The 72,089-nt window shown below is 49.1% G+C and overlaps 1 protein-coding gene and 2 non-coding genes across 3 annotated transcripts; 1 reads left to right on the top strand and 2 right to left on the bottom strand.

The window, feature by feature from the left end:
• Nucleotides 1–20,217: 20,217 nt before the first annotated feature.
• Trnav-aac (transfer RNA valine (anticodon AAC)) lies at nt 20,218–20,289 on the bottom strand. Its single transcript has one exon. It is a non-coding gene; the product is annotated as a tRNA-Val (tRNA).
• Nucleotides 20,290–27,420: 7,131 nt separating this feature from the next.
• On the top strand, nt 27,421–27,493 carry Trnav-aac (transfer RNA valine (anticodon AAC)). The gene has a single exon. It is a non-coding gene; the product is annotated as a tRNA-Val (tRNA).
• A 12,832-nt stretch (nt 27,494–40,325) lies between these two features.
• LOC119375956 (serine-rich adhesin for platelets-like) lies at nt 40,326–67,314 on the bottom strand (the record flags this gene model as incomplete). The annotated part of the gene is given in 12 exon segments (XM_049411331.1): nt 40,326–40,659; nt 42,943–43,175; nt 44,732–44,958; nt 44,960–45,314; nt 45,428–46,288; nt 46,291–46,387; nt 46,432–46,892; nt 62,524–62,813; nt 64,391–64,610; nt 64,817–65,317; nt 65,820–66,890; nt 66,925–67,314. Coding segments are annotated over 12 exon segments (4,754 nt in total), but the record flags the coding sequence as incomplete, so codon positions are not given.
• Nucleotides 67,315–72,089: the final 4,775 nt, after the last annotated feature.

The raw sequence follows: 72,089 nt of genomic DNA, 5'->3' as shown, positions 1-72,089 counted from the left end.
GGAGAGGAGGCAGAAAGCTTCACCGCCGAAGCATTAAGCACAGGCCGTCTTGACGTTGACGCCGAGGCCACGAGTAGCGCACGGGCTAACCAAACTGCCGAACTGAATGCCAAACTGAATGTTGCCGAATTGATGGTCTGGAGGCCGCGAAAGCTTTCTTTTTTTTTTTTCTGTACGAACTGCGTACAATGGTGTTGGGTCCTCTGTCAGGTTATATACCTTCAGCCTCAACATCCTTTTGTTTCTTGTTTCTTGTACAAGGAAACAATAAAACAAATTTTGAAATTGAAATTGAACAGCGGACAACGTCGCGCAAATGGCAACATTCAGGCTATATAGATGAGGACTCGACGGGTCAATGAACGGTGCTGGCACACAGACAGTTTTGATGCCGGGGCCCGAATGCGGCTTGCGTACATAAGCCCTTGCGTTTCTTTGTATGCCGGGGACCCCTTTGGGGCCCCGGCACTAAAACTCTCCGATACAGTTTAGTGCCCGGCACAAAGTGGCGTGCGAACGTAAGCTCTTGCGTTCCTTTGTATTCTCCACAGGTGCGGTGTACAACGGAACGCAAGAGGCTTGGAGTCTCCGACACTATACTCTCTTAGCGCCCGTCCTCGCGTGTTTCCTCGCTTCGTCCCGTATCTGCGCTGTTTATTCCTTCTTTAAAAAACACTACCAACTAGCCTGTCCTTCACCGCTGGTTCAGTTCGTCTCTTAACAGTTCGTGCTTACACAGAGCATGGTTTGCCTAGAGGCTCGGAGACGCAACGTACGCGTTTTCCCCTATCGTCCGGGTCATGGCCAAGCTAAACCGAATATACAAAGCGAGAGCCTAAATGTCTCGTGGCGCGGTGACCCTCAGTGAAAGGCGGCAGGCGAATGAAGTGGTATAAAAACCCGCGTGGCCTTCCCCAAGCGAGGCCGCCTGGCTATCCATGAGCCCTGGCGATGGTAACGGCTTGTTGTGACGTCAGTGCATGACGACACAGGTAGCGGAAACCTTTGGTGTCATCAGAAGTGCGGAAAGTTGGGTAGGCTGGTAAAGAGGCACGGATTGGGTTAAATGTGGGCCGATCCCAGAGGTAATGCAATACCACATCAGGTGCGGGAGGTTTGGGGGTGGGAGCAACATGCAATCGACTGAGGCTGTCAAGGTAATTTAATGCGTGTCTCCCACAGCGCGGCTTGTTATTCATTGCAAAAATACTGCTCCAAGTGTGGAGCAGGCTTTCGCCTTCAAGTGTTACGGTGAGTATAACGTGCTGCCGAACTTTTTTTTGTTTGTTTGCTTGTTTGCGCCGATGTTTCTTTCATGATATACTCGTATACTGATGAGCTAGTTGGTGAACCACGACGAGCATGCAATGTGAAAACCGTGGTAAATAAATGGTTCACACGGACGCACACACAGTCAAACACGCATACACAAGAGAGTTGTTCGCATGGTCTCATTTAGGCCTGTCGACTTTAGATAGCCCAGCAGTACTTTCGTGGCACCGCTATGCGATAGGCTGCGTGGAGAAAAATGATGAGGGTCGAATTTTTATTCTTTTGTTGGTGTTTGGAATTGAGAGCCTTCTCATTGGCTGGTTCAGCCTATATATGTTTTCCTCCCAAGAAATATCAGTCGTAGTCAGCGTTGCGTCTTGTTTCTTCTTGCCTCTATCCCAGTCTGTGTGCGCTGTAACCTTTCCAAGATCCCAACTGTGCTTACGCAACCCTCGACGAAACACCGCGTCCCTTCTACATTTGGTCTCACCTGCAAACACGCTCCCACAAAATTTAGCTCGAAACATTAGGCAGCGCTGAATACAAACCGCGCGATTCTACGCCGACCGTCGCGCAGAGAGCGCACAACAGATCAGAACAACGCACCACGGAGAGGCGTACATACTGCGGAGTAGGGAGGGTGCCGACACCGGAGGCAGACCACGCGCATTAGTCACGAAGAGTTCGGAGTTCCCTCGGCGTATCCCAAATCGGGTCCGCTATCAATACACACCCGCTAGCGCGCTTTAACGAGATTGTCGTCCGGATGCGGAAGCCGTCAACAAGCGTGCACCCGGAAACGGAGGACGTGATTGCGCAGTATACCAACTGCTTCGTTCCGCAACCGGCCTCGGGCGCCTATATCTGCCTCCGCGCGTCCGTGTACGAGTGTCTCGAAATCGGCACGACGAACTCCGGAAAATGTTCACGCGGGGCTTCAGTCGTCGCATGCATCTGTTATAGAAGCCAACGCGAAAAAAAAAAAAAGAAGAAAGAAATGTATGTCTTTGTTGCAGTCACTGCGTACAGGAAAGATGTAGTTACCTATTAAAAAATCCTCCGGGTTGGTCTAGTGGTTATGGTACTCGAATGCTGACCCAAAGGCCGCGGGACCGAATCCCAGCCGCGGAGGGCGCATTTCGATGGAGGCAAATGCCCGTGGCTTAGATTTAGGAGCACGTTAAAAAAAAAAAAAACCCAGGTACACGAAATTTCTGGAGCCCACCACTATACGGCGTCTTCTAAACTATCCTGGTTTAGGACGTAAACCTCGACAAGCTACTATAATTACCCATTAAAAGTCACCAGATTGATATATTAGGTCATTTTAGATAGGTAAATTATAAATTTCACTACCTATTCTCTTTAATTTCACCATCTTATGTTTATTATACATGGCGAAATGGCAAGTCCAGTTTCAGGTCTGAATTTCGGGCTTTACTTAACTAGTCGAATCATATTGAAAATACTGGAAAATACCTTGCCTCAGGCTTCCGGCAAATAATGAACTGTTCAATGAGTAAACTATAACCAACTACAGTTCTTTCGGGATTGGGTGTAAACAAACACGTGACGAAAGCAACCATACAACGACAAAAACACATTATGCGGGACTTGTGATTACAGCGACCGCACCCACGCGAATATGCATAAATACATACGTAAGCGAACACAGTAAATAGGAAAGCTTGTTAGGTGTCGGTATTAAATACAATGCCTTTCCATTATAAATGATTCTCGACTTTTTGTGCAGTTCGTTTTTATGGCACGTTATATTACTTAAAAGTGCGAAGCGATTTTCCTGCATTCCAAGCACGAGCATAAGGCGGTTCGACGAAAAGTGTTTAGCGTAGGCTTATAGTGCAACAAACGCTGCAAGCCGGCCGTTGCAATCTTTCCACATTCCGAGGTGTGCGCCCCGCGATAGACGCGGCAAAAACAAGTTTAACGAACAGGAACTGGAAATCCTCGGATGGGAAAGATAACAAAGAGGAACTAACTCGCTGATGATTTCTTTGTCCGCTTCGACTTCGTTCATGTTCAGAATGCACACCCGTTTAAATATATAAAAAAATGCTGCTTCGGATTGAACCACGATGTCAAATAACGCACTCGGAACTTAACGTCGGCTGAGTGGGCTCCCAAGCAGAGCTGTTGGCGGCGCTGCAAATAATGCTGGAATGATCAAATTCGCCCAGGCAACTTGGCACCTTTATCCTAAAAACACTAATACCTGGATTTTACGCGCCATAACCCACGATGTCATTATGAGGCAACGCCGTAGTGGAGGGCTTCGGGTGACTTCGAGCGCCTGGTGTTCTTTAACGTGCACTGACATCGCACAGTACACGGGATCTAGCATTTCGCCCTCCATCGTAGTGCGACCGCCGGGGCCCGGATCGAACAGGCGACATTCGTGTCAACAGCCGAGCATCGTAACCACCGCGGCGGACGGGCATTTTAATCCGAACCGTCCTGAACACGCCCACAAAACAAACAGACAAATAAAAGGTCTCATTTACTTCGTGTACAGCTCAGGGCGCGGCCCCCAGGAAGCACTCATCACGGAATGCCCAATATGTCAGGTAATTGTTATTAATAACGCCTCAAATGGCTCATGAGTCCAAAAATCCGGCGCCGGTGGCGTGAACAAGAATCGTACGAAACGTCGGGTGGGCCAATCACGTAGGTTGTGCGACATCAGTTGATGTGCGGAAAGCTTCAAGGAGAGGAGGACTACTTAATATAATAAGCATTTGCTAACGATTAGAAGTGATAATTAGTGCACAAAGTGAATCAAATTTAAATTAGGTGAGTGAAAGGGAACAAAAATATGAATTAAGGTGAATTCAAGTAGAAGGTATGCAAGTTAATGAATATTAATTGACATTCAATAAAGTTATGAAATGGGAAATTAACATCTTGGCGACCCATTCTCAACATGTGGAACCAGTGGTTACGTCCAGGTGACCGAAAGGGATCCAGTAATAGTAAGCAACAACGCATTCGACTGAGAAGGTCAAAGTAATTCAGCGTTTCCTGAGAGCGCAAACTCTTGCCTGTGATCTCCTTGGTGTTGGCAAGCGGGACTGTGGATTTTTCAGCTGAACACACAAAAACGCCACAAAACGAGAAAATAGAAGCGCGCTATACCCGCGGACAACTTTTCTTGGAAATGAAGGAAAGGCTACGCGGGGGCGGAGCTACTGCACATGCACTGCTCCGCGAAGTAGTCGAGTTCCGCACGCGTTTCGAACTTAGTTTTGGTTTGTGAACATTCCGTATCTCCTGATTGTTCGAGTGGGCTGTCCCAAGGTTATAAAGCCCTTTGTTAGTGAAATTCGTCACGAGCTCCTCCGGCTAGGCGTCGGAAAGCTATAGGGTGAGGGGAGCTCACCTGAAGACGAAGACGCCATTTTGACTGTGGGGTGCACGTAGAAGGTGCGACGTTTTCACACGTGCAAAAACGCGAAATGAAACTGCATAAAGTAAAACAAATATAAATATCTCCTTGGCGCGTGCTGACCCTCTTTCAAACAGCGTCCTGTAGAAAATAAGGTAATGTTCTTTTTTTTTTATTCTCGCGCAGAAAACACGGACACAATTGTGCGACTATATTCTTCAGCGGTAGAACACGTGTAGCTCGGCTCTGTAGCCTTCCCTTCATTGTCAAGAAACGTTGTCCGCGAGTATAGCAGTTGACGGTTTGCAAAACAGTGCTTTGCAAACATCTACACTTTGCAAGCATCTGTAACCGTACACTTTGCAAACATCTGTAAGTTCGCTTTCCTGCATGAATATTGTACGCACAAAAACTCTCATTCCGGACTGCCTTTCCCGCTCTAAGCGCGTTCATCCTTCCACATTACAGCTAAGGTGCGCGAACACCACAAAGGCTTTTCAAAAAACTCACAGGGTCGCTCGTGCACTCACCTAAGACGACTGGAAGGCGAAAGCCATCTTACTTTCTTCACCAATCGATGTACTGTTCCTGCCCCGCCACCCTCGGAAAGCTTTCTGCACCTAGCGTGGTTTTCCGCTGCCTCCGTGATCGACCCACCTTTGATCAAGTTACGGTGCCATGTGATGGCATCATCATGTCACGTCACGATGACGTCATAATGACGTCACGAGATTTGATTTTTTTTCCATCACTCGTGTTGACGCCACCGACGCTGGACGTCGGTCAATTTTCGCGTTTGATGAGGCATATTAGGCTTTCGCCTTAAAATTGTTGCCCGAATACCACGCCTCATTGTAAGCTCCCTAGTGTGCAGAGAGAAGGGAGAAGCGAAAGAAAGGAGGGGCAGGGGAGTGTTGAAGGGGAAAAAATTGTTTGTTCTGTTAGTCTATGATCGAGACTGTTCGTTTGGAAAATACGCTTGCTCGCGCATCCGCAGTAGCTATTTTGCAGGGCCAGTTGAGCCCTAAGAGAAGGACAACGCCCACGCCTTTGAAGAGGAAAGAAGTAGAAGAAGAAATGCTGAAACAAAATATGGAGAGTGAGGCACATCGTAACACATCGCATGGACACACAGGTGGACAGTATCGCATGATCCCAGTATGTCCCATAGTCTAATCGTAACCGTTGACAATGTCATCTGTTAAGCTTGTGCCATCGCGCTTAGATCCACCACGTGTATCCGTGCACGCAGAACGCGATAGTATTGCATATTCGAAAAGAATATGCGTGGAATTAATTACTCCAACAGCACGACGGACACTGCGGCGGAGGTTCGACGGTGAACGTGCGGATAATGCAAAATCGCGTGGGTGCAAGAAAATGTATATGTTTGGGCTTTGCGAAAGAGAACGCCATGATGACGAGAGAGAAATAGATGGGGAAGAGGGAAGACCCGACGGGCGAGACGATAAGGTTCAAGAGGAAGCGTTTCCTTGCGTGGGATGCATGGAGAGCTGGAGCGGACGCGTGCCTTTGAAAACGCCAGACAGTGCATCCGATGTACTTTTATATTTGGTGGTAGTTAACGGCAGAACGAGGCTAAACATGTCTGCTTACTATGAGTGCCCGCTTTGTGAGAGTTTTTCTTTTCAGGCCACTCCAGTACATTAAGGGTATCGATTATTATTTCCAGCCTGAACGTCAAAAATATGTGATGCATTTTTTTTTACTCCTTTCTGAGGGTTTCAGAAGCTGAAGTATTCCATCACTATCTAGAGAAGAACCGAAGTATAACGCGAACGTGCTCTGCCGCTTCCTTAATTTTGCATGCTTCTCATTTGCAAGGCCGTCAGACAACACGACCTCGCGATTCCCAGATGGATATGCGGATCCTATGAATCCGGCCGTATTTATACGGAGAAGTCTGCTCTCAGCGTCATTTATGCATACTAGAAACTGTAGTGTGACACGCTTCATTACTGCTTTACTGGCTGTCGAAACAAGCCATTCAATTTTCTACTGATTGGGAATAACTGCCATAAATAACACAGTTGAACGTTCGGAATGAACTAGCCGTCGAAGCACCTAATGCATATCGGGTTTTCGCGAATACCTCTAAGACTCGTCAATTCAGAATACGTATGCGCACAACTCGTATACGGTGAAGTAAAAATAAATGCCATTGCATTCTTTATTTGGCGTTGGTTCGATATACTGCTACAATAGCACCGCTTTGGGAAATACAAAAAAAAGATAAAAGGCGAGTCAGCGAAAAAAAAAAAAAGCGAGAGACAGAAATTCAGCTCTTACGAAATACTAATTTTTGGCGAAGTTCAGCCGTTTCTTGAATGCCCCCGAAGCCGTCCACACGTATACGGATGCATTCATGTATGTCAATATGCCTCGGGACGTCTTTGATTGCTGCTTTTGACGCTGGGAAAGCAAATCGCCCGTAAAAACGGCGACAAGGCTAGGATGGATGTGCCTGAGTCTCAAAGACGCTCGTTAAAAAGGAGTGCTGAAGAGAGGCCACTCCGACAAACAAACAAAAAGAAAGGTTCACAGGAAGGACGCTGAGGCAAAAAGTTGTCACCTGGCCGCCTCAATTGCACGGCGCACGCAAATGAGACGGGGATAATGAGTGCCAAAGCTTGTTTAAGTTCATTTTTTTTTATTTTCATCACCGCCGTAGCGTTTCCTACGCAACTGAGCGCATCCGAGGACCGTCTTTCACTTCATTTACTGCGGGACTCTTTTTCTGTTTTGTTGAAATGCAACTCTATTCGGACATTTCTAAGAGAAAAGTCGTTCGTGTACCCGTGGCCTTCGTGAGGCGTCGAAAGCTGCTTTTCTTCGGCTTATCTCATTCAATGAGTTAGCTGGCCACCTGTAGCGGCATCTCTTAGTTCTAGTCTAAGCCGTCGTGCTCTCCTGACCTTTCGTGCACCAGTTGTTGAGATTGGACTACGCAAACCAATGTATACGATGACGCACTTAGCAGCAACACTAAACGATTTCGGACTGGTCTTCAGTCAAGGCTCTATTCTCGCTTACTTGCAGACAAATCGTTGGCTATAGTGCGCAATGAAAAAATACAGTGTCAGTTTACAGCTAAATGCTAGAAATGGGTTAGCAATACGAGTTCGAGCAAGCTTATAGAATACAAGAAATCAACGACGCCGCCATTGGTGGTGCAAGCCTCGCACTTTGATGGTGTATGCACCTGACCAGACTGACGTCAGCGTTGTAAATACGCGGGCGCGTGCACGTCGGAAACGGTCAGTGCAGTGGAAAACGCGCCAGGCCTCACAACGCGCTGGCTTGCACGCGGAACATTCTTAAAGGGGCCCTGTAACACTTTTTCAGCATGGTCAGTAGTGAATAGAGGGAATTTGTGGAAGGAATTTATGTTTGTGAACTTTTGTTGGAATTTTGAAATGTTTGTGAGAATGAAGACGACGGCGACATGAAGGCGAGCCAGGGGCAGGTGGCACGCGCGGCAGCGGCACGAGAGAAAAAAAAACAAGAAAAGAAGAAAAAGAAGAGAGGCGCGTGTGGAACGCGCAGAGGGCTGAGCGAAGCAAGCCGAAGGACACGCCGGACCAGGGCGCTGTCCGAGAAGTTGTCGTGGCCGTGCTCAGCGAGGACTGGTGCTTGCCTGGTGTTTCGGGCGTTGGCGGTGGCTCCAGCGAGGACGTGCCGGACCAGGGCGCTGTCCGGGGAGCTCCTCCTGCCTGTTCTCGGTGAGACCTGGGGAGCCGAGCTACCTGCCTGAGGCTACCGGTACAGGGCGCGGCTCCTGCTGTGTCGGCGGGCAGGCGTCATGAGTCCCTGAACACCGTCGCCACCTGGGACGGCGCAAGGCCGTGATCAAACGGGAGGCCTTCCGGAGGCCTTGTCTTCCTGCTGTAAGGCACATGGGACGTGTCACCTGCGTGCCTGGGCTCGCCTTCAACGACACTCGTCGCCGCATGTGGACTGACCCTCGTCAAGGCAACGTCGTCTACGAGTCGTGAGACTTCGTTTTCTTGCTACCTTGAACGGACATTCCGCGGTTAAAACTTTCAGATCAATTTATGTGTGTTTATCTCCGTGCTTGTTTTTCGTCATCGTCCCTAGCATACCTTGTCCCTATAAATGTTGATCGAAACTCATTCGTGCGTATTCTCTTGTCGCCCGTCCCGTTGAGCCACGCACTCGCAAACGTGACGAACCACCACTCGGTCCTTACAATTTTCTGGCGTCCGCGACAGGACCAAGCTCTTCCGTACGCCTTAGAGCCTCACGTTGCTTGTGTGGTGGGCGGCAATGGACGAAAAGAGAGCTCTCGTTGAGTTAGGGAAGGAGATGGGACTCACTGGAGAGGCCTTGCAGGCATGGGTTAGCGCAGAGCAGAAGGACATGAGGGATCAGCGAGCTAAGGAGCGGGAAGAAGCGAGGGTAGCGGCGCAGGAGGAACACGCGCGAGAGTTAGCGCGTATGGAGGCTGAACGGGCGCTCCTTGAAGAGCGAAGGCGTGTCTTGGAGGCAGAGCGTTCGAGTCCGAGAGTCGTAGGCAATGAGACAGGTGGTGGTCAGGGTTTTCGCAGCCCCCATAAGATGATTCCTCCCTATAACGAGGGTAGGGATGAACTAGATGCCTACATACAAAGGTTTGAAAGAGTGGCGTCTAGTCAAGGTTGGCCACAAGACAAGTGGGCTTTATCGTTGAGTCTTTGTCTGACGGGCGAAGCACTAACGGCAGTAGGTCGGATGTCCGCGGAAGACGCTACCGATTACGCCAAGCTCAAACAGACCTTGCTGCAGCGGTTACGCTACACGGAAGAAGGGTACCGTGTAAAGTTCCGGGATGCGAAGCCTGAAAACGCTGAGACAGCACGACAGTTTGCCGGTCGTCTTCTAGGCTATTTTGACCATTGGCAAGTGTTAGCCAAGACACCGAAGACGTATGAAGCGCTGCGAGACAAGATCGTGTCGGAGCAGTTTCTAGGCAGCTGCGAGGAAAAGTTGGCGATTTTTCTGAAGGAAAGAGCGTGTCATAACCTAGACACACTAGCCACGACAGCCGACCAGTACTTGGAAGCTCAAGGAATCATAAATCTTCCTAGAGGCAAGAAAGGTAAAGAAGAGAAGGGGAAGTCGCCAGGCCATTATGAAGCAGCTGTGACGACAGAGAGCAAAGGAAAACCTGTCTGCTTTCTTTGCAAGAAGCCGGGGAACAATGCTTCCGTCTGCTGGACCAGATCTAAGGCACCGAAGCCGTCACCATGCTGGAACTGCAAGAAGCCTGGTCATAGCGCCGACACGTGCTCTATTGGCTCTGGAAGACATGGTGAAGCTTCATGCTCTGTTCTAAGACAGGAAGAACTGCAGGATGAGCAGGAAAACAATGAAAGCCTGCCCAAACCAGTGCATGCAAAAGTCATGGTATGCTGGACGTTGCCCAGAGCTGTACAACCTGTTGTGGAGGGTGGAAAGAGATGTCGACGGTCACGGGTCGTCTTGAAAGCAGCTTGGTGACGGTCCTCCGAGATACCGGCTGCCACACGGTTGTAGTAAAACGCTCACTGGTTCCCGACACCAAGCTAACTGGCAGCACCCGCATTATACGCTTACTAGACCGGTCGGAAAAGAGTCTGCCAGAGGCCGACGTGTTTATTGATTCACCGTTTTTCAGGGAGTTGCTCGTGCTGTTTGCATGGAGAACCCTCTGTACGATGTTATTCTTGGCAACATCGAAGGTGCTGTCCCAATGGCGGATCATGATTCCAAGCAAGCAAATTCATCGAAAGAGGAAGCCAAGGATACAAAGAAAAAGCGTAAAGTACGGAGTGAAAGTGACGGCCGCTGTAGGAAAGACGGGAAAACTGCAAAAAGTAACTGCACTGCAAGTTGACCCCTTAAGTGTCAGCACGGAAGAACTTCGGCAATTGCAGAGCATGGATGAGACACTGGAGGCTTGTTTCCAAGCATTGGACAAAACAACAACGTCCAAGAGACGAGCTACTACCAAGTTCGTGCTGGTCCATGGCATCCTTTTCCGGCATTACCAGACTGCGGAACAGCGACACTTTGAACAACTGGTGGTTCCGAAGAAGCTACGCGCCACAGTAATGAAGATTGCACACGAGGGATTGCTCGCTGGACATCAGGGCAAAAGAGGACAGTAGACCGTCTCCTTGAAGAGTTTTATTGGCCTGGAGTACAAGCGGATGTCACACGCTTTGTAAAATCGTGTGACATATGTCAGAGAACCGTACCAAAGCACCTCGTGGGTCGTGTGCCTTTGGGGAATATGCCCATAATCGAGACTCCATTCCACCGAGTCGCGATTGATATTGTCGGTCCTCTGTTCCCAACTTCGGAAAAAGGAAATAGATACGTCTTAATCATGATAGACTGTGCTACGCGATACCCAAATGCGGTAGCCTTGCCGAGTATTGAAACGGAGCGAGTAGCAGAAGCGCTACTAGAAATGTTCGCTCGCGTTGGAGTCCCACGGGAAATCGTGAGTGACCGTGGCAAGTCATTTACGTCTCGTCTGATGCAAGAACTGGGACGATTAATGTCGTTTAGACAACTCCCCACTACGCCGTACCATCCCATGGCGAATGGGCTTGTGGAAAAATTCAATGGGACCCTCAAACAGATGATTCGGCGAATGTGTCAGGAGTGCCCTAAACAATGGGACAGGTACTTGGCTCCACTACTGTTCGCTTATCGCGAGGTCCCGCAAGCGAGCCTTGGTTTTTCGCCATTTGATCTCCTTTACGGACGATTCGTGCGTGGCCCAATGTCCATACTTAAGGAATTGTGGGCAGGCGAAAACGTCGATTTTGAGATCAAGACCGCGTACAGAGATGTCATCGAGCTAAAAGAGAGGTTGCAGATCACCTGCAAGATAGCTCAAGAAGAGGTCCAGAAGGCAAAAGCTTCACAAAAGAAGCCTGATGACAGGAAGAAAAGACTTCGAGAGCTCTCTGCAGGCGATAAAGTGTTGCTGCTCCTTCCATCGGCCAAGAATAAGCTAATCCTCACGTGGAAAGGTCCCTTTACGGTCCTAGAGAAACGTAGCGAGAATGATTATCTATTAGACCTAGGTTCGCGAGTTAGCTTATTTCACGCTAACCTCCTCAAAAGATATGAGGAAAAGGAAACACAACCCCGTTACTGATAGTGCCTGTTAGAACGAAGGTGTGCTGACATTTGCTCAGAACTATCGCAAAACATGTGCGACTTCATGTAAATAGCATTACTGCGTTGTTGGACTTGATGACTGTGGAAAAGTTGTTGTACCGAACAACTTTCTTGAGTGGGGGGATAATTGTAGTGAATAGAGGGAATTTGTGGAAGGAATTTATGTTTGTGAACTTTTTGAAATTTTGAAATGTTTGTGAGAATGAAGACGACGGCGACATGAAGGCGAGCCAGGGGCAGGTGGCACGCGCGGCGGCGGCACGAGAGAAACAAAAACAAGAAAAGAAGAAAAAGAAGAGAGGCGCGTGTGGAACGCGCAGAGGGCTGAGCGAAGCAAGCCGAAGGACACGCCGGACCAGGGCGCTGTCCGAGAAGTTGTGGTGGCCGTGCTCAGCGAGGACTGGTGCTTGCCTGGTGTTTCGGGCGTTGGCGGTGGCTCCAGCGAGGACGTGCCGGACCAGGGCGCTGTCCGGGGAGCTCCTCCTGCCTGTTCTCGGTGAGACCGGGGAGCCGAGCTACCTGCCTGAGGCTACCGGTACCGGGCGCGGCTCCTGCTGTGAAGCACACGGGACGTGTCACCTGCGTGTCTGGGCTTGCCTTCAACGACACTCGTCGCCGCATGTGGACTGACCCTCGTCAAGGCAACGTCGTCTACGAGTCGTGAGACTTCGTTTTCTTGCTACCTTGAACGGACATTCCGCGGTTAAGACTTTCAGAGTAATTTATGTGTTTTATCTCCGTGCTTGTTTTTCGTCATCGTCCCTAGCATACCTTGTCCCTATAAATGTGATCGAAACTTATTCGTGCGTATTCTCTTCGCCCGTTCCGTTGAGCCACGCACTCGCACACGTGACGAACCACCACTCGGTCCTTACAATTTTCCTCCTTCCTAACTCCTTCCCTAACTCAACGAGAGCTCTCTTTTCGTCCATTGCCGCCCACCACACACAAGCAACGTGAGGCTCTAAGGTGTACGGAAGAGCTTGGTCCTGTCGCGGACGCCAGAAAATTGTAAGGACCGAGTGGTGGTTCGTCACGTGTGCGAGTGCGTGGCTCAACGGAACGGGCGACAAGAGAATACGCACGAATAAGTTTCGACCAACATTTATAGGGACAAGGTATGCTAGGGACGATGACGAAAAACAAGCACGGAGATAAACACACATAAATTACTCTGAAAGTCTTAACCGCGGAATGTCCGTTCAAGGTAGCAAGAAAACGAAGTCTCACGACTCGTAGACGACGTTGCCTTGACGAGGGTCAGTCCACATGCGGCGACGAGTGTCGTTGAAGGCAAGCCCAGACACGCAGGTGACACGTCCCGTGTGCTTCACAGCAGGAGCCGCGCCCGGTACCGGTAGCCTCAGGCAGGTAGCTCGGCTCCCCTGTCTCACCGAGAACAGGCAGGAGGACTCCCTGGACAGCGCCCTGGTCCGGCACGTCCTCGCTGGAGCCACCGCCAACGCCCGAAACACCAGGCAAGCACCAGTCCTCGCTGAGCACGGCCACGACAACTTCTCGGACAGCGCCCTGGTCCGGCGTGTCCTTCGGCTTGCTTCGCGCAGCCCTCTGCGCGTTCCACACGCGCCTCTCTTCTTTTTCTTCTTTTCTTGTTTTTTTTTCTCTCGTGCCGCCGCCGCGCGTGCCACCTGCCCCTGGCTCGCCTTCATGTCGCCGTCGTCTTCATTCTCACAAACATTTCAAAATTCCAACAAAAGTTCACAAACATAAATTCCTTCCACAAATTCCCTCTATTCACTACAGTCAGAAAACGCTGCCGATCGGTAGTCGAGGCTCCCGAGAACACGCGAGCCAAACATTATAGCGCAGCACGCGGCCTGGGATTTACAGTTAATTCTCAGAGTCAGCTAGAAATCGCTTCCTTTTCTCTCTGCAAATGATGCCGTAAACCTAAATGACCGCGCTATAAACCCAAAGTCCACGGCCACTGGCTGATTCGAGCATCCTGAGCACGGCCGGGCTAGACCGCACGCGAGCGCGCGCGTGCGTGCGGTCTAGCCCGGCCGTGTCCTGAGCTGCATAATTACCGTGGCCGCCGCGGGAGGCCGCCACGTGCCGCGCGCGCACTCTCCATCACACTGTGACGCGTTCGAAGAAAACAAGGAAATAAAGTGCTGAAAGTGATCACGCGCGCTGACGAACGGACCTAGCTTCCACCCCCCAGCGTAGCTTTCTGCGCACTGGCTGGTGCGAATGGAGAGAGAAAGTGCTTAAAGGGACCGACAACTGCCCAGAATATGAAATGAGTTGACTCCACTGATGAAAGATTGTCCGTTGCACTGACTCAAACCAACGCCTGTTTTTTTCGTGAGAGATGGATTTATATTTTTATTTATTATTGAAAGTCGCGGAAAAATGACCTGTGGCGCCTCTGGCGGCAAAAACATGAATGATCCGATGAAGACGGCCACGTGACCGTGATTGCTGTACGCGGTCGACGATTTTTTTGTTAGTATTGAAATATTGTTCCTTTCTTTATATAAAGGTATTACTCCATAATAATGTACATATAGGCCTGCGTTAGTAGTATGCATTAAAGTGGCGCTGCCTTCGCGTGACGTAATGATCCCATGCTCGTCAGCGCGTCTTGAGCAACTTTTCAGCGTGCTCATGCAACCGTGCACGCAGTTTCCAGGTCGCTAAGATGTTGGAGTGACATAGTTTTGCTACCTACACTTCGTCTCAGAAATGACGCGCGCTGCTACTCGGTGCGGCCGTGCATATGCACAGTTACGTTTTCGATTGCTTGGCTTGGCTCGTGTATCGAGAGAGTAACGACGCCGGGACAAGCCATCCATGACACAGGCACAGGCAACCTTGGGCGCAGGCGCACACAACGCTGTACAAATGCCGGGAAGGTGTATAAAGCCACACATCTCATTGTAACAGCTTGCTATTTTCAAAATGGTTGGAAAGCTCAAAAAAAATGGTCAAGCATAGCTACAGTAACTCCTGCGAAAGCAGAACAACGACAGCTTTCACAAGGGCTAGCGGCATCGCTATCATTCTCAGCGTTGCTGGAGCAAGCCTCCATGCGTGTTTGGAGTCTTTCAGATCGAAAAATACTGCTTTTAAAATAACTACGTGCTTTTCGGATAAACCACTGCAGCTACAAACGCCATGAAGGGTGGGCTTCCTGTCGCGCCGTAAAAAACTGGGTCGAGAAAAATCAGTTGTCGGTCCCTTTAAAGCATGCGGCAAACCCTTGCAACTTCGCTCGTACTTCACGGATTCTAAAAATTCTTGCGGCAGTTGATTCGCGAGGCAAAAAACTCCTTTGACGAAGTCATTCGATGAATAGTTGAAAAAGTGTTGCAGGACTCCTTTAAAGGTGTTTTACTCAGCCTGATTATGCATGCGATTACAGCGTATAGTGAATGCTGTGGTATCGTGCTTCTCTGTCGCAGGCGCAGGGTTCAAGACCCACTATCGTGACGAATTTATTTACGGATTTAGTTATTTGTGAACACCACTCAATAAGCCGCCACACCATCCCACTTTCGCCGCAGTCTTCCCGCCAAGCTCGCTGCTGCGCACACGCCATCGGCTCGCGATGTACTAAACCATAGGCGCGAGCACAAAGGAAGCAGCGAAGGGGAATTCGAATTCGGTGAGATTTCTACACTCTGCTAAATTACCAGGGGCCGCTTTTAGGAAATCTCAAGTGGCAATGGGCTTTTCGAAGGAAGGACTCCAATTCTCCTATTTGAATCAACCGCCTGTATCCATTAATTTAAAAAGTTCATTAATTTAATTTTCTTAAATACTGCCGTAATTTGTGCGCCTAGGCGTCTTAAGATGCCTGCTGCTACACAAAAAGTAATTATGAAGGCAGCAAGGAAATGTTCCACACGGCTTACTGTTCAGGATTTTGGGACATATCCCTCGAAACAACCTGCATATATATTCATAAACATGAAAATTTTTTGATCGTTCGAAGTTTATTCAGCTATGAACATAGTACTCCACGTCCTCTTACGAAAACGCGGATCAGCATACTGCCAGAAGCAAAATAATTGACAGAAAGCACGTCTGGTTCTAAAGCAAAGTGTAATTCTCTCTCTTGCTGTTTAAAACTTAGTACCTCATGAGACGTATACTTATCAGGACCATGAATAAAAGAAAATCTAACAGGAAGAATATAATATTAGCTAACTAAGGAGGAAATTTGCTTAAGCTGCCATGTATTGCAGTTCAAAAACGCAGTTAGGATCCGGGATCTCTGTCAGCGCTGTAAACAGCTCCTTAGTTCGTTTTCGCTGCAGCTATATTGACATTGCAGTGAAGATGTACTATCCGCGTCAACTGAAACCCGAATACCGGCAAGCCTTCGCAGTGGTATAGTGCGCGCCGTCCAGTTTTCACCATGGACAGGCGGCATATATGCGCAGTGCGGTCAAACCGGATGCGCGCGCCTGTCAATGGTGATAACTGGACGGCGCGCACTATACCACTGCGAAGGCTTGCCGTGTTCGGGTTTCATTTGACGCGGATAGTACAGCAGAGTATGTCGCAGGGTACCCTGCGCGAAATGGAATGCATAGTTAAGACTCGATTTAACAAAGTGATTACCACGCGCGAATTATTTCACGAAATCGTAAGTTCGTAAAATTGAGAAAGCGATTTTTCCGTCCTTCGATATCTACAATGGTAACGCAGTAGCGACACCCAAAAGCTACCACGGCATTGTTTTGCCGCCAACCCACGCCTGCGCATATAAAGAACGCGCGATGGAGCCCGAGGGCAACCCTGACATGTCGCCCGAGCATGCGGGACGAAACATGCGCCAAGGCGGACTTCTTGGCGTAGGAGTACATATGCAGAAGCTCCGCCCCCGAATCTTTGTCTTCATTAGAGTACTTTAGCGAGTTACGGAAATATGGTACATAAATACGACACGGTATCCATACCACTCCTCGTTTCCCGCTCGCTGTGCTTAAAGAAGTACTGACAAGAATTTTAAATAATTTAGAATTATTGCTCTAGATGAAAAGGCTGGTGTCGATAACCCTTAAAAGAGTATTGTGGTTCCTGGAAATGCATCGAATTATATTTTTAATACCGCTACCTTAAAAAGAAATAGCACACTTTCGTTTCGATATTGTGATGTGCGCGCGAATGAGTTGTGGTTTGTACGCGTGAGGTGCAGCGGTGGAAGAAGACGACGAGGACGCTGAGGCACGCGCAAAAGGGGCGCGAACACGGAGGGTCGCGTGCAGGAGAAGAAAAGGAAGAGGGTGGCAGACGGTGCTGGGCGTTCGATCGAGTCGGGTGGCCCCGGACCCGAGTGTCGTACCACAGCATCGCGGTCCACGAGTTGAGGCTTCAGGTTGGCCGCCAACTTCCTCCGGCTCCGAACGCTTCGCAAGCGCAAGGATCAAGCTCCATCGCCAGTCTTCAGGAGCCAGTGCCAACCTCCCTGAAGCTCCCTTCTCACTGCCCTGTACCTCACCTCGCCACCAGGCCACAGGACTACTGCTTCGTTCAACTCCATGGACTGTCAAGTGGGTGAGCCAGTGTCATCCTTGAGACCATGACTTTGGTTACGATTAGGGACGCTCATGGCTAGCTCGTGCTTTTCTGTGTTTGAATAGTTTGTTTTAGTGTGCGGGTTTCTTGTGTGCATAAAGTGTTGTCCAAACCTACAAGCAGCCTCGTCGGGTTGGTGGGAACGTCCGTGCTCCCAACCATCCACACCATAAGAACCACACGTTCACATTACAGATATTGAGGGGGCAGCTTCTCAGTGACGTGTCATTGCAGTGTGACGTCACGGGCAGCCAGCAACTTTGCGACGTACTATTATAGCGGCAGATCTGTCATTGTTTGTGATGCACGTTGGCAATTATGAGTAAATGTCGTTCAGTGGCCCCGACGGTGATTTTGTGATTTAGGCTGCATGCAGGACGCAGAGTTCGCAAAGTCAGTGAAACTGTTGTGATAATGCCCACTGCGGTAAGGCTGGCTTACAGATGCTCAGTGACGAAAACAATTAATATCAAAGTAATATATTTATAGGTGTTTTCTGACTCCGGTGTGTGGGGCGAGCGTTAACGCTACATACCAAGAAAACGAAAAATGTCCCTTTTCCGATGTGTCAAAATTGTGTCAGTACTCCCTTAAGCCGTTCGCAGTTCCAATGAAAGGGCGTCCCCCGAACGACAGGTTCCTCGTTAACAATGCATAGGCTGACCGTCAACAACGAGGCCTGACACATCACAGTAATGCTTGAAAAAAAGCTTTCAGGGGTGTTGGGAATGCCTTCACTCGGCAAAAGCACAACGAGCGAGAAAGGAGGAGCGGTACCGAATACCGCACCGTATTTGCGTACCGTATTTCCGTAACTTGCTAAAAAACTATTTTGTCAATAAAGCCCGCGGGCAGGGCGTAGCCAGAAATTTTTTCGGGGGGGGGGGGGGTTCAACCATACTTTATGTATGTTCGTGCGTGCGTTTGTATGTGGTGCGTGCCTATATACGCAAGCAAAACTGAAAAATTTCGGGGGGGTTTGAACCCCCCCAAACCCCCCCCCCCCCTTGGCTACGCCCCGCCCGCGGGGAGACCACCGTCATTGGGTTTACGCATGCGGTTACGTTTTCTTTTATTCTTGAACCTCATTAGTTCACGTAAGTGCGTGTGCTGCCACCTCTGTCGAGAGGTCGAAACAAGTTCAACGTACTTTGCGAACGCCACCGGGAGATGGCGGCAGCAGCGGCTTTATTGACTTTCTGTTTCGGTTGCCGATCTCTAGTTGCCGTGTTCGGAAACGGAGAGTGGTGACATATGGAGCAAGCAGAAGCATTACGATGTGATCGTGCACTTGCGCAAGATGGCCGCCTCTGACGAAACGGGCGAAGAATAATTGTAAGACGCGACCCAGCCAGACGCGCTTTCGACATATCTCGCGTAGTGTCGATATTCGGCAACTGCAAATGCTGCAATCACCAGACTGTGCGGAGGCGTAGAGCGTGTTCGCTGCAATCACGTCTGCAGTGCGGTTGCATAGCGATTGTATTGTGCAATAATGTTTCTTAATCTTTATATGAAGAGAGCTTATTTTTCCTACATGTCCCAAGACGAAGGTTGGAGGTTAGGAGGGAGGGGGAGTGGGAGTGTCCGTGTACTACCCCCCCCCCCCTTTTTTTTTTTGGTTTTATAACAATATTTCTTGCGACAGAATTTCGCGTTTACGTTCCACAAGATGACATCGGGGAACTAAACGTCACGTGCTATGAGATAACTCTTACTATTTACGCTTAGTCTACCAACTATATATAGCACATAGCGCAGCGTAGTACCGTCAAGCTGTGTATGTAATACATCTAGTGGAGGTACATTCGCGTCCGGAAGTGTCAACCTGACTTTCCTGCCAAGGTCTTCTGCGAATCACGCGTCGCTAATCGAGCAACGCAGGTGCATGCAAGCTGATGACGTAAGGGTGGTGAGCCGAAACAGCCCGTATTGTTTTTCAGCCTTAAATTGACGAAAGGAATGCATTCCAGCAGACTAGAATCAACGTGCTGCATTAAAAAAAAAAGGGGGGGGGGGGTTTTATAAAGCGCAGCTCTCGTCAAGGGCAGACGCAACTTTAACAACGGGCGCCATGCATGCACGTTGTGGCAAAGGAAAAATTGGAGTTAAAAAACTAATCGATTTTCTCGCTATAGCCCGACACCAACTCGTGGTCCGGCTTATTAACATAGCGAGATCACATTAACACCCTCAAATATCAACTCACGTGCCAATAGCGCAGATCGTGCAGTAAGCTTTGAAAAACCGTGCCTAAATATTCTAATTTTACAACCTATTTGAGTAATCCGCTTTCTTTCATCTCGACGAATACAACGGCTGTAGTTTAGGGTAATTAACAATTTCCTTTGTGAAGGGGTGAGACATAGAAGACAAAAATAGTGACGTGTTTATGTTCTGCATTCGATCGCTCTTTCGAAATCGTAATTTGCAGAATTCTATGTCGATGGCCTTGCTTCACCTTGCGCTGGGCTGAACCGACAAGAGAAAAAAAAATATATCGACTGCTGAACATCTCGAGAAATTTTAATTATGTATCAGTTAAGTGCAAGTCCACTAAGTGAGTTGTCACCATCGTTCGAGGAAGCGCCATACCATTTCGAAACGGTCACTTATTTGCCACGTGGTGGCAAAGTCTTGGTCTCGAAACGTCGGGTTTCCTCCAAGAATTTGTGGCTGGAGGTATTTCGACTTCTTATTCTTCCACCCAGCCAGACAGACTTCTGTCGAAATGTTACATTTAGGTCCTTCGAGCGTGTAAAAAAAAAAAAGAACGCAAAATGAAAAAAAAAAACTGTTCCTGCCAGGGATCGAACCTGGGACCTTCCGCGTGTTAGGCGGATGTGATAACCACTACACCACAAGACTTTTTTTTTGTCTTTATTGCAGGGCTTCAGTTTTCAACCGTGAGAAGAGAGTACATCCTGTCTACAATTGTTTCATGTGCAACAGCAATTCCATGCGAGGTACCCATCGGTACATCCTTTTGCATTTTTTGCAATTCAGAAACGAAGTCAGCGTCTCACAAAGTAATCTATGGCTCGCCGAGCGTCAACATCAGCGTTACGTACAGCCATTCGGGACCTCCAATGCTGTAAAGCGCCAATAACATTGTGATATCATAAGGAATCCATCATCATTTCAATCATCAAATACCTTATGCCCTGTGCGTCCAATGGGAAATCTTTCTTAGTTCCTTTGCAGACGTCCCAGAAGAACACCCGTCCCGCATTCCAGAAAGACATGCTCAATGGTTCTGGTTTGCGACATAAAAGCACTGGTCACCCCACGGAACGAACAACCCCTTTTCAGACAACCACGTCTTAACTGGCAAGACACCAGCATGAAGCTTAAAGAAGAAAGTTTTAACCCCCGGACGCACAGGCATGCCTTTTACGCGTTTTAGCACTTTGCTCCATTTTTCACCACAGTACTGAGAGCGGTACAAGGGATGGGAGAACAACATCACATAATTCTTTATATAACTTTTTACGGGACACAGTGCCTAAATATTTAATAGAAAATCGTGCCTTGAGGAAGCGAAATGACTCGATAATCTCTTTAAAGTAACCTTGTGTTCGACCTTTCAACCTAACAGAAGACACTACAAACTCAGGCAAAGCATTGGCCAACCGCCTTGGCAGACCGTGCGCAAAAACGGGTCTTGAACGTCACGAAGGTACAAGAAGCGATTTACAAGCTGTCGCAGAAACAATGCGACAAACCCAAACCACCGTCACGCCACACGTCGAAAAGATTCGTCCTAGTAGTCTTCTCCCAGGTGGACCCCAAATAAAGACGGCAAAAATACGATGAAGTTTTTGAAGGTTGACTCGAGAGCAATGAAGTACTTGCAACACGTACCACAATTTTGTAATAAAACACGTTACAAATGGTAGCGCGTGCAAAAATGGATAAATCCTTGGCCTTCCATTTTTCTGCTTTTTCTCGGATTTGAGATGTCTGCCCGTGCCAATAAGGTTCACTGTCGCTGTAATTTTCGAGAGGAATGCCTAAATACTTAACCGGTTGTGAGCCACTGGACGTTCATGAAAATTGGCGTGAGCTCCCAATCTCCATGCCAGAAACCAAGACATTTTCCCAATTCACTGCGCTTCCACTAACCTCACAAAGCGTTTTACGATGTTAACTGCTTCTGCAATACTTTCGAGGTTTGTACAAAAAATCGCTATGTCATCAGCATACGCCAGTAGCCGCACTTCACAGCATGAAGCCTGATCCTTGAATGCGTTACTGTTCAATATACTGAGACAAAAGCTTTCAATGAATATGCAGAAAAGGAGAGGAGAGGCGGCACCCTTGGCGTAACAGAGCGCTGCAATTCTATAGACTTTCCTACCTCTTTGTTAACTATCCGGCGTAGTACATCGTATATGCCTCTTAACGCGGCTTCTGTTATCACTTTACCAACGTTCACGTGCTCTAAGACTGCTATGAGCAAGTCATGCGGAACGCGATCGAAGGCTTTCTCCAAATCAACCTGAAGCATCGCAACCGGAGAGTTCATGACATCGCTGCATTCTAGTACGCACCTCGCTTTATGAATATTCGTGAAGATGCCTCCCCCTTTCCACATGTTTGATGCGGACCTACAATTTCTTTTATTACGCCCTGTAACCTACGTGCAATTATTTTCATAAAGATTTTGTAATCTACATTGGTTAGACTGATTGGTCGATAAGCGGAAACCTGCCGCAATTTGATTGGATCATCTGTTTTAGGAATGAGAATAGTATGGGAGGACAGAAATGACGGAGGCAGATTTCACCTCAAATGCTTCGTGAAAAGGTGCGCCAAAATTGGAGACAACTCGTGCTTGAACTTCTTGTAAAAAGCCGCACTTAGACCGTCCGGTCCAGGCGACTTGCCGCAGTTGAGGTGATCGATCGCTCTCTCTACCTCACCCACCGAGACAGAGAGTTCCAATCTATCTTTAGTTTCATCAGCGACCTGCGGCATGGACGACAAAAATTCTTTTGTGAAGTGGTCACGATCTACAGGACCTATTGCAAACAGCTTGCTGTAATACTCGTAAAAGCCTGCGCAATGTCATCCCTGGCATTTGTTAGAACACCATTGTACACAATCTGTGTTATTAAATTACGCTGGGCATAACTCTTTTCCATACCCAGAGCGCGTTTCGTCGACTCTCATCAGTTACCATTTTTACCGCGCGGGCCCTAATTATTGCTCCATGATATTTCTCGATGTCTAGAAGTTCCAATTTTTTCTTTAACAGCACGAAGTCTTCCTTAAAGTTTCCCGGCATTCGGCTCTCTTCCTCTAAAAGTGCCCAAGTTTGAACGTAAAAACGTGCTCATTTCTGCGTCCTTCGAACTTAAGAATAGTGGACTTTTCTATAGCTTTCATTTTATTCTTTGCTTAAATGTTTCCCACTTTGGACCAGTTCTAGAGCTATTGTCGTCATTAAGCTCTTCTATGCTCTCTTGTATTAATGTTTGGAAAACGTCGTCATCAAGGAGTTTGTTATTCATTTCCAAATCCCAATTAAATTTTCCTTTCCTTTCTTTTCTGCTGCAAATGGTAAACTTAACCAAACAATGGTCAGTGAAAGATAGAGGAGTTACAGAATAATCTGTACACAAAGGTACAATATCAGCGACACGTAGGCACGATCAAGGCGAGAGTGACTTAATCCCTGAAAATGCGTGAATTGGACGCGATGGCCACTCGAAATACTTTCACCTAGATCCTCAAGGGCGTAATCATTTATCATATCTGCTAACTTAATTGTACTCGCCTCGCGATATGGGGTAGAACTCGTTTTGTCCCGTGCCGAACAAACGCAATTAAATCGCCGAGGATAAGAATGCGGTCAGTGTTACAATAATCACATACACGGCAGAAAAAGTCTAGACGCTGAGCACGTCAGTTGGTGCATACAACAACACAACTCGCCATTCATTGCCGGCGAAAACAAAGTCGCAAATAACAAGGCGACCCGATTTAGCTTGTGACCGACTGTATACAATGCCCAAGCAGTTATAATAAAGAGAAGGCATCCTCCGGACGAGCCAAGCATGACTAACACAACATTGTACCGCGCCGAAAAAGGGCGTAATGTCATCGGTCCGGTCTGCACGTTCATTTTCGTTTCCTGAACTGCAATTATATCTAATTCCTGCCCGTCGCAACACGATACAATTGGTTTTGTCTCCTTTTAGCTGCCAATCCACGAATATTAATTCCCACGCGCAGGATTTCCAATGACACAGTTCTGCCGCCGTTCGAGCCGACGGCAAGACGCCCTCGTCCTGCATATCGACGCCTTGCAACCGACGCCATTTGTGCGGCTAAAGATTTGCATCTTTGTCGCCCCTTGATAGGGACGAAGCGCGCATGCGAACAGCACGCGCGCTTCTCTTCTTTGCACCACTGACCCCACAGACGCTTCTATCTGCCTCATACGCTGATACCTGCGACGCGCAACCACATCCTCATGGCGACGTTTTGCTGGTGCTGCCTCGGCGTCCATCTCCTCCGCTGCAGTTGCGATGACCGCCGTTCTTTGCCCGCTGCCTCTGGAACTTGAGAGACGCTGCATGCGTCCCGCTGTTCTCTGGCAGATTCCTCCGCCAGGTTTCCCACGTCGACGCCGTCCGCGTTCGCTTCCACCGGCTCTTGACTTACCGACGCCCGCGTTGTCCATCGCCGACGGTGGGCACCCGGAGACGCTATCGTCCTTGCCGCTCCCTGGTCTTTTCCGTTCATAAAAATTGCTGCAGGTGCCGCAGCCTTTCTGCCCTTCCTCGTGCATTGATAGCTCGCTCTGGCTGAAACAGCAGGCCGTCCTACCGCTCTGGCGTAGCTCCGCGTGCAAGCCTCCTGTGTGTGGCCAAATGCATGACATTCGTTGCATTTGGAACTCTGCAGTCCCGCCGTATATGGCCCGTATGTTGCAGCGAAGGGCATAACGGTGCTCGCCCTGGCGCAACAATGAGCGCTGTAACCGCTGCCTAGACGAATCTGATTCGGTATAATCGTCAGTGCAACACCTTCCTTATAAAATTAGTCTCACAACTTCGTCAGGGAGTCACACATTCAAATCCTTCCACTTTCCCACCTGTCGTTTGTCACCTCCTTTACTTCACCATACTCGCTAAATGTCCTTCGAATGCTTTCGTTAGAAACATCTAAAGCCACCCAGTGCAACTTTAGACGCACCTCTTGCCTGTTAGGGTCAATGACGATGCACAGCCGGTCCTTGACTACCAAGCGACCTGCTTCCACAAGCTTCTTTTTGGCCTCATCTGTCCGCAGGTTGACAAGCCAGACGTGTGACATCTGGTAGGCACCGATAACAGCCACATCTTTGATGACACCGGCGTCTTGCAAGGGCTTTCGAAAATCTTCGATGCGATACGGCCTTCCTGAAATATCGCAGTGCAATACGACTGCACGCTTCATAGCATCACCTGATGAAACAGTGGGCAGTACAATCCTGTAGTCCTTTGGCACGGTAAAAGATGGGGTACCACGGCCGTAAGCGACCGCTGTCGCAGCTCTCTGGGAGCTAACCATCCTGCGTCCGCACGCGTCGGTGACCAGAAGCAGAATGACTACACCACAAGAACAGAACGGTAGCGCCGTTCTCAATGATGTAGCAATCGCTACTATTTCGCTGCGTGTGCGTGCGTGCGAAGTTGTGTTTTGAGTTCTCCTTCAAGGAATGGCAAGAAGACCTGCAGAGGGACACTAAATAGAAACCCCCTTTTTTTTTTTTTTTTCGTATTAGTAAATTACTCTTTCCCGATCCAAGACACCACCGCTTGCTGCAAGAAGATGCTTGGAAATCGAGAAAATGCGCAAAAAAATAAAAAAGAAAGATGCTGGTGACGACTTCCACCTTGAAGTATCCTTACCAGTCGCCGCGACGTCATATATTTTGACGGCGTCTACTAAGGCCTACGTAGTCCCTCATCGGTAAAAATGGTGTACATTGTCTTCCCAGGGAGCCAGAGAATCAACATACCAATTTTAAGGAAATTTTGTTGAGCCATTCTAGGCCAAATACGAAAAAAAAAACACTGTGAAATCCGTGCGTCACCATCGGACATTCAGCGGGAAATTTAAAAGTGATAATTTTGAAATTTGTTTTCTGACCTATAAACTACGGCGGTAAATTAAAGACATTAGAGCTTTCAGCGTAACATTTATAATTCTAAACGTATTTATTGTTTCACGTTACTGTACCATTATAGACATATAACGAAGCCATTGCGCATGAACGATGAGCTCACTGGCTGACTGCTTTTTTTTGTTATTTTTTTTTTAATTTGAGCCGAAACCTAAATATCATTGCGAGGCAGGGCGTAACGGGACTCCGGAAAAAAGTTTGATCCGTAGCCGCAAGCTGTCACGCAGGTTATACTACTATCATACAGCAATTGATAATGAATGTACATCTCAATTGTATGTATATTTTCTTTCACTTTAGCAGGTAACTCGGAAGTATTAATTATTATTGCTACATGCTTCGACAATGTCGGCTGCGGTTTAGGATTCTCCAAACGTTGGGCTCGTTTAAATCCAGTACACCTATACCAAGGCGGCCTTGACGCACACGACGTGTCAAATAGGTCGCAGCTGTATATGCCGAAAAAAAAAGAAAGAAAGAAAGAAAGAAAGAAAGAAAGAAAGAAAGAAAGAAAGAAAGAAAGAAAGAAAAGAAAGAAAGAAAGAAAGAAGAAAGAAAGAAAGAAAGAAGAAAGAAAGAAGAAAGAAAGAAAGAAAGAAAGAAAGAAAGAAAGAAAGAACAAGGACGCATGGTCCGACTGATGCCTTGAACTGCGGGACTTGCGTTCATGATGTTTACACCGAACTCATAAAGCGACGTAGCCTAAGCTTGATGAGATATTATTTTGTAACGATCTAAGGAACACTATAGAGGGAAAACGATTTTGCTCGTATTAGTAAATTACGCTTATACGCTACCCAAAACAACACGCTTGCTGTGAGAAGACGCTTGGCAAGCGAGAAAACGGGCAAAAAAAAAAAATGCGGGTGGCGACGCCACACTGAAGTTCCGCCCACCAGTCGCCGTGACGTCACAGACCTTGACGGCGTCAACTAGGGCCTAAGTAGTTCTTATGTCGTTGCCATCGTCCGGTAACCCGGTCCCACCTATCCGGCCTCTCACGTTTTAGACTGCGGTAACCCGGTATTACGCTAACGAAAGAAGTATACGGACAAACTGATCCGACCGACCGTGATGGCTTAGCGGGTTTGGCGTAGCCATGTGGGGCGTAGCGCTACTAATCTGGAGGTCACGAGATGGAGCCCCAGTAGCTGCGGCCGCATTTCAATGTGGTCGAAATGGAAGAACACCTGTGCACCGTGCTTTGGGGGTGCGCCTTCAGGAATCCCGGGTGCTCTGAATAAATCCCGTCACCGGCTACGACGTGCCCTCACAGAGTATTCCATGGCTTCGGTAAGCAAAGCATACTTTTTTAAACACAAACCATCAAGAACACTCTTGTTCCAGCTCGATGGCCTCGCCATGTGCCTAATTAACAATGTGTGACGCTTTTTAAAATTTTTTTTACCAGTTCCTTCAGCACACACGAACACTAAATAATTATGGGTTATTCATTGAGGTACCAGTAGGAGTGCCTAAGAATAGGTGCCATATTAATATTTTAAACTGTTTCTTTTCCTTTTTTATTAATTTTTGTGTTTTATTGTTATTGTCCTTTTATTTTTATGCCTAACTTGTTAATTTTGTCATAATTTCTTTTTAATTTCGTAATCGATGGCTCTCTTACCTCTTAGTTAGGTAGCGCTGTTATAAAGGGCAGACAACTCACGCAGGCTTTAAGTATCCCGCGCGCTTCGCTGACGATGAAATTGCTAATTCTTAAGCATGGGAACCAAATAGCAAGAAATACTAAAAAGAAACACGCATCGGAAGAAGGCGTAACAGCTGCTACCCTCGCTTTCCCCATGCCGCTTGTCCTGTTCTTGTGGTGTAGTGGTTATCACATCCGCCTAACACGCGGAAGGTCCCAGGTTCGATCCCTGGCAAGAACAGTTTTTTTTTTTTTCAAGTTTTCTTTTTTTTTTGCGGGCGGATAGTAGTAGGGTATCCGGAATAACACGCACTTTGATCTGCTGACATGCTCTAAATTGCTGACAAATGACGTCACTATTTGACTCAAACGGTGTTTCTCTTTCGTCCCTTCTATAGTGGGGTACATCTTTACAAGGCAGCGGCACTTTTACCTCGAAGCCGTATTAATACGAGCCTGCACCAATGGGCGCGCACTCTAGAACCGACGTCACGAGCCGGACGGCCGGTGACCCCGCCTACGGGGACATCGACCGTCACAGAGGCAATCGGCTGCCGCGCTTCTGTGATGTGGGCGGGGCCTGAATCACCGAAACCGGTGCTACATCGTCCGATGGATGAATGGACGGACGGGATGGCTGGATGGATGTACTGCTTTGACGGCATCGTTATTTAAAATAATTTAAAAATTGTCCACGGAGGTTTATATAACGGAGTTTATTGGAATTTAAAAATTGTCCACGGAGGTTTATATAACGGAGTTTATTGGAAGACTAGGTAACAGTTCAAGGTTTATCAGTCGCAAAGCAAGGTGGTAGCTTAAAGGGACATTAAAGTAAAGCAATAAATTAGTTTAGACTGATAAATATAACTCTGAAAAACTCCACTGTCATCAATTTCACCATCACAGGTTTATTATTAGATGGAGAGAATCAATGTCAAAAGTTTCACTTTTAAATTTCCCGCCGATATCTTTCAAAGGGCCTTTTCAAAGGGCCTTTTTTTTTTCACATTTTGTCCGCATTAGCTCACAAATTTCCTGAAACTTGGTATGTTAAGTCTCTGGCTACCTTGAAGACAATGTACTTCATTTTACCGATTAAGAACTACCAAAGGCCCTAGTGGACGCCATGAGACTCCCGCCTTGGTTGGCACCCGTTGCATTAGGCACCTCGCTGGTGTTGACGCTGATTGCATCAGACAGTCTATCGATGTTGACGCCACTTGCGTCAGACGTTCTACCAGCTTGAATTCCTTGCCGAAGCAAGGAAGTTTGGGTTGGGAGCCCTGGCATAACAGCGGCCAGCGTGGCATCATCCGCAAGGGGGTGAGAGAAGAGCGCCGCGTCGCGGCGCGTGGCGGAACCACCTCAATTACATTTTTTCAAAGGGGCGTGCACCGAATGGGACGGCCGGAGCAACACCGCCGCGCGCCCCGATCCAGGCGGCAATGGGCCAGTGTAGCTAACGCGACAAAGGCGCTCGGTAGCGCTGCTTGCGGCGCCGTCTTCGATTTCGTCGTATTCAACTCATGCGCTATGCCATGCTGCCCTCCGCGCTGGTCGTACTGTGCCGCTGTATTGTTGTTAGGATGTCTCACATGTGCTGCGCTATGAAGGCGCGCATATATTGTCTCTGATAAATCGACAGGCTTGGATTGCGGCAGAAATGCTAAAATGAACGCATAGACTGCGATTACAGCAAAACAAATGTTCTGTAATCGTATAATGAGGCTTCAGTTAACCGCTATCGCGCAGAAAACGACTGTTACATTCATGACAATAGTGTTCAGCGAAAATAGAGTAATCCTACAGAAATCACATGTGCTTTCGGTTTTAATTTTTACCGGCACTACAATCGTCATCGCGTCAACCAAGCAGTTTTGTGGGCATGTTTCACGCTAATGGAAGAAGACCGCACGCAGATCGAAAAATTCTCTTTTAAAAATTTCTACTAACTTTCCAGAGAAACCGCTGCAAGGTTGGACACTTCAGACAGTACGCTTTCTATTGTGGACAAAACAGAAAAGCGATGAAGGACGGTAGACAGTCCCTTAATGAGACGACACCATATGCGCTTCTCGTCTTTCAACGTGTTGTGAGGCTAACATGTGTTTGTTTTTCCGTTTCGCAGTACCCTTGCCTGGCAGCATGATCTTAAACCACGTTGGGAACGGTGTCAGGTGCCTAGTCGAATGCGACAAAGTTGTCGCGGAAGGCCACACCGCTAAATCTAAATTGCCGTTGCTTCCACGAGCTGCTGCGATTGTTCCACGTCGCATTGGTGTGCAGCCTTTCGGGCTTAGTAAAAACCCATACCGAGTTTACCTGACCTTGAACGACGAGGCAGAAATAGCAGAATTGAAGTACACATGCCCCCTGCAGTGTAAAGCAAAGCCCTCGTGTTCGCATATGACTGGTCGCGGCGTGTATCGCGATTTCGTTCTATGGCGGCTTGCAAACAGCTTGCTCTTATCAAATCTACTCTGCGGCAAATTCAATGCTGGCATATGCCGCAATCATTTCTGCAGAAACGCTTCAAAGAGAAACCAAATATACACGCATCGCAATTAAGCAGTGGCGATAAACTCGCTCACGCATGTTCGTTTAGCGCTTACATGGTCCTTAATGTTGCTGGCTCGCGAAAAGACACTGTCCACTCAGTACAAGATCACGCGTAAACACTACCCGGCTTTCCGTACTTGTATTTACACTTCGGAACACTGAGAACGGTGCTCATCGGTGAGTAAGCACGACGGAAAATCGCAAAACTATTGTAAGGCTCGGCGAAGCTCGTTTAAATGGACTCGCGAGTCGCAACTAAGCGCGAGTAAACTTTGCATTGACTGCGCATGTAGCGCATAAAGGAAACCGAACGCACTGCGTGCTTGCAGACTCCATTAACACACTTGCGGAATTACCGGAAAGCACAGCCAAATCACGACTGACACTTTAGGCCACGTTGCCATGAGCTTTGGCGGACCTGCAACTGTCTTCACGCACAAAGAGCGAAGCAACTACGTACAGGTGCCCCAAAAGGAAAACGGAGCACGCGAACTGTGGCCAACGGGGCGAAACTGCATGCCAACGCGCTCTATGAGAAGATGCGCTGCAGATAGCGAGATTGCGTCGGCATATCCGGCTGAACCCATGTCGAATTCTGGTGCTCGCCTTATCGCCGGCTCGAGCGAAGCCGCGCTGCTACCATCGCTGCTCGTCAGGGGCGAAAGTGGTGGCATTCTGGGCGATGCAGAAGATTTCGTCACGACGCGGGCAAACAAATGGATAAAGAGTTGAAAGCGTCCCCTAACGAGAAGTGATGATAGCAGCGCGGTTTCGTTCGGGCCGGCGATAAGGCGAGCATCAGAATATCGAGATGGGTCAGCCGGATATGCCGACGCACTATCGCGATCTGCAGCGCATCTTCTCATAGAGCGCGTTGGCATGCAGTTTCGCCCCGTTTGGCCACAGTTCGCGTGCTCCGTTTTACTTTTGGGGCACCTGTACGCATGCAACAAACAGCATAAATGCTTAGATTACCCATAAGAATGCGAAACGTGTTGTCGGATATAACTACTCACTATGCCTTCTCGTAAGCGAATGCTTGAACGTAGCGTCGTCGAAATGCTTGCTGCCCATCCTAGCAAGGCGCCTTGCCGTTGCGCAGGCCGTTGCGAAGCCTGGCGAGCCACCCTCGGCAATCTTCAGCGTAAACGAGATAGTATTGGAAGCTTATCCCTGTTTCTGTACAAGGTAGGTGGCATTGCTGGACCGTAAAAGAACGTCACCATCGAAAACGAAGCGTTTTCTGCGGATACGGAACACAGAATTGTGATTTGGAAACAGCGGCATCGTACCACTTCCACACACACGGGCTATGTTCCCACATGGTTTCCTATCGTAACGGAGCGACGGGGCTGCCACCTGTAGGTTGATCTCGCGGCAAAGGCTGGCCAGCAGCCATCCAGCAGCCGCTGGCATAGTATATTAACTCTATGGCCGCTGGTCTATGGCGATCCCTTCAGCCCGCTGAATGACCTGGAGAGGGCGGTCTGGATTTGCGCTGAGCAGCGCGGCGTCCACTGCTCAGGATTAAAGGGGGTACTGACATCAATTTTCGAAACCGAGTTTACTCAGCCGTACAGATCTCGTGTGTACAGAGACGACTCTGCGCAAGTGTGAAGCTCGTTAAGTTGGTTGGTTGGTTGGTTGGTCAAACTTTATTAGTTGTCCTGAGAGACGCGACTAGCGCTTAGTCGGCTCCTTCCACGTTGTTGACGGGCGGGCTAAGCCTTACCGCCGCATCGTAGGCTCTCTGGACGGCCCAGACCTCATCTCCGTTGTTGGGGCTTACGACGGCGGAGCATCACTTGGCTTGGTGATTGATCGCTGCCCAGTAACAAGAGGCATCGCCAGAGCCTGTGCTCTAAATTAGCTACCTCCCCAAAACGGGGGCACGAGATGCTAGTGTATCAGGATAAATTTTGTGAAATAAAGCCAAATTTATATGCAAACCCGTCTGTAAGTGTCGTTGTCTGGGTTCTGTGTAATTTCCTGCGAGGAGAGGGCTCATTATGTCGATATTTTGTTTTGACATAAAGGTCAACTTGACGCACATACTTAGATCGACACTTGCGTGACGTCCGGCTACAGTACCAATTCTGGCATGATTTTATGGCTACTTCACGCACCAGAATGGCTGGTTTATGATGACGTCGTGCGCCAAAACCTTCAAAATGGCCGCTTGAGCGTTACCAACTGAGCCAGGAAGCGAAGCGACCGCGGAAACGTCACGGTATCTTGCGCGAGCGCATGACGAGAAGTTCAGACCATGTCGTGACGTCACGATACAGTTTAGGAGCCGAATCTAGCTTTTAAAAACATGTTGGAATTATTTTGTCAGGGCGCGCTCACGCTTATCAGCACATTATCTAGGCTCTTGAGGGCTTGGACTTTAATTTGACGCAAAACAAGCGACAAATGAATACTTTCGTGCAGTACCCTTTCAACGATCGCGAGTCCTTGTGACGGGTTTGTCGGGAAAGCCAAGATTATATTGCGTTCGGTGTGCTAACTACTTGTTGGCATTTATTGCATGTGCTATTTTGTACACTTCTGATGGATGTACGAGTATAGTAGGAGATTAGTCAGAATACCCGTCTTAATAATAATATTAGATTATAATAATAGTTGTTGGGGGTTTTATGTCCCAAACTACGATATGATATTGAGGGACGACATAGTGGAGGGCCCCGGAAATGTTGACCATCTGGTGTTCTTTAACGTGCCCCTAAATATAAGTACACGGGCCTCTATAGCATTCGCCTCCATCGAAATGTGCCGCCGCGGCCGGTATTCGATCAAGGTAGCTATTTGGGCGAGTTGGTCGAACTTCATCATTAACAGCGCACTACACGACTACAAAAGAAGAACATGCCGTCGGTTATTTGCTTCTTCTTTTGTATTCGTGTGTGTGCGCTGTTTTATGACCGTATTCGATCCCGCGACCTTAGGGTCAGCAGCAGAACACCGTAACGACTAGACCTCAACGGCAGGGGAGAATACCCGTCTTGAGTTGCCTCCAGAAGACTTACTGTCAGGGATGTGCCCTGCGCTGTACAGGGTTCTGGTTAAGTCTGTAGCGATTACCCAACGTTCTAACGAATATCTTGCTCTTAGACCACACCCTGTTCGAGCTGATTCTGTAATTGGTTTGCGGTTCCTTATGCGATTGCATGGGTAACTTCGTTTCCCGAACAGACAGTTGTGCGCTGTCTTCCAAACAATGTGGTGGGGGCGGAGTTGGGTTTTGAGCCAATAAGGAATCCGCCTTTATCACAGTGCGCACGGCGCATGCGCTGTTTCCCTATCGGTAGAGGCCCGAAACGTATTGGTAAGGTCTCCGCCCACCTCTCAATCTCAGGGACTTCTATAGTTGGGCTGTCCCGGTCGTCCCGGATCACCAACCGAAGCTCTGCCCCTTTAAGAAATCCTAGAAAAACGACAGAGGGGCGGTACAGGAAGATGAAAAAGGCGGGATTCGGGAACTAGCGATAGGGGGAAATTATTCTTCGGGCAAAAATGACAAATTTCATATTTGAAATCACTTATGATTTTGGAGCGGCAAGAGGAGATGCCGCTGGTGATCGGCCCGCTTGCTCCGCTGTTTCGGGGTTATCAGTGGAGACGAATCCGGCGAATGTGATACGCCTCTCGCGGCCTCCGGCCTCCCACCGAATGGTGCATGCATGTCCTCTATAATGTGACGTGGCCTTACCCGTCGAACCAACGATAACTTCCTGCTGCTTAGACAGGCAAAAATTTGTCTCCAACAAAAGGACTGGAAACCTATGTTGTAAGAATAGCGTGGTGGTTTGAATACAACAGCTTTTTTCTAAGAGCTCTTGCACTCCACGCAATCAAGTATACACTCACTCGGTATTACACACAAGAAATGTGAGTGCACATGGAACGCGAAAACTTCTGTAGATGAACTAAATATATGGCACTTGCGCAGACAGGGTACGCCGGCACGTGCGTAATTGTTTTTGGTTTGCTACCAACAGGCCCTGTTCTAGGTACCGATATTTTCTGGGACAAAAAAAAAGTCTATAAGTTATCGCGTGAATTTTTCAAAAGAGCGCCGTCATTGTAATTTTCTAAGCGTGGTGGTTTTAAAAATGCAATCTGCTGCTTTGAATAGCCTAAAAAGAACACACACATATAGACTTCCTTTCGTCTTCCCCGCACAACCAGAAGAGGCGCGCTGACACCTTCCGTGGGGTGAATTCCTTAAAGTTGTATCTACCATCTCAATGTCCACAGTCGATAACGTCTCTGTGGCTTCCGCAGAGCAGCGATAGCGTACTATATTCGATAGTCCTGTAATGCAAACGCACCGAGGTCGCATGTTCGGCGCTGCTTTGGGGGCGTGTTTTTTTTTTTTCTCGAGGAGGCGCAAATGGACAAACGTTAATGTTAAAAAAAACAAAGAAGGGCAATAACCTATTATTAATTTTAGTTCAAGATTTCCTTCATCTTCGTGCATCTGTCAAATTTCGCTCATACGCAGTTATCTTAAAAGGGCCCTGCAACACTTTTCGAACATCGTCAGGAAATGGTGCCTATCGGTAGTCGAGGCTCCTGTGAGCATGTGAGCCAAACATTAAAGCGCAGCACGCTGCAGGGAATTTCCAATTAAATCTCAACAAACTTTTTGTTTATATATATATATATATATATATATATATATATATATATATATATATATATATATATATATATATATATATTATATATATATATATATATATATATATATATATATCAAATGAGCCGCGCGCAACATTTGTACGCTGGCAGCGCGCGCCTTCAAGGCAAGAAATGAAAGTGCTCCCTTTCATGGCCCCTCCCCCTTCCCTGTGTAGCTCTTTCCTCTTTCTGCGCGCTCGCTGGCTCGAGAGGAGAGAGAAAATGCTTAAAGCGTGCGACAAATCCCTGTAACTCCGACTGCCCACTTTTCTTGACGCAATGTACTACGCTCGCTTCAACGTTGGCAGGAATCGGTGTGGCAACACTAAGGGAGACTGGTATCTTGTCAGCTATGTGCGACCAGACAAAGTCACCAACTGCTATCAGGGCTGTTATAGATTTTCTTAAGATCACAGGACTGGACACCAGACTATAGCGAAAGTACTATGTCACGTGGTTATTGTATATACGCATATCTCTTTCCTCTCCCCATCATCACTCCTTTTTTTCCCTTTTCCCTTTTCCCCTGTGCAGAGTAGCAGGCTAGAGCGCACTAGCTCAGGCCCACCTCTCTGCCTTCAAATAAATTCTCTTTCTCTCTCTCTCTCTATCTCTCTCTCTCTCCGCTCGTACTTGACGGATTCTCAAAACTTTTGCGGCAGTCAATTCGTGAGGCAATGAATTCCGACAATGAGGCCAATTTTATGAATACTTGAAGAAGTGTCGCAGGTCCGTTTAATGCGCAACAGTGCAGTTCAGTGCGCTCAGAACATACCGGCCGCCTTAGGCTCATTCCCAACTCCGATTGCGGTCTCACATTCAGGGCAGGAAAACCAAACTCCCTATAGAAACTTTCCCGCAAGTGCGCTTCCATTCCCTGCATATTCACCCAACTAATGGCGGCACCTTCGTGCTTCAAGTATAGAGATGAGGTCCTATTTGCAACTGCTGGGGCTTGTCTATTATGCGTGCTATGTTAAGACAGCCAGGCCTACATTTCCCACGCCATACAACAAGCAACAGCGCTTGAACACGCTGTTTACAGTAAGTGACGTTGTGCAAACTGTATAGCATGGAAAGATAGCTTTAAAATTATGAAAAGGGTCTAAAGGCCGAGGAGCCAGCCCTGCAGTGTGGCTGCGTGGTTCTGACAGGAATTGCGTACTTTGCTCGATAAGACGCGGTCGCGGGCGCTTTATCTTGACAGGGATCAGCAGAGGGGTAATACCTTTGCATGTGCTGTTCTCGTTGCTCGGCCTGCGATGAAGTGACAGACATCATGAAGGTCGCTTAGCTCACTGAAGCACCCGCCACGGTGGTCTAGTGGTTACGGTGCTCGACTGCTCACCCGCCGTCCCGGTATCGAATCCTGGCCATGGCGGCCTCATTTTCGATGGAGGCGAAAATGATTGAGGCCCGTATGCTTAGATTTAGGTGCACGTTAAGGAACCCCAGGTGGTCGAAGTTTCCGGAGCCCTCCACTACGGCATCCCTCATAATTATATCGTAGTTTTGGGACGTTAAACCCCAACAAATAATTATTATTCACTCGCTGCAGCGGCCACGTTTCCTGCGCCGGCGTTTCGTTGAGTTACGTTTGGATGTTAGAGGAGCAGAATGCTAGCCTTACTTCGTATAACATTCCAAATTGTTGCTGTCGCATTCATTGCTTCGCCCTTGCAGCGAAACTGTGACAATTAAAGTGTAAGCTGTCGAGGTCACAACAACAGCTGAATTTGGTGGCGATGTTATCCACCATCGCCGAAGGATATTCCTCGTGCGCTTACGTTGCGACTGTGCTGCTTGTTCCACGCAGGCCTAGCGTACTATTCATTAATCTTTTGGTGCATTGGAGAAGAGATTTAATAATACAACTTATCATTATTTATCATTAAGGTTCACTCAAAGGGCTCAGGTTTGTGCTCATATCCCAAAACTGCGCAGTGGTGGGGGCCTAGCTACACTGACATCATCTTCAATAGAAGCTTCGTTTACGCTTAAAACGAATGCATGTATATAGTGCTCTACATTATCTTTGCAACGAGATATTTGTTCGAGAACATGTGGTGCGGTTTTAGAAAATACCTTTGTTACTGTCAGCGAACGCTTATTCGAAGTCTCGAAAGGCCATACATGCTTAGTGCTTCTATATTCAACGCAGTTTACATGAATTCTAATGAAGTCAATAATCGTCTCGTAATGAGACCATGCGAAGAACTAATAAACCGGCCGCTTCTATCAAGGTCATGTTATGGACCTCAGAGGCAGTATTAGAGGCGGCAAATGACATTCTCAAATCACTGAGAGATAGTCTCCCTGTTTGTCCCTTTGTACACGAAGGACCACGATCTCATTTTGAGTCAAGGACTGCCTATATATAAATGCGATGTCAAAAAAACATATTGCGAATGCATAGCTAGTGAAGGACGCGACCGGAATGATAGCACGACCGGAGTACAGGTGCTGCTTTTCCGGCCTCCATGTTTTCCTGCGCTTCTCGCGCTGTCCTTGGGCTGTAACCTGTTGCTCGCAAACCACCGGAACATTCCAACTATACGCGTACTGCATAGTATGTTTCCGTGCTGGGTCGATAAAACAAAAACGCAACGCAAAGTGCTGTACTACGTGGTCGTATCAAAAGCGTCGGTTTAGGGAGGGTATTGACAATTCGACGCCTATTTGAAGCATACTGTAATGGAATTGCTACGAGAGGGGTCACCGTCCCAACAAACATGACATGGTAAACTGAAGTCGAACACATCGTAAACGGCGGAAGAACGCTTACTATACACCCTATCGAAGGGAACCACAGAATCAAGTGGCCACCACTCCACACATAGCAAAACTCAATTAGACTAACAAATTAATCCTCGTTATGACTTTAATAAATGAAGTTTCTCCTCCCGTATGCAAATACGATAACAACGTCTGCTTTATTGTAACCTTCACCATTTTGAAGACTCCTACTGATTGACAAGGCGCCTGCGCCTAATTTCCACACGTTTCTAATCCTAATATCCACGCGGCATTCGCAGGAGGGCGGTATGTTTCTCAACGTTGCCATCAATCAGGTATTCCTTACGGTTATTGACCCATGGTTTTTCTTTCTTCTTTTTTGTCTTTTTTTTGCGTAGAGCGACATAATTTAGTGGTGGAAGAAATATCCGGTGGAGAGAAGCGGACAGCACATTGCGGGGAAAGTTGAAATCTTTGGAATTGCTTTATTCTAAACGGCTGATGGCATTGAAAGGAGGGTACTTCGGTTATTAACGTTAAACATCAGACTTTCGTTATGGCTGACAGCCCAGGTTTTTTTGGGTATATAGTAACAAGGTAAAGAATTCGAAGAAATATCTTCTGTTGAGGAGCGAACGCTGTACATAGCAGTAACTCTAAAAGAAAGCTTTGATGAGCTCAAAATGTGGCTGCACCTCCTTATGGGCACCATTATTCGGTCTCAAGGAAGCTGGTATTAAATGCGAAGTATTTCCTTGCGAACCAAAAGCACTTTGACCATTTATATTCGTCGTTCTATCTAGCACCCTACGTCCGGGTGCTCTCGTGGTCGCCTCCTTAACCTGGTTTATACCGAAATTGTCATAGGAGGGTATGAGTGTATGATGAAGAGACACACGGGTCAAGACGAATAACATGACATACCTGGTGCGTAAGTCATGAAACTCGTTTCCAGAGTCCCGTGTGGTACATACCCGCATACCCCGAGCCATGGTACTCGGGTATGCGCCAGAGGTATTTCACAGTCTTTATCAATCAAGAACAACGAAAATCCGACATTGAAAACGCAGGCCTTCCACTCAACATTGCCATAGCGGAACAGTCTTCGGGACAACTTTGCATCCATATCTAACCGCGAAACTTTTCTTGAGAGACTGATTACGTACCTTGATAATATTGTACGATGATGTTCAACTGTACAGATTGTAACCTTCGCTTATCGATGCTAACGTTGCCCTGTTATCCCCCTTACTCAAAGCCCATGAATTGGCCTGTAAGACGCTGTGAATAGATAAAAAAAAAAAAATTGGGGGGACGCTTAAGCTTCGCTTTTAAGAGTTGAACGCGATAGGGATATCCTGCCCCTAGTGCGCACTTCAAACACTACGAGTGTTTAACAGAATGCGCGCACTAAGGTGTGTGTCTTATGTAATGGGTAGCATGCTTTAAACCAGGGGCAGTTATGCGCGAGAAACTTTTCGAAGTTGCGATGCACCCACTACGTGGTCTTAATACGCGCAGTAATGTGCCTTATGTAATGGGTGGCTGTCTTTAAACCACAAAGTCGTTATGATAATGACATGGTGTGACGCCAGATGGCAATGTACGCTTGTACCACGCAATATTACTGCGATATGCATCTCGTACTGTGACACCTGTATACAGGACGCGTATTTTTGGGAAGTATGAAAGTTACTTTCAGTGAAGCTCCAAGCAGAGACGTGGCTGTGTGGTAGAACACCTGCTTGCCACGCAGACGGCCTGGGTTCGATTCTCACTCGGACCCAACATTTTTATTATTTATTTATTTGCAGCTTTTTCGATTTTTTGGTCACGGACAAGATGATTTTTCGCTCACAACCAACGGCCCCGACGCCGGCGGCGGAATTTCTGCGATACGAGCTCTTTAACGCTATCGCGTTAAAACGCCAGGCCTCCGCGCAACGCGCAGCACATTCACGGCGAAAGCTCGAAGAGCAGCCTCTTTAGAACCCGTTTCAAACTCTCTTGGGCACCTAACAGAAGTACACATGCAAGGTATCCACTACGCCATAAATCACAATTTTTGTAAAGTAGGGGAGCGCCCACTAAGACACTCTTCGTCTTTCTGCGGACAAGCGAGGTACCCGCTACGCATCTGTGAGGCATTATGTGCACTTTGTTGGTGCTGCATGTGGCTGATGATCAAGAATTACGGCTGAGCACTTTTAGTGGGTGGGAAGCTTTAAACCACACACTCGTTGCGCAATTAGCATTGTGTGACGCCTGGTGGTTATTTACTCTTCCGCCATGCTATATTACGTATGTTAACGCGATTCCTGGCTCGACATTGCGCCTGTATAGGGTCTCTTCGCAAGGGAGTTTCAAGCACCAGCTTGGCTGTGTGGCAGAATACTTGAATGCCACGCCGAGGACTCGGGTTCAAATCCCATCCGATCCTAGGTATTTCTATTTATTTCATTTTCTCTCATTTCGCGCGATAGCGGTTACGGACACCGGCGGTGCTCAACTACGGCACTGTTGTTGTGATCTCATAACAACCTTCGCTGTAATGAGGCTTCATAACGTTTAAAGAGTAAACTAACGTCAAAGAACCGCGAGTTAAGTCTGGTTCACACCGGCGACTAGCAACGGTCGCGCGACTAAGTCGCAAAGCGACTGGTCGCAGACGGTCGCAAATGGCCGTTTTGGTCGCAAAGCGACTGCTTTGGCTCAGTCGCTCGCTGCTCCATTTTTCAGTCGCGCGACTGCAGTCGCAAACCTCTGAACCAATCAGATGAGCAGGAACAGGACGTCAGCCTATTTTACGGGGCAACGGCAATGCGAGCTGTATACGAGCAGACGTGAATTCTATATGGCGACGGTTATAAGTCGCACGCAGGTTTGAACATCGGTCGCTTTGAGTCGCTTTTCGACTTCCAGTCGCAAACGGTCGCGCGACCATTGCTAGTCGCCGGTGTGAATGAGCCTTTACAGGCGGTTCTTTGACGCTGCCGTTACAATTTGCGACGGCGTTAGGCGAGCAGCGAGGCAACCGCAGGCCTGCAGGTGTACATGACACAAAATATTAACAAAGAGAAACCCTTACGTACAGCAGCCCATGCTGCGAAAACTTAACTTTATTAGGAAATTTGGAGAAAAAGGAGAAAGAGAGAGAAAACAATGAGCCCACCTATAGACAGGTGCCAGAAATGTGGTATCGTACAAAATGAGCTCGTCCATCAAAAAATATGAAAGAAAGATGAGCGACACGCGTTGCCGAGAAAAAAAAAAAACTTCCCCGAGTCACAAGAGAATGAAAGAGAGAAAAAAAGGACAAAACAACAAAACAGTGATAATTAAGCTGAACGAAAGCCCTTTCTTCTGGTGAACCCTTCAATTCTTCGAAGAAGGTTGTGTCTTCAACTTGCTCCAGAGCTTCGCCTGCGAGTAACACAAACAGATGACGTCAAATCAGCGTTACGTCCCACAATCACTTATCATTGCACAGCACTGCGGAGACCGAAAAGCTACTGCCAAAATTACACTGAACATAGTTTTGGGACAGTTTAAACAAAAGTGTGGGCTGTCGTACAATGAGAAGCAGGCAAGGTAGACAACAGAAGGTGTACATTGATATTCGAGTTCAATTTCAAGTTCAAACAAAACTTATCTGTATTTTTTGCATGATTATGAGGCACGGTGTAGTGAAAGTCACTATGGTTCCTTTTGCCTCCTGGGGTTCTCTAAAGGGGCCCTACAACACTTCTTTGTACTTGATCAGGAAACGCTGCCGATCGGTAGTCGAGGCTCCTCTGAACATGTGAGCCAAATATTAGAGCACTGCACGCGGCAGGGAACTTAGAATTAGGTTTGAAAGAAAAATAAAGAAAATAGAAGAAAGAAGGGACAGAAAGAACTCCAATGGCGTTCTTTCTGGTTCCTTCTTTTTTCCATTTCCTTTTTCTTGTTTGTAACCTTGCCTCACGTCTTTCAAGAGCTTATAGCGTGCGTCGAATCCCCGTAAATGCACTCGTGCTTGACGGATTAAAAAAAATAACGTTTTGCAGCAATCGATTCGTGACGCAATAAATTCCGATAGTGAGGTCATTCGGTGTAACTTAAAAACGTGTGAATGCGAGCCAGTTGGTACGTATTCATAGTTAAAAACAGCGCAAGGTCAACATGGATAAGATGCACACAGGACTACTCGGAGAAGTGCTGCAGTACCCCTTTGACGTGCACCTAAATTAACGTTTCGCGGGGTGCTTTTCACTTCGCCCCCAACCGAAATGTAGCCGCCGTGACCGGGAATCAAACCCGCGCCCTCGACACTATTATACTCGAGTTTCGCCAACCCATGTTGAGACATCCTTGGTATATCGCCGAGGCCCCATATTTCGGTGTACATTGTGCCACAGATCCAATCGGAAGCTGCCACGAACTTGGTTAATTTCTCTACCTTCCCCTTTCATCTCTCTCTCTCTCCTCTCTCCTCGCAGTTGAAGATTTCACGCATGGCGGCCGTCGTGTGATCACGCTAACATGTGTTTCCCATTGGTGCGCTCCTTTTTCTGCGCGTTTCTACCAAATTTATGCTGATAGCGCCCGGGTCGGCTGCTCTAACGAGCGGCAACCATTCCTGCGGATTCGGGCAGCGCATTCGCCCTGCGCTTCTTTGATCTCGCCGACAATCTGGGAACTACTACGGCCGGGGGAAACTGGCAACTTCATCACGGAGGGACGCGATACTTCCTACCATGCAGGGTATCTAACGCGGCTGCGGAATGCATAGTTTGGTGCATTAAGCGCGTGGATACTCAGACACACGAATATTTTTTGCTCGCTGTACACTCACTCACACTCTCAAAACTCTTCAGCACAAGCGGTGTTCTGCGAGGTTTATTTGGCTCGATCTCGTAAGATAAAAAAAAAAACGAGACCGCACTTTATTTAACTAAGACGCCCGTTCCAGGCAAGAGCATGTGCGAACGCTTAAAAGGGCCCTGTAACGCTTATCCAAGTAACGGCCGAATGAAGTCGCTATCGGAGTTTATTACAGCACTAATCGAATGCCGCAAAAAATGTATGATCCTTCACGTACGAGCGGAGTTACAGGGATTTGCAGCACGCTTTGAGCGCTTTCTCCTTTCGTACCAGCGAGCGCGCTGAAAGCTACGCAGAGGGGATGACCAGGGGGCAAGAAGCTACGTCCGTTCGTCATGACCTTGATACTTTTTTCTCTGAACGCACGGCTTACTTTCAGTGTGATCGCGAGCGCGCTTGTTTGGTTCTATACTGTGTAGTTCTCGCACTGTAGCGCAGCGCGAGCACGTCGCGGCATCTCTCGGCGGCCGTAGTAACTATGCAGCTCACTACGCTCAAATCAGCCAACGACCGTGGACTTCGTGTTTATGACGTGGTCATCTTCCATTATGACATCATTAGTCGAGAGAAGAGCAAGCGATTCCTAGCCGACTTCGAAAATTAATTGTAAATTCCAGGCAGCGTGCTGCGCTATAATGTTCGGATCAGATGTTCTCAGGAGCCTCGACAGCCGATAGGCAGCGTTTTCTGACCATGGTTAGCAAGTGCTGAAGGGCTCCTTTGAAACGAACCCATTGGTCCAATCATCACACATCAGTGGGCTGGCTTCGTCCAACTGATGTCTTACGCGCGAAAAAGGGTGCAAATGCGCTGGCAACGTAGCATATGCAGTGGACCCACCTGACACTGCTCGCTGCAGAAGGTCTGCGTCCTGCAGCAGCTGCAGACAAACTTGACTCGCGGGTCCCCGCAGTTGACGCAGACCAGCCCCGCTTGGAGCCAGGACATCTCGGGCGCCGAAAGCTTTGGTTGAAGCGAGAGCAGCTCGGTGGGCAGGCCTGCCTGCATGTTGGCCTGCACGACAGAATGAACAAAAGAGATACTGTCAGCCAAAGAAGAAAGCCTGCAGGTTGCTTCAGAGTCATGCAGGCAATAATTGTCCATTCGGCCATATCCATGACACCCTAACGAATTTATATGTTTCTATATATTAGCCATATATTTCCGCTGACCTTACGTAAACATAAGGCATTATTGGAATGGCATATACGTAAAGTTTCAGCAGGGTAGTTGTTTCGACAACTGCAACTACCGACTCGTACGTTCTTGTATCAAATCAATCTTCATTAAACCACGCACAGCGGATCTAACAAGGGTCGAGTGTGAAACATTCGCACTTGTGTTCACGCACTTTCTCCATCACGTGGAGCGAACTTAAGTGCAGCAGTTGCCAGTTGAGCTGTGCAACGTTACACAACCGCAAACAACGCGCGCAACTGGCGTTAAAAAGAAAAATCTGCCCATCAGCATTTTGTCCAACAAATATACGCCCTATAAAATCTAAAGAGGAGGAGTCATCAGTTGAAGAAAATTCAAAGCGGGATTTATCCAACTTAAAAAGATTAAACGCCATGTTCCCGACGTGCTATCGAGGTTCCTGCCCCCGGTCCGAAGTGCGTCACTAACTGGCAACATAGTGACAGAAAAGCAAAATGTGGAGTGGCAGAAGTGTTTTTGCCATCAAAAATTAAATAGCGGATGCATTTTAGACGACAGCGGAGGTGGGCAAATACCCCTGACCGCCGCTCCCTGTTGAAATGCACTGGCCTGAGCTGGTTAATTACCATGCGACTATTTGGTTTAAAATGGCAACACAAATATTTAAAGAAAAGAACGCATGCAGGGTGGAAAGCCAAGAATAGCAGCTCACAACCCGAGTGAGCAGATGCGCAGCTGTTTCAAACAACTTGAAAATAAATCGCTACACAAAAATGGCTAAAACAAGCTCAAGGGCAGCAAGACTTTGATCTGGGTGAGTTGGTTCATAGCAATGGGAAGGTACAGCGCAAATGAGAAAATGGACAAGCACACGCAACACACAGCGCTCATGTGTGTTCCGTGTTCTTGTCCACTGTCTCAGTTGCGCTGTGCCTTCCCAAAGCTCAAGGGGTCGAACACTTCGTGAAGCGGCGCCGGTTCGAGGCATACTGCGCTTTTCGTATATGCGCACGTACCATGACATTGAGAATGACTCAGGGAATAAAGGTTACATGAAATACCTCAGTACCTGAATGAACCTGGCATCGGCCATATCATTTATGATAAGCCGCAACAGGCTATTCCAATGTTGTTCCCAGACACTATTTCTCCACTGCTGTCACGCTCCCCACTCATGTAGAGAAATATTCCGGGCGCTTCGTGCTACATGCAGCTGGCGAATACTTCGAATATATGCGATACCGCAAAAGTAAGCAGGAACCGAAAAGGAACACTCCGCCCAACGAAAAGGCACGCGATGTTCGCGAACTACTAAGATTCACGCACCAAATAGGAATTATGCAGCGCAGGCCCTTTATGTGCCTTCGTGTGTTGCACTTCGCTTGAGAGCATCAACACGATCGTGATCACTTTTCCTTAGTCCAGACGACCTAAGCAACTGTACAATGCAGTGGAAGCGAGGATTACTCACCCGGACTCTCCTTCTGCAGTAGGTGACTGATGTGCTCCCAGGCAGTGGGCCTGTTTTTGGTGGCTTGCTCGAGCAGCGCTTTCTGGTATAGCTGCTGCTGCTGTTGCTGTTGTTGTTGCTGCTGCTGCTGCTGCTGCTGCTGCTGCTGCTGACTAGGCATGTTCTGCTGCTTCATCTTCTCAAGGAGCGCGGACGCCTCGGCCTGCGCTAGCGCGGCCTCCTTGTGCGCGAAGCTGCTGGTACAAGCTGTACGCCATGGCCTGGTTGTACATGCTGGCGGCAGCAGATAGACCGGCACGGCCCAATGGGTACGCGCCAGCAGCCGCGGCAGCCGCCGCCGCAGCAGCTGCGTTGACGCCGGCGAGCGATCCGCCAGACCCGAGGGCTAAATTAAATTCCTCCTGTTTGTCGGCCAATTCGGCAGCCACGTCCCTGGTGTCCTCTGGCCTCGACGCCGCTGCCGCTTCGGCGAGACGCCGGTGTGAGCGGTTCTTGACATATCGCTGGCTAGGCCACCAACGTGTCGGACCTTGACAGAGATGATATGCTTCCGGCGGCGCTGCTGTGCGACTTGGTGAGGGAACTGGGCACAGAAGCGGCCTTAAGGAGCGCAGCAGTCGATGAGGACGAAGCGTATTCCCGTAGGGCTCGCGCTGCAGGTGATGAGGTAGGCCGGCTGTCAAGGAAAGAGCGCACCATTCGGAGCGTTCCACCAGCTCGACACAGCGGCTGCAGCAGCGGCGGCGGATGGGGAAACCATGCTGCTAAGTCCCCGTGATGTGGGCGTTGAGCAACCGGAACAGCGGCATTCGGAGTCGCAGAAGGCATTGGCCCTTTGGGACACAGCCTGGGGCCCTCTGACTCGAGGCAGCAGCCGCAGCGGCAGCGCAGCAGTTGAGGAGGATGAGGAAGAGGACGACGACGACGATGATGATGCCGACGGGACGCTGAAGGCTGATTTGGAAGGTACCGCTGATGGCACAGGCCTCGGCGGTCTTTGTCGCCGCCACGAGGTGAGACTGAGGAGCGCGCCGTAGACGCCGAAGAGGCCACCTGATGCGGCACCGTTTCTGTCATACGGCATGAGACCTCGGCCGGGAGAGTCGCGCTCGGAGGCTGAGTTTGCCCGTAGGCGATGAGGCGCCGGGGTACCGGCGAGGAGAGGGATGGGCAAAGCAGGGGAATGCTGCGTCTGCTGCTGCGACTGCACGGCCGGCTTCTTAAGAAGATGCGAATCGGTCTCGGTCGGCAAGCTGACACCCCTCGATGTCAGATCCGCGGTAGCGGTGGCAGCCTGCGCCACGATGCTCGGCACGTCCGTGAAACCCGGGCTATCACTGGATTCGCCAGAGCCGGACTCGGTACCGAAAGCACTGATGACGGAGCATATTCCCGGATACTTGCTCTCGAGTTGCTTTAGGGCATCTTCTTTGGCTGTCCGCAAGCTGCTGATGCACGCAAGCTCTTTCTCCTTGTACGTGGCCAAGATGGTGAGATGGTGGATCTGCTTTTTGAGCTCCACTATCTTCGACTCGAGCGTACTCATGCCGAGTTTTTTTCCGGAAAGCTCATGGGCGGCACGGAAGCCATGTTAGACGTCTTGCCCAATGGTGACTGTTGTTGCTGTTGATGCTGCTGCTGTAGTTGTTGCTGCTGCTGTAGTGGTGATGCTGTTGCAGCTGCTGTTCCTGATGCCTCGCCGTGAGGCGTGCGTTCAGGAGAGACTTGGCTTCATTGACGATGTCCGCGTCGCGTCTCGTTTGGCAGTCTTTGGTCGGTTCGGCGCGAGCCGCGGGCATTGCGTGACTCAGAATGACCTGGACGGGAGGAGGCGCGCTAGAATCGCTTTCCTTTGGTTTTCGACTAGGGTCAGCAGCAGACGCTGCAGAATAGAGTCCGAGGGCGGCTCGAGGTGCTTGAGGTACCCGCGCCGCCTTGGGATCCGTTGCTGGAATTGCTGTCGGAGCCGTGGGCTCCGCGCCTTTCGCGTTCCTTGGAGCGGGTGTCTTCCTCAGCGTGTGGCGGCGCGACGTGTCGAGCCGATGATGAGTAGTTAATGGAGAGTTGGCCGTCGCCTCCTGTGACGCAGACTGACTAGTAGTGGCCATTTGCGGTTGCACCTTGCCCACAGGAATGTCCGCTTTCGCTCGAAACGATTGCTCTGAAAAAAAAAAACAAAACAAAACAAAAACGGTCATTGCGTGAGCTACGCAAGACGCGGAGAAAAGAAACATACGTCGTCTGCCAAGTTACGAAAGTCTTCCAAGCAGCCGTGCGTCATTGTTTATGGTCGTGCTATGGCTTGCCCTCCAAGCAGACCTCAATAAAACCGATCGCGGTCACTTTCGCCCGAGGCAAATTTACTTTGTGTACCGCTGCCGAGAAGGACCGTGAACACGACTCATCTAGGTTATCCCGCCTGAATAGGCGCGCGCGTTTCTTTTTATCGCGGCCATGTTGACAGGACGCGAGATAAGCATGTTTGCTAGCCGGGCGCGCTAGTCTAACAACGCTTTAGAGAACAGATGTCGGTCCTTCAGAGCCCTGTCTGCTTATAACGTGAAGGGGAAAACTTCCATGGCGCAGAGAAACGAGGCCAACGTTGCCAAAGCAAACTCGAGACGGACATTACGCATGCCAAAGCAAGCATTCGCCGACGTAGCGAATTATATTCCTTACCGCTTTTGCCTAGTGGGCTTTTCACAGAAGAAACAACCCACCTATGGCGTAAGTACGCCGAAGACACTAGATATACTTACTAACCTACCCTGTATCTACCGATCAGTGCTGTTATGCAGACGTTTCGGTCTCTAAATTTGCTGCTTTACAGTGCCTTAACAAAGGAGATGCTGTTTCGATAACCTTGACCTTCACCGCAGCTTTGAAAACATGCGTATCATGCACTATATTCGAGTGCTGCAAATATGGCTGTAGTCTGTGCTATTATGCCGGATTCATACTGTGTCCGCTATGTAGTTAGCTCACTAACAGCACTAACAACACTTAGCAATGCTGGCATGGCGGCATCGCAGGCGGCCTTTTGCTTCCACGAGCCATTCGTAATAATTGTTCTTTACGCAGTGAAAAGGGCACACGAACGGTTAGTGTCACAGATGCGTGCATTCTAAACGCTGCAACTTGAGTTTTCAGGAACGGCGGACAAATGAAGGTCGAACAAGGTATAACAAAATTCGAAGAAATTAAAGTGCCAGCAGCAAAGTTCGTTGTAGGATCCATTTTCATCTACCCAGAGAACACAATCGTGGAACAGCTTTTATGCGCAGATAACATTTGCGCTGCTGGACACTGACCGCCGCAGTAACAGCTATATTTACAATGAACGTTATAAGGAAAAATACTAAACCACTTTAGACTTCGAAACTATTGTTTCAAGACTACTTTCATTTCTACGATCGCCAATATTAATCCTTAACGGATAAAATTATAAATAAGCTTCTCTATTTTCTTAAAGACGTGTATCACGAAAAAACCATACTGATGTTCATCTGCGTGAAACAATGAACTTCAACATATTTTATACTTGGGAGAATTTCAGCACCTACTATGTGCCGCTGAATCCTTGTTCCCTCATTGTAACGTCGCCATTTTTAACGGATAAGCCGTTAACAGGTAAACTATAAAAAAATCAGTGTTTATATTTTCTTCGTGTCTTTTAGGCTCACCAGGCTTGTTTCAACGGTAAGAGCAGCTGTTTAATGCTGCACAAATGTTCACAGATATAAGCTCAACATAACGCTCTAAATTCACCTACACACACTAGAACAGAACCACACCGGTTAACCCTAGCTTTCCATTATGTGGCTCACTGCCAAACACGAGCTTCAAGTGCCTACATTAACCGAGCTATTCACGGTGTCGCGCTGATCTCACCAGGCTATTCAGGTTATTCCTGACAGGGCGAAAATCATGGTGCTGCAAAAGATCGACGCAGAACGGTGAGTCAGAAACGGCCGCATTGTTTTCGTTGGCGCGTAACAGCAGTATCGCAACGGGTAAAAATCAATAACTGCCTAAGAGCCACCTGAAGGGACGAAATCTATTTATATACTCACAAAAAACATCCAGGTGGCACGACACCCGAAGTCAGTTCTTATTGTCCACCTGAACATTACGACACCCTAGGCCTACTTCCTCGATCAGCTGGCACCGGCACGTGCTGACGTCAGCGTCTCCATGAATCCGGACTAAAATGTATATTCACACACTTAACAGCCAACCATCTCAAACACCGGTGACAACACATTGCCGGGTAAACGTTTGACATATATATACCAAGCACTTTGTTACACCACAGTATTGATTGACTGTCATATATGACATTCAAAAGCAATGGTTAGGAGGCTCACGTACTAGGTTATCATTTCTAGTTCTAGTAACACGGAAAAACTTCGGAGTTCTTCCCCTATAGGGAAAATGGTGGCAAGCGAAGTTTGGCGTGTGCGTGCCTGACCTACTCTCTTTCTTTCTTTCTTTCTTTCTTTCTTTCTTCTTTCTTCTTTCTTCTTTCTTTCTTTCTTTCTTTCGCATTGCTCCCTCGAAACTGTTTCCTTCCTCCATGCCAGGAATTGTACCTTCCCTCACGTGCTCAGAAGCGCAACACTCTTTTTCTATAGGCAACAATGATGGCCATGCGTGAAACCATGAAGCGCAACATCGTGGCAACGTGAAATGACAAGCGACCTCGATAAAAGATCAGACTGCCATATCAGAAACGGCTGATCGCCACAAGTCCACGATCGAGAGAGCATCGATTATTGGAAAACGGCGCATACAAATACGCATGCAACCGGCGCAACTTCGAAGGCCGCATTGCTATACTCTTGACGGCACGGGTTTCTCCTGTACCATGCCGCCGCCGCCACCAAAATCTAACTCATAAAAACTTCGCTCAAAAAACGTTGTTTAGAGTGATATGGACACTGCGTGCTGTGTGGATAGGAAACGTACTCCTCATGGGCGATGTTTACAAGTTCGCAAGATGTTTTGGCATACGCTCATGTTTGCTACTTAAAATAAAAACACCGCAATGCGCAGACCTTGAAATCCTACCCCGTGGTATTATAGCCCATATTTTTATCACCGCGCTAGGCCAGAGCAACAAGTTGCACAAGACATGCATATGGGGCACGCAGCATTAGCGGAAATGCCGTTTGGTATCGCGGGAAAAGCGTAGGCACGGATTACGCTGATCTGCCTCGCAGTAGTGTTTACTTCCGCCGTTGCTAAACGTCAATCGGCCGTATTTTCTCTAAAGAAGAACGAACAAACAAACAAACAACAGGCATCAGCCGGCGTCGGAAAGCTAAAGCACGCTTCTATTTCCGACACGCGAGTTCTTGTAAAACCAGCGCGTCTCCTGTAAACAGCATCCCTAAGTTAGAAGCCCGAGAATAACCCCGGTTATTAGTAACCATGACAACGGAATACGGATGTAGAGCTGCATTTGCGAAAGAGACCGCCCACGCCAGATTACAAAGGCGCGCTTGAAATAGATGTAAGCCGAATTGGCGACACTTTCTGACAGCGAACTTGATTAAGAGAAAGTGCCTGTCTCTCTGGGGATTTGCTGTGCACGTTCTTTTATACATGTATAAAAGTATATTGCTGGCTCCCACTCTAGAAAACGCCATCTTTGTTTGCGCATAGGAAGATTTCCCTCCTCATTTGTACTTCAAATTATATATCGTTCGAGGTTGCTTATTCCCAGAAATGAATGCGTGTTGTGTTTTCTTTTCCTTTTGTTTTTTTTTTGTTTACTGCGAGCACGATCAACCGTATGATGTTTTTCCATGTAGGATACAACTTCTTTTTTTGTCTTTTCCGTACAAACGGCTCTCTTCTAACTTACATCTTATTTATAGAAATGTTTCTATTATCGTTAGTACATTGTTTTTCTACAGAGATGACAGCTGTATTGTATCAGTTCACTGCCCATTTGGACTATTAGTTCAGATATATCTTAAAAACCCCTTCATAAAGCTTTTTTTTTTTTTTTTACTTGACCGATGGAATGCAGACATTTTGCATAAACTAAGCTGATGCGTCCACAGTGACCCCGTAGCCGTCTTCAATGCATTAAAGAGAAAAAGATCAGTTCCCAAGAAAGTGGGCAACTGCGCCAGTTTGTTGTCATCCATGGTCAAGAAGGTCTGTATGCGCGAAGTCATCAAGTGGCCATATTGGTGTGACCGTTTTTCACCGCGCTCATACAAATTTTAATGTGTGCAGTGCTCGCCGATTGAAACACGATACCTACCCGGAGAGCGTGGCTGCTGACGGTGAGTGTAACAGCGAGGGCGAGTGCATGAGTGACGTGTGGTGACTGCATACGGCAAACAGTCGTCGTTCAGTTTGTGGTTCTCAGTGGATCCGGTGGAGCGCTGCGACCCTTCGTAACGCACGCCCGCACGCCAGCTCCAGCCACTTAGCGCGTCGCGCCACGTGAGCGCAGTGTTTTAAAGCCATGGCAAGCACCGCTCCACCGGTGCCACCAAGAACCACTCACTCTAAGCCAAAATAAAAAAAAAGAGAGCAACTGCGGGTTTTAGTCCTAAGGACCAACTGTTACTCCCCAAAAAAAGACCACCTGGAACGAGATGGCTGACATGTCTGAAGTTGGGCAGTAACAGTTTAGTGTTCAGTTTGAAAGGGAGCAACAGATGGAAGAACGGCAACAGTTGCTCTCGGCGCGCAACCTTCGCTCTCCTGCAGGACGCCGCAGGCAAATGTGCACGCACCCTATATAGGTCGATGCACGGGCCATATTTTCTTGTGGGCTGGCATAACGAAACTACTTTTTTTGTAGACTGAACAGAGAGATACACACGCTAATAAAAGGCATGGTGGCACTAGAACGCCAGCACCTGAAGCTGCTGTCATCGCAAGTCAAATGGCTTGTTTGCGTACATTTGGCATACATATATAGCCTGAGAATGTGGCAATAAAATGCGAAGCTTCGCGAGACTCCGTGTGTACTTCACGACAAACAAGCGCTCAAGAGAAGTACACAGTTGATAGACTTTACATTTGCGGTTTTATGCTGAACGGCAGCCTCTAGTACAAAGCAGCAAAAGCCACGACTGCAGGGTTGCAGCCAATGGTTGCAGCAGGGATCACGCGACGCATATTTACATCGAGACGCGCAGCGAGCCTGACAGCGAGCTAACGCCGGGGGGACCCCAACACCGCCGTTGTTAGTGCTGCAGAGTGAACGACTGTCCACCGGACGCGGTCACCATTTGTCACCAGCGCTCTCGCCATCACTGTCACCCTCACCGCTCGCAGTCACGCGCTTTGAGTATGGCGATTTAATCACCGAGCAATGTACGTACAGTCACGCTCAATATGACCCGCAATACGGGAGCGCGTGACTTCACGAATTCCAAGATCACCCATGGCTTCCACTAGCCCTTATTTCCACAACTGAACTTTCTCATTTGGGGACGATCCCAAATAAGAAAACACTTTGTGGAATTGAGTGCAAGTTGAAGCCAAGCATTATATTTGAGCTCGCGAGGCCACGCGCTCCCGTGTTGCAAGTCATATTGAGAGCGACTGCACATGCTAAAAGGAAGGTTCAAGCCCGCGCCCGCGTTCAAACCAACGCTTGCGCTCGCACACAAGCGTTTACAACTCGCTAAAGCACTTAATGGACAGGCATGCATGGGCGAAGTGTGTGTTCACTCGTTTCAACACCATTTCCATGCGAATCAATGGCAACTCCCAGGCTATCACTAGTGGGCACCAGTCCCTCCACTGCTGGGGCATTGCTTTTGAAAGCATTTGGGCGCACGCCCACATTGACTCGCGCAATGCCGCTCCGCCAAGAGGAGAATGCTTTTATGAGATCGAAAGAAAAATGGAAGCGAAAATAAAACGCGACGGAGCAGTCGAGTGCTGCCGCGAGATCACCTCCGGCACGAAAGATATCGATCGGTGGCCTTGGCCGCCACTGGCGGTCACCTCGCGTATAGAGATACGAGAGAGTCTCTGCGCCTCGCACTTTCGCCTCCGCAGGAGCGGTTACGCCACAACAGAACGCTCACGGAGGAAGGCTGTATACGCACTACGCACACATTCGCACGGGTTTGCGCACCGCCATACAATGAGAGATATCGCGGACGTTTAGTATACCTAGAAAGTAAGGAGAGAGAGAGAGGGAAAGAGGCCGGGCGAGACGGCTGTGTGACGACGCATGGTGCATTTCTCAGGAATGGCGACGTCGCAAGGAAGATAACAGCGACACCACGTGCGTTCCGGTTAACTGCCTCATTCTAGAAATGCTGTGCCGTTGGGCGCTCCGTGATAACAGATCGTAACGCCCGTAGTAGCTGGGTCCTACTCTGACGACGAATGAGGGCCTTGCGCAGAAATGGCGCAGCCAGGGGGGGTGGGCTACCCTCCCGAAATTTGGAAACTGTATGTATACAACTTAAGTGAGAAAGCATGTTCTGGGTGGTGGACCAGCCTTCGTCAGTTACACCATTGGTGAAGGCTGCCTCACCAAATTAAACGTTTGACAGCATATTAAAGGGGCCCTGCAACACTTTTCGAGCATGCTCAAAAAGCGCTGCCGATCGGTAGTCGAGGCTCCCGAGAACACGCGAGCCAAATATTATAGCGATGCGCACGGCCTGGAATTTACAATAAATTCTCAAAGTCAGCTGAAAATCGCTCCTCTTCTCTCGACAAATGATGTATTAGTCCGCAAAATATGACGCGATTGTCGGCAGTTCCACCATTGGCTGATGTTATAATCACGATAACACCCTCATTGTTACTTTCGTTGTTAATTTTGAGTTCAATAAGTAGATAATATGTATGTTTATATTCTGTTATCGCGTTAAAAACACCGAACAAACATTAATATTAGCACTTCCGGTCTCACCGACAGCTCGTCTGCTCGTAGTTGCGTGGTTCCGTTTTCTTCGCCATGCGCAGTGCCGAAAACGTGAATATTTCTGTGCTTTTGACCATCGCCGGTTGCCGTTGAGAGTGGCAGGAGGGCAGCCGTTCGAGTGTTGCCTCGTCAGCTGGGAACTGCATCGTCGGCACGTTCTCACGACCGACCGAGGCAGCCGTGCAGCATGTCTCCGATAACAGTGCTGGCGTCCGGTAATGGCGGCGCTTGGGGGTCGTCTGCCAGTGCCGTCTTACGAGGCGGTGTATCGGAGTATGGGCCGAAACCGATCTCAGCTGTCATTCGTTCCAAACGAGCGCGCAGGTTTGCTTCCAGGGTTGGCAAAGCGATGAAAACACTACGGCGTTCGAGGTGCACACCCAACATTACCAAACCGACGCGCAGTTTTCAAGCACGGGCGATACACAGTGCGATCGGCTCCGCCGTTCGCTGTCTGTTCAGTATGTCATCGAGCCGTACCTCGGCGTATCCTCCCCGTAGTCTCAGGTTCCCGAGAAACCGCGACACAGCAACCAAGCAGACTCGCATTTTCACGGTAGCTGCAGACAGCCGGGGGATGGGTCAAGTAGTGTAGGTGGCGTTGGATGGGTCCGCGCCGATCCTTTCCCACGATCCTTTCTTCTAGTCTTTAGTTCTTTGTTGTCAGCCCGCACTCGCTGTGCGCCCGCATTCGAAGAGCAAACAGCATCGAAGTACCGCCACTGGGAGAAGGGTGCACGCAGCTTTGCCGTGTTGAATACGATTCAAGCGCGAACAGTGCGACGAGGCGGTGTATCGGAGTGTGGGTCGAAACCCATCTCAGCTGTCATTCGTTCCAAATGCGCACGCAAGTTTGCGTCCATGGTTGGCAGAGCGATGAAAACACTACGGCAGTTGGAGGTGCACACCCAACATTACCAAACCGACTCGCAGTTTTCAAGCACGCGCGATACACGGTGCCATGGGCTCCGCCGCTCGACGACAACCGCGCGAGCCGACCGGAAGTGGCGCCACAGACCACGTGGTCGCGCCGAGACGCCAGAGAGAAAAAAATGAAAAAAATGCCGCCGGCGCTGACGTCGCCTCCTCGCAGCTCCGCCCTCCCTCCCTCCCTTCACGCCGCGCGCAGCTTTCCGCGCGCTCGCAGCGTTGAGTTGAGGGAGAAAGCTGCGGAACGTGATCTCTATAATTTGGTAACACCACTTAGAGACGCTGCGCCGTGCTCCCTCAAGGGCTGCAGAAATTAGCGTCTATTTCCCCCCCCAGAACCACTACAACAACACTTAGACTTGACGGATTCGAAAAATTTTTGCGGCATATGACTCGTGAAGAGTCATACGTCAATAATGAGACTATTCCAATATAACTAAGAAAGGTGTTGCAGGGCCCCTTTAAAGGTGTTTCTACGTACAGGGGGAGGGGGGGGGGGATATGGAAAGAAACGCGAACAGCGCAGCGCGCTGTTTTCATCACGCTCTGACGTTGGTGGAAATAAAATGATGCTAGATGGTTCTTGATCGCATCATGGATGACTATAGTGGCTTTTTATCACCATCCAGGCTGCAACCGCTTGAAAATAAATGCGAAAACAGCAGAGAATGTAGATGCCCCATGGTCGCGTTTCTTACCATCCCCACTGTACGTCGTGTTTTCGCGCTTACATAACGACGGAGCCAGTCCACTTTCTTCACCACCACGCGTCCCTCCCCCTCTATCTATCTCTCTCTCTCTCTATTATATATATATATATTAATATATATATATATTATATATGTCCCCACACTTACACTTCATTAGTGCACGAGTTCGAGTTACAGTCTTTAAATCAGAAGGGTTAAGCGGGAGGATTTCGGAAAAGAAACATAGTACAAGTAGGGGAAGTGATGTTTTTCCGCCTTATAGCAACTGACTCGGGGCCTTAATGAGCACGTACTCAAATTTTAATTAGAAATGAAAGTGAAGCAATGGTTAGGGAAATGTGTGTTGATGGCGCATCCAAATGTATTTAGACTGTTACCTTAACGACCAGGAAGAAGAACACGTTCAGTTGTGAAGAGCTCTCATATGGCAGTGAAAAAGGAAATTACACAATGTAGCGACAACGAAAAAATGACAATTATGGGGGAAGTTGAACAGACGTAGTACTCCAGCGAGGAATCTGGTGTTAGTTGCGACATGGAAATTAAAGCCAATACCTAACACACACACACACACACACACACACACACACACACACACACACCACACCACACACACACACACACACACACGTGTGCGTTAGTTCTGTTGTTGATCACCAATCACGGCGAAAAGTCTGCTCTATTGATTGAAGCGGACGACTGAAGCCCAAAGCGCATTAAAAAGACACGCACTGAGTCAGCAGTGTTAAATAGGCGATACTTTGCAAGCACTAACAAACGTATCATGGGTCCAGGGATAGAAATACCAGGTGGCGTATGTAACGGGGCCATCATCCTGAGCAGTTTTTTTTTTTCCCGAATAGTATGCAGCACGAAACAGCTGCATCGTAACACCCGAAATGCTGCAAGGCCTTACTCAGAAAACAAAGCAAAAAACAAAACGTTGATGGAACGAACAAAACAACAACGAAACGTCATATTCATAGCACAGTGTTTATGGAATGCTCCGTTGTAAATTCGTCATGCTGCCAAAGAATTAGTGACACAAAACGCTTATCTCGCTCTTGCGCGGTGTTTTCAAAGAGCGCGTTGTTGGTTCCGCTTTCACAGCTGGAGTGTCGCAAGCAGGCCCGCGACCTCGCAAAATGCGGCTATTGGGATGCATGCAGTGACGACACGCACCGCAGAGGCGAGCGACTAAATGTAAGCGCTCCAGTGGGCGTGTGTAAAACGGCTCTCAGACATGGGCATCCGCAGTGGACTGCCATCAGAACATGGGCGTCCACGCCCTCAGAGCAGTAAAACGACCATGCCCTCGGAGCAATGAAAGGAATGCTAAATTCGTCCACCAGTGATCTGTTCGAAATCCCCGTGATTCACCCGGCGTAAGCGTTAGAGATTATGTTGAATAGCTGTTGATCGATCACGCTTGTGTCATGCCAGCCCGGTCAAGCGGCCATACACATTTCCAGTTTCCAGCCGCTAGACATTTTCGCCGAAATAACTTCGAGTGGCATTGTTGCCGACGTGTCCGTCAGTATGGTATGCGAAGCATTATGCGGGCTCCCGTCTAAACAGATACAGCTGAACGCCTCTACAAAGAAGTAACCCGTACACTGAAGTATTGCCGCTTCCTGGCCATATACTGCAAGCGTTACTGTGAGCGGCCTTTAGAACAAAATGACCTGTAAAACGATGCATCTTTGAGGTCCTGATAATTTCTTCATAAAACACTGAGACTATACCCACTATATTGAGTCTAAAGCCTTAGATGCCTCATCAAACGCGAACATTGACCGTCGGCGGCGTCAGCGTCCCGCGGTGTCGGCTTCAACACGAGTGACGCAAAAAAAATCACGTCTTGACGTCACAGTGTGAAGTCATCAGCACAGCACATATTGCCATAATTTGTGACGTCATCATGACATCACATGATGACGTCCTCAAATGGCACTGACCAAGCGTCACCATCATTTGACCAAGCGTCATCATCAAATGACGCTTGGTCAAATATGGGCCGATCACGGAGGCAGTGCAAAATTAGGTGAGATGCGGAATGCCAGGAATACCTCCGATCTTGGAGGCAGTGCAGAACCACGTTAGGTGCAGAAGGCTTTCGGTGGTTGGCGGGGCAGGATAAAGACATCGACTGAGAAAAAAAAGAAGCTGGCTTTCGCATTCGAGTCGTCTGAGGCGAATGCATGAGTGACCCTTGTTACGTTTGGCCTAAAAATTCATCGAGGCCGACGCCATTGACCGTACAGCTGTCTACCGGAATGCTGTCTTCTCCCCCGTATCGGCGCTTAGACGGAGGCAGGAATGCCGATTCTTCCTGTAGGAGCTTTTGCCGGGCGGGCGGACATGTCGCTGTGGACGGATTTCCCAGAAAAAGGACGTCGGAATTCGGAGACCCCTTTTGGCTTGTTGTTCTCTGCGTGAGATAGCATCGCGGGAGAGTTTCTCACCCAGCCACATCTGCCTTCTACCCTACCGCAGCAGGGAAAATTAACCCGTGCCGGAGGGAGCGGTCTGCGTGTTTTCCGGAATTCGACACACCTGCTTTATCGTGCGTTTTGGTCAGCGTGGGACTGCGCCGTTGAAGACGCTCCCATCAACCCAGGTGGGGCCTTCACCCGTGGCAGCCATCATTCAACGCTTCTTCCAAGTATTACTGGCAGTGGAAGCGGAGGTCATCGGCCCTTTCCCCTTTGGACTGAAACTCCTCGCCGACCTTCTCACCTACGAGTCTTCGGGGCGTGGCGAGTGTATTGTGTGACTCTTTGCCTCCTTTCGGGAGGCCGGACGCCAGGACGACAGGTCACCGGATTGGCGGGAGACGCTGACACCGGTTTGCCTGTGCTTCTGCAGTGACGGTCTCGGGGCTATAAAAGCCAAATACTTTTGACGTTATTTCTCTGCTCTCTTTTCACTCCTATCTCTTAACCATGTAAATAAATCTACGTTCCTTCTTGAAAGAACGCGCCTCCTCACTGGGAACCTTCGGCTATGACGGACGGCGGGAGCCAGCTACCGTAACGAGACCCGCCGTACCCGACTCCTTACAACTGGTTGGCAGCGGTGAGATGGACCTTGCGACATGGTGCTGCGTTTGTGGTGAGTGCTTGGTCTTTGCTATGACTTTCCAGGCTTCATTTTGCGTTTACACTTGAGTAGTGTAGAAGCTGGATTGTGTTTTTGTGGGTTAGGTAGATCACCTAGTTATGCGTAACAAGTGAGTGTGAGGGATCACCTAATTATGTGTGAGCAGGACCAAAGCAAAGCGGCAGTCATGGATTTGAGGACGATGCTGAAAGAGGAGCTTTTGTTTGTGTGCGAGCATCTCGGCATCAGGGTAGATAATAAGATGGCAAGGACAAATATGTGGAAGCTGATTATTAGGGAATCCAGTGAGGAGGACATTAACGACGCGTTAGTAGCTTTCAAAAGGTTTGAAGAAGAAAGAGAAGAACGCGAGCGAGCCTTAGACGAAGAGATTGAAAGGTTGGAGCGTAAGGTTGAGGCAATGCGGCGGAGAAGTCAGACGTCCGCAGAGGTTGCGCACGAAAGGTGCAAAGAAGTGGCGAGTGCAGTGCACTTCAAAGCCACTGAGATAGCCGCTTTTTGTGAGGTACCACAAATGAAAGGTACGCGTCTCTACGAGTGCGACATGCGCACGGAGCCTTCTGCGGAGAAAACCGAGAGACAGGTCGCGGATAGTGAAACCGCGCCTGATAAATGTGTGCGTTTCTCTGATTGTGCGAAGGCCGAGCAAATGGAAGACGAGACCGCGGCTGGTATCGAGACTGAAAGGATTCCGAAAGGCATTCCGTGTGGGACCGAGGCTGGTTCCAGCCGCCCTAATAGGGTCATTGAGGAGTTGGAGACTTCCCTCGCACCCCAACACGTGAATGGCCTTCCGGAAGTCGAGAGAGAAGAGGACAACGCTAGTCCTAAACGTAGCGGTGACGCGACGCTCCAGAAAGACAGCGCTATCGCAGAGAGCCTCTCTAAAAAAGTTTCTTTTGATAGCGGAGGATTTACCCCAGAGTGTGATAGGGTAGAGGGCCATGCTGTCGAGAAGGGCCCAGCTGTAGGTTTTGCAAATGAGAGCAGAGATGAATTGGCCCGACAGGGCAACGGAGCTGAGAAGTCGAATGACTTAAGCAAGAGAGAAAGTGGCGCACAAGCATCCATGAGTTGTGAAGATGCCGATGTCGCAATCCAGAGTGAAGTCCACCGTAATCGGGAAATGTTCGCAAACGTCGCCGCAAAGAAAAAAAGCGGACTCGTGCGGCGCCGCGAAGTGTTGAGACAGGTGGCACACGTAAGAGCGAAACACGGGACAGGCGAGCGGGCAGTTTGGAAAACGCCCTTTGAGGCGTACAGTCGGGTGCAAGCGACCGCCGCAGCGCAGAAAGAAAAAGGACAGGTCATCGGTTAGTTCAGGGAAACGTCCTTCGGGGCGCGCAGTAAGGTGCAAGCGGCGAAAAAGGGGAAGCGGGGGAGAACAATGCGCATCTCCACGACGGAGGGTGCCTTCGACAGGTACAAGTTTGCGGGGACAACCATGTCAAGGTGTTCCTAGACGCAAGGCAGGAGGAGTAGAGCGCCGAGCGAGAGCAAACAAAAGGAGAGGATTGCCACTCTTTCCCCCGCGTTTCTCGTGTCCCCTTCGCCTTTGTGAAGGAAACCGTCGGAATTCCCGAATGAGGCGTGACGGAGAAGTACAGCTAATGGCACGTGCTCATTGTAGTCTCTGGCGATCTGAAATGCCGCCAAGACCGCGACCGCCACGAGTACGACTAAAAAGGGGAAGAAAGCTGTAAGCTTGTCGGAGAATGTAACAGTTTGTTGAAAGGATTTTTTTTGTAAGGTTATTCTAGTTTGATGTAGTTATTTGTTATCTCCGACTGGTTTGTTTAGCTAAGCAGTTTCTTACTTTTGGTATTTTTAAGCGGTGTATGTGTTCTTTTATTGAGCCTATAAGCATTGTGCGAAATAGTTGTGGGCGCAATGAGTAACTGTGCGGAGGCAGTGACCCGCACGGAAGCGAGCTGACCGCGTAAGATGAGTCGCGGTAGTCATGAGTGCAAATTGGTACGACCGCTAATTGTGAAGCAGTGGTAGCGTTTGTCGATCGGAAGCGCAATTCACTTGTTTGTGTTCTTTATGTATAGCGCATTTTAAGGGAGCCAATGAGCAATTTTGAGGAAGGTTTTAGAGTAAAACCAAAGCGGTTTTTGAAATGCTCAGGCTGGCGCTGAATGTGGCTATTTTAGTAGACCACTGTCAGAATTGACAACAAGCATGTGGGGCTGGATATTCAGCACGAATCCAACGCAGATTACGTCAGGTGCTCCCAAGGTGTACGGCATCAAGAGTTATTGTCTATGCGTGTTGTTTTTCGTGAACATTTAGGTTCTGTCGCGTGTTTAGAGAAGTTGAGTTTCTAGGGATGTGGCGTATGGCTAATTGGGTGGTTTAATGTTTCAGCGCTCTATGAATGCGAGCAGTGTAGAGCTAAAGAGCACAGCAGAGCGCAGTGCGTTCTTTATCAGAGCGGCTCAGCATTGACCACACGAGCCTGTTAGTACGCGATGTTTATTCCCTCTATTTTGTTTAGATTCATTGATGGCTTACACGTCGTGTGATCACGTAAGCTGAGCGTTACGCTTTACCGAACATTAAGGTCAGGGACACGTTTCAGACAGTTGTATGACGCAGCTGAATCTGTTGTGAAAGTGTTTGCGAGTACGTCAGGTTGTGTCTCAAGTAGGTAATTGCGGCTACGTTTTGAGTTTGTTTTGAGTGAGCGTAGAGAATACGCACAGATATCTTGTGTAGGTTTTAGGCAGCCTTCATGTGAAAGTTGTGTGTTGGTTGTTTTTCGTGTAGTTAGATATGAGAAGGTAACGCTACATAGCAGTGCGGATGGTAGGAGCAGACTTGTTTTAAAATCGGTTGTTTCAGGGATCTAGAGCCAGATTATATCTGCTTTTGGTGTTGTTTTGCTTGGACGGCCAAAATTATCTATCTTGTAGGCATCTCCTCATCCATGAGTGCTGTAGCTTTGGCGGCACGAAATTCCGTCAATATTTTAGAGTAGCGGGTTTTTCATTTATTTATGTCTTGAGAAGCCTGGAGAGTTTTTAGCGAGTCCAAGGCGCTTGATCACGGCATGGCATTGTGTTGTATGGTTCACTTTGCTGCTGTCGATCATTGTGAGGTGGTTTGGGAGTTTGTTGCGAGTTCGCAGTTGCGGTTCCAAGACAGGACGTCGTCCTCGTCACCAGCTCTCTCTTCGTGCCCAGCGGTTGTGAGCGCTGGCCAGTCGAGATTTTCCGGGCGGCGGAGGAGCTGTTACGTTTGGCCTAAAAATTCATCGAGGCCGACGCCATTGACCGTACAGCTGTCTACCGGAATGCTGTCTTCTCCCCCGTATCGGCGCTTAGACGGAGGCAGGAATGCCGATTCTTCCTGTAGGAGCTTTTGCCGGGCGGGCGGACATGTCGCTGTGGACGGATTTCCCAGAAAAAGGACGTCGGAATTCGGAGACCCCTTTTTGGCTTGTTGTTCTCTGCGTGAGATAGCATCGCGGGAGAGTTTCTCACCCAGCCACATCTGCCTTCTACCCTACCGCAGCAGGGAAAATTAACCCGTGCCGGAGGGAGCGGTCTGCGTGTTTTCCGGAATTCGACACACCTGCTTTATCGTGCGTTTTGGTCAGCGTGGGACTGCGCCGTTGAAGACGCTCCCATCAACCCAGGTGGGGCCTTCACCCGTGGCAGCCATCATTCAACGCTTCTTCCAAGTATTACTGGCAGTGGAAGCGGAGGTCATCGGCCCTTTCCCCTTTGGACTGAAACTCCTCGCCGACCTTCTCACCTACGAGTCTTCGGGGCGTGGCGAGTGTATTGTGTGACTCTTTGCCTCCTTTCGGGAGGCCGGACGCCAGGACGACAGGTCACCGGATTGGCGGGAGACGCTGACACCGGTTTGCCTGTGCTTCTGCAGTGACGGTCTCGGGGCTATAAAAGCCGAAGACTTTTGACGTATTTCTCTGCTCTCTTTTCACTCCTATCTCTTAACCATGTAAATAAATCTACGTTCCTTCTTGAAAGAACGCGGGGACGGACGGCGGGAGCCAGATACCGTAACGAGACCCGCCGAACCCCAAACCTTACACCCTGTAAGTTTTTTTTCCTCAATACGGCGCGATAGTAAGGTCTCACCTTTCACCGATAAATCGAGCGGTTCCAAGCCCGACTGGTGATGCTGCTGCTGTGGGAGGTTTGCCGTCCGGCCAGAGACAGACAGGTCGTTGGGCTCCTCCTTGACCACGACAACGTCCGGAGACTCGGTTCCGGAAGGCGGCGTGGACAGCGATGCCGGCCACGGGTACAGCGACGATGACGACGACCCCGGCACATGGTGGCCAGACGATGAAGATGCCGTTTTTCGATTAGTAGCTCCGGAAGGGGACGTGGTCGCCGGATGGACGCCCTCACCAGGGGCGCCGGATCTGTCGGAAGGGTTCGGAGCTGCCGAAGAACCTCGAACACTGCTGCAGCAACGAACGTTATTTTTTTTTTAAATGAAGGAGTAATGACGGCACAGAGCGAATGAATAGAGACTAGGAGAATCATCGTCACGATGTGAACCTTGAAGATCTTAGACATATCCGATGACCTCCCTGAAAGCAGTCATACTGCCCTCCGGGCGGTTGCAAATGTAATGACGTTAACGTAATTAGATGCAAAGTGTCACACTTCCCGTTGACAACGGTCAACTGCGCATGTCTTAAACTGTGAAACTACAATTCGAATCCTGCTGCTATGCACGAGAGCGCTGCTTTATTAAGCTACAAATGGGAGGGTTGGGCTGGCTGGTTTGGGTTCATTTTGAAACAGCGCAAAAGACGAAAGACACAGAAGAAGACTAAAGAACACGAGCGCTGCATAGTGTCTTTTTTTTTCTGTCAACCTTATTGCACGTTGTTGGCTGTGCCGAAAAAAAAGCTGGGCTAGGTAAGCAGAAAAAAGAAAAACTCAGCGCAGCGTCAACAGTTTCCTTGTCTAACGGCAGGCGTGGTGTCAGCGGGATAAGGAACACCGGGAGGACGTAATCAAAGAGTGCCGTGTTTTGAAACGTGACACTCAACAGCAGGACGATACTCCACTGAAGTTTACCAACGGCGCGTTCCTCCGGTCTTGCGTTGGAGTTATCAGTTTGCGAGCGAGCAAAGCACAGTACACGGTAAGCTGAAACATTAGAATGCACGGAATAGCTCGTCGAACATCGAAAGACGCCCTCCCCAGCACGTATTATATTGACACACTCCGATCTGCGCCTGTTACGTGTACAATCGGTCTAGTGTACTACCTGAACAAATTAGATGTAGCGCGAAACGATACAGGGACACGAGAAGGCACGTAAGGACACGTGTCGGTGTATCGTTTTGCGCAGAATCTAAGTTGTTAAGATGATTTAGCAACAAGAACCACATTACAGCCCTTGTCTAGTGAACAAGACTACCAAGCCTTTGGGAATAGAAACATAAGTATCGATGATCAGCATTGTGAAAGTTTAGGCTTTATGGTAAGTTAACAAGTATAGACATCAAGTACGGGTAAAACACACGTACGGGATGAGTTCGAGCTCGAACACGTAAGAAACACGAGCTCATGTACAACAGCAGTCAATAGCGATGCCAACTCAAGTCGGGCAAATCACAACGATGCGAGTTACAAGCACAGAGGTCGCGTTATTTCCCCCAAACTGCCACTGCGAGTCTCACCTGAGAGTTGTCGGCGGCGATTTGAGACGACCTCGAGAGGAGCCTTCCGCGGCGACGCCGGCAGCGCCGACGGTTGCCTCTGGTGTCCTTATGTTGTCCCCTTCGTCGTCATCAATACAAACGACACCAGTATCAACGGCCGCCTTCCCGGACTCGCACTCTGCACCACCACCAAGGCGCTGCTGCGTCGTGTTCGCAGCCGGAGAGGCACCGCGCAAACGACGATGGGGCGACCGCCGTTGACGCGACTCACGCACACCGGAATAGGCGTCCACCTCGCCCGCGTGCGAGGCTGCGCGCACCTTGTCTGCAGCACTGTCGCCTCGCGCACTTGACGCGCCAACGGCGGCGCGTCGGGGCACGAATCGTCCGTATCACAGATCACCAGTTGCGACTCGCCGTCATCGTCGTTCTCGTCGTGATCACCACCACCAGCACAAGCACGTTCACCAACGAAGCCGTACTGAGGCGACTGCTGCTTTCGTCGTCCTTGCGAATGACTACGACCACGGGCACCAGACTCTAGGGCATCGCGTGGCACAGACACTTTTTCACAGTCACTAACACAGCCTCCGGCTCGCGCACTCGCTAAGGGGCTAAGTTCGCGGGGCGCCGTCGTCACACTCGGCTCCATATATCCCAGTTTGGGCGGTTCGGAGGATGATAAATAAATACTGGAATTACCGGCGCGGAGCAAACTCTTGCCCCCATAAGTACACGCGGTTCACCATCACATTTCACGGCATCACTTCCACCGGGGTTCGCTCGAAGTTCGTCAGCGGCACCGGACGATGCCGCCTCGTCGGCAGGCAGCGACAGGTCCGTCCTGAGAAGCACCACACGCCAAGCTGGGGACGTCTGCGGACGATTCCGTGTTGAACTGTCCATGTCTGACGCGAGATCGACGGACCGCCGCCGACGCTTTGCGTCGGAAGCGACTCGGCACCGTCCCGCAGCACGAGTAGCCCGTTGTCCGGATGGTCGTGGCGGCACCGTCCTGCTGCTGCTCCTTCGGTAGCAGGAGCGCCCACTGACTCCTGGTGAGCATCCGCTTATGTGGGCACCGTCTCGCGCTTCTTGTAACGCTTGGAAGTAGGGCGTTGACTCCGGACCTGGGAGTTTGCGACCCTGTTCGAGGAGGAACCGTGGTCGGAACTCCCGCGACGTGTCTCTTGACAGCTCCTCCGGTTGCGTCGAGTGGTCATCGCGGAGCACGCTGCCGAACAGATCTCCTCATCGTCCCCAGCAAAATCTTGGCGACTAAAGCCGTTGGACTCGCAGAAGCTGTATAACGTCCTTCAAGTTGGCTTCCGACAGCTTAGATGGTACCTCGCCGCAGTAATCGCGATTCCATCAACGACGTCAGCAGCAATTGCTTGACCGTGAACTCGACGTCGTCTGGCGGCGCCATGTCGATGGAGGCCATTTGTGCTCGCTTGAGTGCGTTCCTTCTCTTCGCTCCCACAGGACGGCCCCTCTTGCGGAACTTTGCAGTCAACGCTGACAATCTTGCCCTCTTCGACTGTGGTGAACACGCTGATGAGATTGTCTAAGCCACGGTCAGAGGGGAGACAGAGCGCGGGTGCATGCTGACGCGATTGACTCCTCGTTCTGCTCACTGCATTCCAGATCATCCGTGCCGTTCAGCAGCGAAGAGGCATCCTCTTGCTTGACTTCCACGACCGGATCACTGCTTGAACCCGCTGCGGAAGCGACCACGTTGTCAGACGCCTCGTCCGGCGGCGTCCACAGTCGCACCGCACCCCTCTCGCGTGTACTCCGCGCTATTTGAACGCGAGGCCCGGCCCGGAGACCACTGCAGCGCTTCCGTACTGTCAGACTCAGCGTCACTGTCACATGCTTTCTTGTGGTCATCTGGCAACGTTAGCTCAGAGCACTCCTGCGGCGCTGAAACCACGTCGATGTCAACGTCGTCACAGGCCTTTGCCGAGGGCGATGCCAGTGATCCTTTCTTGACGTCTTCGAGCTCGGCTTGACGCGGTTCACTCGCACCCGACTCGGAAGACGCATTCGGAGCTGGCGAAACAGCCGGTTTGGCCGGAGTACGCAGTTCCCGCTCTTTCGGAGCGCAGCTGCCACGGTCTGCGTCGCCGTCGTTACGACTGCCGTTGCGGCCGGCGGGGCTATCTTCCTCCGCACAAGGTGGCCTTGCATCCGGATAAGCGGGCGAGTCTAGAGCAGCCGTGCCGTTATCGGCGGCGCACCCGTCATCACAATTCGCACTCTCCACTGGCCCACCACGGACGACAGCCGAGTCGGCAACAGGACGGCTATCGGACGCGTCTTCTTGGGAGATATCACCATCGGACTTTACTATTAAGCCGTCACTTAAGGCGCACCCTTTGTTCGCGATATCGCTCTTTCGGTGACATCGTTGTTTACGGGAGGTGACGCTGCGGCTGTTTTTCACGAATTTCCGCTCGGCGGCGCTTGGCACTTGACACTTATCGGCGGCCTCAAAACTGTGCGGGTCGCTCCCGTTCACCGGGATGTCGCCAGTTCCTTCGGAGCCGCGAGTTTCGCTCATCTCGGCGTCCTGCGTTGTACCCACCAGGCGCAACGAGACTTCAAATTCGCCCTTGGCATCCGCAGACGTTGCTTTTACTTGACTAGGGGTGCTCGCGACTCTGCGGAAGGCGTAGTCGGGCTGATAATTGAAGCCGTAAATGTCGGGTGCCGGTAGAACGATGCTGAGCGGCGAAGTTTCAGCACGCTCTGTTGAGCGCGGAGTTGAACTGGCGGCTTCCGCGTCTGTCTTGACGTTCGGCGGTAAAGGGCAGGCTGGTCCCGCTCTTTTTCGCAAAGGCGCACGGGCGGAGAGAAGATCGCTCGGTGTCGTCGGAAGATACGTCGAGAACTCCGCAGCTCTCCCGACTCCTCCTGGGGTCGGTCTCGATCAAGAAGTTGATGATGTCCGACAACTCCTCGCTCTTGTCGACCTCTTCGTCGTCGCTTCTATTGACTTGCAGTCGGAGAGGCAGTCCCGGGCACGCCTCGACGTGGTTCGGTGAGCGCGAGGCACCGCTACCCTTGTTGGTGTTCTTGATGGATTCGATCGAATACTGCACCTTCTTGGCGCCACCGTGTGCCGTTGCGGCCTCGGACCCGGGGGCCGATTCGCATTGTGCCGGTCTCTTCGTGCTGATTGCCAACTTAGCCTCCACCGAGCCGAGAGGAGGCCGTTGGCTGGGCCGGTCTTGGGCAGCTTGAAGACCGTGCGTGACACTCGAGACAAAGAGTGAACCTACGCTGCGTCTCAGGTCAAAATCAAGAAGAACCCTCCAGCAGCTCAACTTGAGGACGTTTCTTCTCGAAGAGTGCAAACGATTGACGCCACGTCAATGGAAGTTCGTCAGACAACGCGGAAACTGCGTCCCCACAAATTTCAATGCGATGTCTGAGGGTAAAGACACCTTCGTAAAGTCTTTTACGAGTTGCCTAACGGCGTGTGAACGCAACGGGACACATATTGTTGCTCAGGAGCTCGGTGCCGTCACAGCCGTTCAAGGTAAATCCCACCGGTGAGCTCAGCTGCCGGGAGTTTCTGCAACGAAAGAGCACGGGGCAGGTTAATGCAGAGCTCGCGGTTTGGCCAGGCGACATCAAAACAACGCTTTATTAAATCACAGTATACTTCATCTCGGACGTTTGTGCGCTGTGCCTACACTGTGAGTGGGTGGTAAAGTTACGGACACGGCGCTTGAAGTGCCATACTGCCGCAGTCTATCAGTGTAATGTGCAAGTGCGTCATCCTTCATGATGTTGATTGCTACTGAAATGGCGTCTCCCGTCGGTGTTCCAACGCTAAAAAAACTGTTTGGAAGAAGTGACCCTGAAGTAGGACGTTTCATAACGCACACTGCGATTATACGTTTACGGAGTAGGAAGATAGAGTAGTGAGCAGTGGTTGCTTTTGCGATAACGTGTTACGATAACGTGACATAACCAAGACATGACAATTAAGTGTGCCGCAGAGGGCAGCTAAAGACTAATTTTGACCACTTGAGTTCCTTTAATGTGCACGTAAATCTATGTATACACAGGTACGCGTTATTTATTGGAAGCGAGAATCTGTTATAAATCGGCACGTCGCGTGTTTTATTTTTTTTTTTATGTTGCGCCACATTAAACCACTTTACTGATGGCACTCGTGCCCGACTGTATTCTCGGCATTGCAAGTTCTTTCTGATAATTCTGTCTAATAAGGTCTAGCTAATAATAAACACACGCACGCAGTATGAGAAAGTAGTCCGGTTCTCCATTAAGAATACTCTGCGGGCCTTACTGTCGAAGAATAATTATTTAATTACTAAGCAAGTAAGGTGCCTAGTTAAGAGGCACACTTTGACTTCAAGTGTAGACTGCTTCGCGTTGGAACTGATCGTGTAATTTAACACATTTATTGAGTTATCCATAATTCGTAATCAAATGGGAATATGACTAGCCGCGCACCGGTACGCCACGGGATCCTTAATTACATTAACGCGTGCGCCAACTCCGAAGGTATCAAGATTCCGGGAAATTCCAGTAGATGACTGAAACAAAGATTTACACTTTTCCACTTCTCATGCTTCATTATGCTTTCGTCATCCAATTACTGCGGCACTACATGACATCGTCACCAAATACAGTAAAACCTCGGTGATACGATCACGGCTCGTACGAATTTCGGGGTGATACGAATTTTCTGTGGCCCCGGCCAAGGCCCATTAGCCTGCATGTATTGGAGTACGGGTGTTGCGAACCGATTTGCACTCCGCGACGTTTGATACGAACGTACGCTGGCGCACAGGTGCGGCCCGCGCTGTCGCGGAAGACGCGGTAGTCACACGCGGTCGCGGACGTGCGCGCGGCGCGACCATCAATGGTGCCTCGTGCCTCCGAGATAGCGCGCGTGAATTTTGGAGGCGTTTATGCGCCTTAGCTTAGTTTAGATTACAGACGACGTTGACGTCGCGATATTTTTTTAGACGCGTTGAAGCGTGCACCGGTGCTCGAGGCAGCAATGTCTTTGTACTGTGTTAACACGTGCCTGGCACGTCGATGCAAGAAGACTGAAACTTGGGCTGCGGGTCCGTCATGAAGTCCCATGAAACGTGGATGAAGACCCCAAGAGACGAAGCGTACGGTCTTGGCGAAGGAGCTTGGCCTCTATCTATAGTGTGCAAAGCGCTTCTTAAGTCACTTGTGCCGCAGTACTTTGTTGTCATGCAGAAAAGCGTAGTAAGATTAGGAAGGGGCCACAAGCGGTCACGGGGCACAACATCTGGTTCATTAATTACACAGGCGCTCATGCACCGTATATTCACAAGTACAAGTATGATCGTTGACGTCTAAAAACTTTACTGGCAATCATTCAGAGCTCTTCATGACGTCGCTGCGGCCCTGAGACACACTAAATCAAAACGTATGCCAACTTTCTTTGTCGCATACTAAATTTCCATAGTTTCGGGCGATACGAATTTCGGATGATACGAATATTTTCGTAACCCCGCGAGATTCGTATCACCGAGGTTTTACTGTAAAATATAAAGTTGCACAATAAACGTAACTGCTTTCACTAGCGCACAACACACGGGCGTTTCTTTCTTCTTTCCACTTGGCATTTAATTCCTAGGCGTAATGACTTTTTTTTTGGAGAGTTGATTTCTAGAACTGATAGAGACGATACATACGTTGTAAATGCAGCCCCACAGACGCCCGTTCTCATTTACAACACGCGTCGCCAACACACTCACGTTCGCACTTGTCGCACATTTTGAACTGTTTCGAAAAATAGCCGAGTAGAAATGGTAACCCTCGAAGGCAGTGTACTCTCTAGCCCAGTCTCCAGCGCGCGACACGCAAAACAAAAAAAGCATCAACGCGTGTGTAAACTGCGTGCTGGCCCGACCGCTCCATATGGCGTTCTTGTTTCGCCTTGATAGCAATGTAGCGCACAGCTGCGCTAGGTGAGAAGGAAATGAAAGAAACAAGAGAAAAAGGCCTTCGACATGCGCGCGCCAGAGCCCCTGCAAGCCAGGTACGTTTAACACGTATATAGCGCATAATATACGTGATTGCTTAAGTAGGTGGGCGTTCCTTCATTATGTCCTGAATAATTCGGATGAAAACGAAAGTACGTTCCGGGACCTGAAGGTGTTCATGACCTTAAGTAACGTCACCGAACGAAACTCAAGAACGAAGAAGTGAGAAATACATCAGTTTGTATCTATTTTAAACATGGTGTACATAAGATCATGTTTGTAGAAGCAATATATATTTACCATCGTCGCATTAAGCGGCATCACAGAATGCACGTCAAGTTAGCTTGAGACCCTTCAAGAACGAACAAGTGACAGATACATCAACATGTGTATTTTATACTAAACATGGTCTACATAAGACCATAGTTAGTACAGAAGCGATATACGTCAACTATCGTCGCATTAAGCGGCATCACGGAACGTGTGTCAAGTTAGTGTGAGACCCGTCAAGTTCAGGAGGAAGCAGGGAGACGTAAAGCTTTAGGCTTTGCGAAAAGAATCCCTGAGAATAAAGAATGGAGAGAAGAAGAGGTTATGAGCAAAAAAGCCGAGTACCGATGAAAGCTACACTATTACGAATCATGCTCACACGCTATGCGACAAACGCAATGCCGGCCAGGAGTGAAATAACATCTGCACACAAAACGATCCTGCCTTGCTACATAACATGGGTACGTAAATCGATCCTGCTTCCAATACTGTGACTTGTCTTGGACACAAAAGGTGTGTCGCTTCTAATCTACTGAAGCGCTACTTACGCGGCTGTGACAGTAAGCACACTTGGTGTTTCAGACGAGCTCAATATCTTAGCCCTCACGTATCCCTGAGATAACAGGGGACGCGAGCAAACTGAGCACTATCGGCGCCTCCGCCCACTATTTGATTTTGACATTGCCCATTACGCAAAAAGCCAGATACTGCTTGTCTTGCACTGTTATGCTATCTATGCTTGCGCAAGCCTCAATGCGACGGTATTTGACTCTCGTGCACTTCCACCAAGGTCAACGCAGGTTTAAGTGGCGTAGGGGGCAAAGGCCAAGGCACGCTTCTCCGCAGTTACGGTGCAATGGCTCTTGTATACTAACGCATACGTTGGGGTCTGAAGTAAGCAACGCTTTCGTAAAACATGTCAATTAAATGCACGCACGTGATGTCTGCAGATTCATTTCCAAGTGCACGATACTCTTTCACGCTCTTTTCCGGATCAGTTGTGCGCATTGCGTTATGAAAGGAGGTTCAAAAACGGTCCTCCGTATATGTAACCCTTATAACACGAGACGTTAAATGTCTGTTGTTAATGGTTGCTGTCATTCCAAGCACTATCGCACTTTGTCATTAGGAGACTCGGAGCGGCGGTATTACCGAATCGAATACGATGACGCGCCTCACTTGTCTATATCAACTATCCACCCCATAACATTTCTCCACTTATAGGTTACTTTAAAGGGTGAGGTAAGGCGTAGCTCCAAGCAGCGAAGCGAGCTTTGCCGGTCACAACGAAAAAAAAAAAAGTCTAGCGAATATCTCTAATCTTCGAAAAGAACCTGACTTAAGGTCAAGTAGCCTAACATCAAATAATATGAGCTTTCCGTCTATCATAATCTGAACGCCTGCGAACGCGTAATAAAATAGCAGCCATATGACTCGTCGTTGCAAGAATCACGACCAGAGAGGTTCACCGCAAGCTATAATACAGCACTTACAGCCAGCAGAGACGCTTTCTTATTTCTGTTTCTGCACCTGGGTTCAGTTGCCTCGCACACGATGCTGGCGAATCGTTTGCAGCTGAAGTCCGATCTTTTCGGATGTCTTCAGTTCCGGATCGGCGTACAGCGGAAAATGAAGAAAAAGAAGGATGGCCGCTCTCGGCGCACGTGGAGATGTGCGCAGCCGAACGCAACACAGTATGGCGAATCAAACAAAGACCCTTGCGCTCAGATCGGAGACAGGTGTA

The sequence above is a fragment of the Rhipicephalus sanguineus genome, unplaced genomic scaffold (assembly GCF_013339695.2).
Source record: "Rhipicephalus sanguineus isolate Rsan-2018 unplaced genomic scaffold, BIME_Rsan_1.4 Seq1040, whole genome shotgun sequence".
NCBI classification, from domain to species: domain Eukaryota; kingdom Metazoa; phylum Arthropoda; class Arachnida; order Ixodida; family Ixodidae; genus Rhipicephalus; species Rhipicephalus sanguineus.
The sequence above is the reverse complement of the archived record's forward strand: the minus strand, read 5'-3'. Positions and strand labels throughout refer to the sequence as shown.